This window comes from Thalia democratica, chromosome 5, assembly GCF_965202585.1.
Source record: "Thalia democratica chromosome 5, ktThaDemo2.hap1.1, whole genome shotgun sequence".
NCBI lineage: Eukaryota > Metazoa > Chordata > Thaliacea > Salpida > Salpidae > Thalia > Thalia democratica.
This window is the reverse complement of record NC_139169.1, coordinates 79,135,335-79,204,841: the sequence shown is the minus strand read 5'-3', so window position 1 is coordinate 79,204,841 and position 69,507 is coordinate 79,135,335. Positions and strand designations below refer to the sequence as shown.

The 69,507-nt window shown below is 27.1% G+C and overlaps 3 protein-coding genes across 4 annotated transcripts in view; 2 read left to right on the top strand and 1 right to left on the bottom strand.

The window, feature by feature from the left end:
- The window catches only part of LOC145835862 (CXXC-type zinc finger protein 1-like), a 14,437-nt gene extending 7,264 nt beyond the window's left edge, over positions 1-7,173 (top strand). For both annotated transcript variants that reach the window (XM_082943603.1, XM_082943604.1), the window contains 7 exons: positions 658-884; positions 1,904-2,205; positions 2,552-2,727; positions 3,074-3,248; positions 4,156-4,285; positions 4,880-5,034; positions 6,677-7,173. In XM_082943603.1, coding sequence (XP_082799729.1) covers positions 658-884; positions 1,904-2,205; positions 2,552-2,727; positions 3,074-3,248; positions 4,156-4,285; positions 4,880-5,034; positions 6,677-6,902 — 1,391 coding nt within the window. In that variant the 3' untranslated portion in view covers positions 6,903-7,173. The remainder of the gene's footprint in view (positions 1-657; positions 885-1,903; positions 2,206-2,551; positions 2,728-3,073; positions 3,249-4,155; positions 4,286-4,879; positions 5,035-6,676) is intronic.
- A 9,600-nt stretch (positions 7,174-16,773) lies between these two features.
- LOC145835366 (uncharacterized) lies at positions 16,774-40,277 on the bottom strand. The gene is made up of 23 exons (XM_082942927.1): positions 40,138-40,277; positions 38,883-39,109; positions 36,169-36,289; positions 35,836-35,904; positions 34,887-35,022; positions 33,064-33,250; positions 31,828-31,963; positions 31,295-31,574; positions 28,721-28,925; positions 28,236-28,410; positions 27,010-27,084; positions 26,389-26,568; positions 26,000-26,122; positions 24,718-24,824; positions 24,416-24,530; positions 23,344-23,580; positions 22,920-23,047; positions 22,144-22,364; positions 21,129-21,708; positions 19,954-20,797; positions 19,294-19,434; positions 18,844-19,028; positions 16,774-18,079 (listed from the first exon to the last, which is right to left on the bottom strand). Exons 1-23 carry the CDS (start codon positions 40,210-40,212, stop codon positions 17,086-17,088), a joined length of 5,541 nt encoding a protein of 1,846 aa, XP_082799053.1. The 5' UTR covers positions 40,213-40,277; the 3' UTR covers positions 16,774-17,085.
- Positions 40,278-56,008: 15,731 nt separating this feature from the next.
- On the top strand, positions 56,009-67,158 carry LOC145835513 (uncharacterized). The gene is made up of 2 exons (XM_082943155.1): positions 56,009-57,168; positions 65,864-67,158. Exons 1-2 carry the CDS (start codon positions 56,083-56,085, stop codon positions 66,242-66,244), a joined length of 1,467 nt encoding a protein of 488 aa, XP_082799281.1. The 5' UTR covers positions 56,009-56,082; the 3' UTR covers positions 66,245-67,158.
- Positions 67,159-69,507: the final 2,349 nt, after the last annotated feature.

The following is a 69,507-nucleotide window of genomic DNA, read 5'->3' as shown; positions in this document are numbered from 1 at the left end:
TTTGTTTGCCACCTAAACCTGATGGTAAATAAAATATCTAACTTGAAAATTATTATTTAAATAAGTTCTTTACATTTCAGTAAATTGAGCAATCTTTTTTTGTTAAGACAAATAACTGTATTGTATATATTTCTGTTAATAAGAATAAATATTTTTGAAATAGTTTTAAAATTACCATAAGAACTTTAAAATATATTGCTGAAGTTTAGCTTATTGTTAACTTTTAATTTTGGAACTTAGCAATATATACAACGATTTAAAAATTTATTTTGAAATTTTTGTTCTACGTGTGTGCTAAGGTTGATTTAATATTTAAATGTGATGGTTGTTATTTAATATTGTTTGCTCTGAGTGGTAAGATATTAGACCAGTTTTGTTTAATGTTGTGAATATTATATCTTGTATATTAACACAATAAGTAATTGTTTTTAACTTTTATGTCTTAAAAACGCTTTTCTAAAAAATTAAGTACTTATATAGATTATCAGTTTAATATACGAAAGTTCTTCAATAAATCTTGTTTTTTTTACCAAAATATATTTTTTATTAAATTTACAAATATTATAAAACTTAAAAGTTTTAACTTTAGCATATAATGAATTTTTTTTTCAATATATTTTATTTAACTTTGAGGTTATATTTTTATAAATTTTCCAGGCAAGTCCAAGGAGATGAAGAAACGCTTTCTAGATGATGACGATGATGAATACAGTGAAGAAGAATTTAAAGTCAAGCAGAAAGAACACAAGCACAAAAATTTGAAAGCTCAGCATAAAGAATACAAAATTCCACAAAAACCAAAAATTGAGCAGAAGCCGAAAGTCGAGCAGAAGGTAAAAGTTGAACCCAAAGTAAAAGTTGAATCGAAACAAGTTGCAAGTGAAGTGAGTAAAACTTTTATGGATTTTCTTGTGTGGAATGTATAATATATTCAGATTCACACATACATACTTGGTTAAGCATTGATAAGACTAATTACTGTAAATTTGATTAAAAAAAATTATTCACAACATTAATGTTCAGAAAATAAAAATTTTTAATGTTGATGTTATTAACTCTCATTAATATATATATTTTTAAATTTAAGTTTTGTTTTGTGTAAATAAGGTATATATTCTACTGGTAAACTCATAAAAAATATATTTTATTCAAATTGCCACATATATTTGAGTAATTGTTGAGAACAATTTTTGTCAAATATTATTTACCAAAGGGCTTTACTTATAAAACAAAAAAATAATTTTTATACAACGCCAAATTTTTATTTTAAAATCAGGGTTTTTCTTACCTTTAAACATCTGCTAATGCATTAATAACACTTTCTGATCAATCAGTCTAAAGTTATCCAGGTTATTTCATCTGATTTGATGGAACGCAAACGTTTTTTATTCAGGAGAAGTGATCTTTCAGTGTCGCAAGCTCGTTTTTGCAAGTTAGATCTTCTGTAGATTTCGGTCAAGAAAGAATATATGTTATTTATATAAGTATCATAAGGAAAATCTCAGGTTTTCATGATTATCATTGTACATTGATGGTTCAGTAACAAACGACTCAATGGTATTAGCAGTGTTGCCACTAAGTCAGAAAAGTCAGGAAAAAAGAAAGAAAAAAGTCAAGAAAAATAGTGGTTTTTGAAAATTTGAATCAGTTTTAATAAAGAATTTAATTTATAAAAGTCAGTAATTTTTTTCAGCTCAATTTGTGGCAACCCTGTATTAGCCATAGTTAAAGATTACAGGGTTTAAATTATAGGATTCTTTGATCAGGCAAGTGAAAAGCTAGAAACTCTTGTTGAGGATTTTTTATAAAGGATGGGATGGTTTATATTTACACAATGCAAGAGAGCATCCTTGTAAAACGACTCGAAGCTTGTACTCTTAATTATGACGTCACACACACGCAGGCGGACAACCAGGTGAGCGACCGGCTGATGAAGAAGATCCGCGAAGCCGAGAGGAGGGAGAAGAGGCTGAAGCGGGAAGAGGGGCGGAGGGAAGAGGAGGCGGAAGAAGCGGACGTGGTCAAGGCGAAGGCGAGGCAGCAGCAGAAGAAGAAGGCGGCGAAGAAGGTGAAGAAGAAGAGGAAGCACCGCGAGGAGAAGGAGGTGGACGTGTCGGTGGGGGGATCCCCTAAGAAGAAGGTGAAGTACTCGAGGGTGCAGTGCCGGGGGCCGCGGTGCGTGTATCCGGCGAGAGTTAATTCCAAGTTTGTTGGTTTATTTATTTTAATTAGTTAGTTTTATAGTAAGATGTTTGGCATTTTAGAAAAAATTTCTAAGGAAAAATGAATAAAAAGTGTTTAGTTTTGTGATAAAAATTGTAGATATTGTAGCAAGAAGCCCAGTTAAAAAATATAAAACACATTTTTTTATAACATATATATTTATATAAAGATTTTATACTTTGTAATAAGGATGGTATTATGAGTTTAACTTTTTTAAAGATAGTGGTTATAGTATTAAATTTTTTTATTATATTTTGTTAGGAAAAATTTCAGACATTGTAGCTTAATATTAATAAACATAAAATGTACGAAACTATTAATTTCACAGATATTGTAGCAAGGAGTGCGGGTTGAAGCTGGCCCGGTTGCGATTGGACGCTTACATGCCGCAGCAGGTTTCTGATTGGATGGAGAACAAGCCGGTGGCGGAGCAGATTCACACGGACAAGCTGAAGCAGGTTCAGGGAAAAATTGAGATGTCCAAGCAGGAACTGCTGAAACTCGGTTAATATTTTTTGTTGTTTTTTATGTAATTTGTTCCTTAGGTTGTTGTAATTAACTTTAAAATTACTGGTTGCTAAGGTTAGGCAACAGCATTTGAGCTTAATTAAAACTTGTGGAAATCAAATAATATTGATCTTGGATATAACGGTTATTTTCTTTACATGCAAATTACTGAAAGTTGATTGTGTTTTTTATTTTTGAATTAAAGTAGGGTTCCTAAAATTTTTCTTTATATCTTGTTAGTTATACAGTCTCGCTAGGTTAAAGTCTATATAAAAATTACAGTTTAAATAGTTCTTTTGCTCAACTAGTCTACAAAGCTAGTTACTTATTTTATTAAAAACAGAACAAAAGTTCAGGCAGTTGGAGGAAATAATCGCAAAATGCAAGAAAGTTCCGATTGAGGTTGTCAACAAAAAAGACAAGAAAAAGTACAACAAATCAGAATCTGATCAGAACATTATTTGCCCGGTGTGCGCTCAATCTATCAGTATTAAGATGGCTGCTAAACATTTTGACAGGTAATTAATTTAAGTATTAATTATTTAAAACCTACTAGTTTAAAGCTGAAAACATTTTGATAAGTTAGTAGTAAATAGTACAAATTTATTTATTATCAAAATACACTTAAAGTAAATTTCATTTATTGATATCTATTGTATTGAAATGCATACTTCATATGCTACTCTACTGTTTGGTTTAACTTTGTATGTTAAGTTTTACAAATGACCCAAATCAATGTAAACACTGAAGTGAAACAGAGACTAGTAATATTATGATATAGTGTTTGCATTGAGATATTGCTTTAAGTTATTATTAGACCTACTTTAGGAATTGCATATTTATTACTTAAGTATTAAGATTTTTATTTACCAATACTTAATTGTTTTAGAGTACTTTAAATATTTTATAGTTCACATTTTTTGAAGTTTTAAAGTATTTTTCATTATAACTTTAATTATTATAAAGTTTTATTTATTTCATGTTATTAATAAAAACTTATGTTTTTGAAATAGTGTTGTTATAATAGTGTTCTGTGGTTCTTTTTATAATAGATACATTACCCAAACTAATCTGTCTGATTTATATAAAGTAGTCTAAACAGCACCTAGTATTTACAAGATAGTAATGAATAATTAAGTGTTTATGTATGAGTAAACCAAATCCGTAGCTTACTTTATTTTAAAACTCTATTTATTTTACATGTAACTTAATAATATATGTTTTTATTAAGTTTTCTGAAACTAACTTTTTTATAAATTCAATAAGTACGTAACGATTTACGCTAATTACTTATTACTCAAATCTAAACTGAATTAATTCTAAGCAAATAAAACTAAAAGTATGTTTATTCAATTGTTGTCTTTGGTAAATATACATTAACTTACGCCAAATGTTTTTGATTTAAATTAATAATTTTTTGTTCAGATGTTATACGAAGACAGAAGCACTGGTGTCTTACGGATCTGTGTATCCTGCGTTGAGGGCAGAAAAGTCTGACAGGCTTTACTGCAATTACAGAAACGAACAACAAAATACTTACTGCAGAAGACTGCAGGTTTTATTATTTTTTATTTATTTTGTTAATTATTATTTACTGCAACTACGAAAACAAAAATCGTTGTTTCTTTCTTTTTTAATGTGATTCTTAATGTCGTTAAAAAAAACAGCAGTATACTTGTTGAAGAAAACTGCAGTTTTAAAATTAAATTATCAAATGTTGTATTGTTACGAAGATATCATGGTGTTGCTTATTCAGGCTTGCCTTAATTTGAGTTTTTGTAAATCTAACTAGCTGTTGTAACTATTATTGCTTCTTATACTTAAAATCTTTATAGTTATATTTTGGTTTATATTAAAAAAATATTTCATCCGATAAGTGATGTGTTTTACTGTTTTAATCTTTACTGTTTTAAGTAAGAAATTAATTTTCTAATGATCTTTAATGATTCTTAACTCATTAATATTACCAGCATTAAAACATTAGATAAAAACATAACTGTTAGAATATATTTTTATCTTTATAGTTGTATTTTATTGTTTATCAGTAAACATCAGTTTTAGAATAAGCTAAGTTTTTTTTTCTCTACAAATTCACATGGCTAAATGCGTTTCGTACAAATGTCGATTTTTAAAATATTTTATCCGCTAGGTGATGTGCGCGGAACACACGAAGGAGCGTAGGGCTTCGGACAAGGAGGTTTGCGGGTTTCCCCTGAACAGAAACAATTTGTACGATGAAAACTTCGTGTTCACCGGCAAGAATTGCTGCACCTCTCCCAAGAACGCCTGCAACAAGCATTACAAGTTGGTTGAAATATAATAAATTAAAATAACTACAAGTTGGTTGAAATATAATAAATTAAAATAACTACAAGTTGGTTGAAATATAATAAATTAAAATAACTACAAGTTTGTTGAAATATAATAAATTAATTTATTGATTAGTAAATGAATTAAAATAACTACAAGTTTGTTGAATTAAAATGAATTAAAATATTGACTAGTTTGTTGAAATATAATAAATTAATTTATTGACTAGTTTGTTGAAATTTATATAAATTAATTTATTGACTAGTTTGTTGAAATTAAAATAAATTAATTTATTGACTAGTTTGTTGAACTAAAATAAATTAAAATAACTACAAGTTTGTTGAAAATATGATAAATTAAAACTTTAATAAATGACTACAAGTTTCCTGAGTTAAAATAAATAAAAATTTTGTTAAAATAGCTATAAGTTTCTTGAATTGTAAATTAGAAATGTGATAAAATAATTATAAGTTTTTTGAAATTAGTAGTACTAAAGTTGTAGATCATCTTCAATAGAAATTTGGATTAATGAAAATTATTTATTTAAGTTACATGACCTTAACAACTATTATTCTATATTTAAAATGTTTTCCTTCACAGATGAGATCAAAACTATATTCAAAATATTTCAATTGATTTAACAACAAAAAAAAAACACATATTAATACTCTACATCAGAATAATTTTTTTTACTCCTTATTTTACTAATATTTTACACTACCAAGTTTCCTTTTCAAATCATCTTTAGACAGAAAACAGATAAAAATATTAAAACATTAAAAAATAAGTATCCCTTTACAAATGTGAAACCTTTTTTTACCACTCCACAAATGGTATCAAAAACTTTTATTGTAGTTTTAAAAAATAGTAATAGTATTAAAATTAATTTTATAGTTTTGTAAGTAATAAATTCAGAATATAAAAAAGTTTCTAATATTAGTTTTTTTCATAGAAAGGAGATACTGATACCCCATAAAAAATTGAAATATTTGATTGATATTTTAAATGTATATTTTAAAGTTTTAATTATAAATTCCTCTTTCTGATGAGAAACTTTGATGCGTCATTGCATTATAATTTAATAAAACAACATTGATAATAATTAAATATTCCTCTCCTCAATTATAATTTAGTATTAATTCCACAATTCAATTAAATAGAAAATAAACATGTTCGATTTATTCAGGTGGGAATATTGATGAGGGTCTCAATAAACATCCAAATATAATATAATAAATAATATAATTTAATATTAGTTCTAAGGTAAAGATGTTTTTCGCATTACAAACATTATAATAATATTAGATATAATAAATGTTTTACATGGGAAACACTGATAAGAGCATCCATAGACATCCTCCGTGTTATAACAATATAATAATAATTAAGTATAAAAATATTTTTATTTAAAATAATTAGGAATTTCAATATAAATCCAAATAAAGTATGATACAATTCAATATTAGTTCCAAAATATAAGTATATTTTCCGCATTGAAAACAATATAATAATATTAAAAAAATTTATGTAAAATTAATAAATTTATACAAATGAACATAAAACAAATTAGATGGGAAACAAAATAAAAAATATTTAATTTTTAGATAAAAAAAAGTCATGATATTAATAATCACAGATGGGAAACACTGATGAGGGCCTCCATAGACATCCTCCGCATCCGCCAGTCGGTCAAGTTGGAGGAAATTATGGAGGAGGAGCGGAGCCTGAAGCAGCAGCTTTCCTCTATGACGTCACTGATCGCGTTGCTGTGTCACAAGACGATACGTCATAGTAGTGACGTCGATCTGAGGAGCGGCAGGGTTGAGGTCGAGCAGAAACCGACCTACAGATTCATTATTTGAACATTTCTCCTAAACTTTAAAATTACTTCAAAAAAAATATTTTGTGTTGTTTAAGACCTACGTTTAAAAGACTTCAGATTTGTTGTTTAAAATATATTGTTTTTTCAAGAATAAATATTTTAAATTTCATTAGTTTTTGTTTAAGGAGGCCCTGTAAAAATTAATATAAAATACTATGTTTTTTGGAAACTTATTTAAGTTTTTGGAAAGTTCTTGTTCCTAAAAATAGACATTTAAATTTATTTCTTGAAAACACAATTTTATCTTTCGAGAAAATTGTTTCTATTTATTCCCATACTGGAAATTTTGTTCATTGTCTCTTTTTGTATATTTTCGTGTAAAAATTCCTGTTTTTGTTTTTCTTAAAAAATTTTTGTTTTCTGTGTAAAGTAAGTTTATATGAAACTTTTTTCTAAATAAGTTTTTGAAGTTTTGTAAATATGCATATAATAAAAAGAAAAAGTTATTTTAGTAACATAGATAAATAAAACTAATTTATTTTTGACACAAAGACTTTTTAACCAGTGCTACATTCTTGTAAAAAAAAAATTAGCATTTAAGTTTATATTTTACAAAAAAATGTAAACAAAAAAAAAAGGTTTAATATTTAAATACTTTTATATTTTACAGCTATTTAGGAATATTTGACTTTAAGCAAACTTTTTAGTTTGAAGTCAAAATTACATAAGCTTATAAAGAAAAAATTGCTAAGCATGAATAAATTTGTGAAAAGTTAACTTGGTTATAGAAATAATTCCTTTAACATCAATAATTTAAGCTATTTTAATTCAAATTTTCAGTTTTTATACAAAATAAAGTAAGCGTTAAATGTAGTGAAACACTTACTGTTGTATTGAAAAATCATTTTTATTTTAACTAGTTCAATAACCAATACTAAGTTGAAGTTATGTATTTAATTTTCAAAAATATAAATTCTATCTAACTCTAATTAAAAGTTCATCTAAAACTAAGATCCTAACAAAACAAGTTCACTAAAATTTATAATAAAAAAAACATTTTTTACAGAGCTCCGTTGTAGGGGTAGCTGTCAAAATTGCACGAAAATACTTGTGCACGAGTAGACATTTTTGCACAAATAGAATTTTTTTTTTACTATCACTGTTACCCTCGGTCGGTAACTTATTTATTTTATATATATTTTTTATTAGTTTTTGTTAATTTTTTTATTATGACCTCGGTAGCTTTTTTTAATTTAATTCGTTATATATATAGTTTTCAATTAATTTTTTTTTTTAAGTTTTTATTAGTTATTTTTTTATTTATACTATTGCTGTTACCCCTTACCCTCGGTTAGTAACTTATTTTTTGTTTTTTTCTTAACTTATCTTTTTTTATGTTTTTTTTAATATTTTTTTTGTTTCTTTTTTACTTTCGTGCAAAAATGACTATCCGTTCAAAATTATCTTCGTACAAAAGTGTCTTTGTGCCCTCGTTCAATTAAGTTCCCTCGTGCAATTTAGACCCGTTGAGGTGTCTTAAGCCATTAACACACAGAAACATGTGTTAGTGTAATAAAGAAAGAATACTGTTTAATTTGTTATCATTATATATTGGATTTATAAACAAAAAAAAACTTTTAACGATACCGTTATATTTGATATAAGTTTATTTAGCAAAATCTATTTAAAAAGCATGTCTTAAAACAAAACTGGTTAGTTATTAACAACTTTTTGTTTGTTTTAATTTTTAAAGCTCATTGACAAGGTATGTTATCTTCTAAATTTATAAATATGAATGATACACCCATAAATATTTTATTTCTAAACAAAACTTAAGTTTCAAGTTAGAATTGAGAAAACAAAGGTTTCTGTTAATACATTAAAGTTTTTTCATTTAACAATTCATATTTATCTAACGAATAGAATTTTTAATGTTAAAAATTAGAAACTATAAACTTCAAAGAAAGTTAAAATTAACATTGAGTGAAAAAAAACACATTTTTCTACACCCTAACCACATATTAAACTGATATAAACAACTTTCTATAAACACAAAAAAAAGTAGTAACAGCCGACGAACTAATTCACAAAAATCCAAAATATCACAGTCTTGCTAAGTAGTGCAAAAATTTAAGTTAATACAATAAGTTTTTGTTTTTATCTTGATTCGTTGCCAAAAACTCAGCTTAAATAAAACAGTTTAATATGTTCTTAAACAATTTTGTTATGACTAATATATACTAACACTAACTGTTTATCGAAACGTTTATTTACTGATTACATTTTTTACATACAAAGCTACTTTGCTGTAAACATGAAAACGTACTCGATAACAAATGTACAAGGTCATTGGCAAAAATAATTAAAAAACAGTTCTTAGTTCTTACTTATGTTTTGATCCTGACAAACTTTGTTGAATATCTTATTGGAATCTAAATACTGCAAAACAATAAGTTTAAAGTTAAATTAATATTTCAATGTAAATTCGATCTATGAAAAAGCTTGTTAACTTATGTAGTAAACTTTTGCAAATAATCTAAAATTTAACTTTTGTTTTTGCAAAGCAAACTAATTAAATAAAGTAGAGTATTTTATGCACTGTAAGCATTTTTTATTTTGTTTGACGAACATAATTTCCTTAAAATTTGATTCAATAATTTCTTGTACAGAACAGTCTTGTACAAATAAGTTAACTTAAAGATTTGAATAAATCAAGTAGTTTAGAGTAATCAACATAAATCAAGTTAAAAAATCTACTGACCCAAGTACATGAGAAAACATATAGCTTAGTTTTAAATGAAAAAAACATGCTAAGTAATTATAAAAAGGAAGCTTTACAGTTAAGGCATCTTCATCCTTAAAGTACGAAATATTTCAAAGGGGTATATACGAAGGGGATATTTTCAATGGTCTTTAGTAGTTTAAAAGCTTTTAACTACGTGGAAATACGCCTTAAGGTATTTACAGAAAAGTAAAAGATATAAAATCAAGCTACATAACTACATTTTGTGATTTTTATAAACAAAGAATTGTATAATTTACCCCTTTATTTAAGTTTTAAGTTCAAAGAAATCTATTTACAAGTTAAACATGACAAATTTTACATTTTTATGTTTGGAGAGCACATCTTTTACATAGAATTTAACAGCAGATAACTTTGCCACTAAACATGCATAAAAAGCTACTTAAAAAGGTCATTGACAGAAAACATGAAATAAATACTTAGTGAGATAGTCTTCAGTATAAATAGAAAGTAATGTTTTTACAGATTTTATTCAACTGACGATCTCGTTTGATTTGGTTAGAGCTAGTGAAACATTGTTTTGTTAATAAAATTTAAAATTTTGAATTAAATAGAAAGTTTAATAAACTTGGCAGCTATTTTTTATTAAACTTTAACTTAATTTTTTTTTAAGGAAAGGACTAGATTAGCCTAGTATTTATTATTATTTTTAAATTTTCTGTTTTAAGAAGTAGTCCTTGGTAAATCTGAGTTTCATTACAGCAGTTTTTGACAGAATTTTTGTTGTAATTTTCTAAAATAAAAAAACTGTAAAGCACATAACTTTTTTAAAGTTACTAAAAGAAGTTTTTAAAAAAGTTTGCTTCTTTCCTGACGCTTTCTTTGAAAATTTAAAACAAAATGTTTTAATACTTGGACAAGTAACTGCAAATAAGTTGTAAGCAATCTCGAAAACAGCTGTTTTTTTTTAATGCATGTATATCTGTACACAGTGGTATAATTCTAAACTGAGCTTTTTAACTTTTTATACTTGAAAACTAAAAGCATCAGACTTTTTGTAAACTGAGGAATGTTCAAACTACTGATAACTTCGCTGCACATTTTCCTTGTAACCTCTCAGGAGTGCAAACTGACCTGTGAGGAACCGAAACTCCCGACAACTTCACTGGTCATGGGCAAGGCTGGTCCAAGGGGTGAGGTTGGACCACCTGTTATAAAAGGTGAAAATGGTGATTGTGTGTGTGATTTGAGTGGAGTTGAAGATAAAATCGCAGCATTACAGTCCATGGTTGGAAAAATTGAAATAAAAAGTTTGTTATATAGTTTTATTTGAAACATTAGATTTTAATTTCTTTGATTATTTTAATATTTTAAAATAACATAATTTTAGAGAAGTTCTACTGATTTTTATTAGTTATTATTTATAGAAACAAAAGTAATATATACTTAAACTCTTAAAATGTTATTTCTAAATAGTTTTCAAGTTTAACTCCACTTGGATTGTTTTGAGTACAAAACTTTTGTTGCGTTGTTTCAATACTTCTTCTTTGGTTATTCTTTAATTTCTGTGTAAGAAGTAGCTTTAATATTTTTTTGATTCATTTAATACATTTTGATTTTAAATGTAGTTAAAAAATGCAACTCTACTGTCTTTAATATGATTTTTTTATGAACAATTATATAAAATCAAGGTTAAAAAGAAGTAGTAAATTATATTTGAGATTAAAAAAGTTATATCTAAAAATTTAGGTTTGTATAGTTTTTGCTTTCAAGACTTTAATTAGTAAATAATACTAATTAAAATCTTGAAATAATAAATTATACAAACCTAAATTTTGAAATATAAATTTTGAAATAATAAACTATATAATTCTCTTATTAAATTAAAGATCATTATATTTTGTTTTAATAAATCAAAACATATAATATTTAGGTCTGTATGTTGAGTCTGCGGGATTAGAAGACGGTAATAGATGCGTGATAAAACTAAACGGAGGAGAAAATTTGTGCAAGGGACACAGGGGCCACAATGTAGTTGTTATTAATCCCCTAACTGGAAATTTAACTTCAAAAGCTTTTGACACTTTTGGATCTAATGATCAGGTCTTTTTGTTTAGTGATCACAAGTTAACAGTTTTTTAGTATAAAAAGTTTCAAATTTCACATAACTAAAAACTTTTACATTAAAATTTCTTAAGAGTAATTTCTAATAATAGATTCACCTCAAACCAAAACACTAATGTATTTTATTAGTACAAAAGTCTTTTTTATTGTACTTTTAGTTAAACCTTTTATTGGTTTTATATTTGATGTTTACATTTCAATTGTAGTATAAATAAAAGTTTCAAGAAGTTGTCACAAACTGGTTATATTGATATCTTTTGACTTAAGTAGTTGATTAAGATTTTGTTGTATGAAACATAAGTAAACAGTATTTACAAAAATTATTTAAGTTTTAAACAAAAACGAAAACAATAGTTTTATTTTCTGATTTAAGATGAGTATATTCACAGCTAAAGTTATTCAAATAAAACTATAAACTAAAACAAAACAACTCCGCGTTGTAGTCAACAGTAAATAATCAATAAAAAAATGTATAAGCAAAAGTTATAAACACATTTTCAATGAAAATATGTTATCAAATACTAACTTTCAAAAAACGGCTAAACATATTAACTTTTTAACAGGTATTAGATATGATAAACTTCTTAAAAGATGATGTTGCTTTTGGTTCAATTATAATAATTGCTGTTAGAGATTCTACGAATGAACACAGGTTTTGTGCAAATAGTGTTTCTTACCTCGAAAACTTGGCGCTGGTATTGAAGGCTGTCCAGTGAAAATCGGTCAGTTATTTTGGATTTTTTCTTAATATATTCTAACATAATTTTACAAAAAGTATTAAACGTTGGAATTTATTAGAAATAAGTTTAACTTTTTTAACAAAACAAGAATTTTAATGCTTTTACTTGTAACTGTTAGTGCGAATAAAAGTTTTGTTAAAAGTTGTAGAAAAGTTTTTTGAAATAGTCTAATTTGTAACATGTTAGTAAGTATTTTTTTTGTCTAAATTTCTCAGGCTTAATTAATACCTGTAATAAAAACTACATACTTATTAAAAAACTTTAGAAAATTATTTTTTATTTTAGTTTCTTTGTTTTGTAAAACTTTTAGCAAATTTTCTAAATAAACGAAAACTAACTTAAATGCAGCTATATGTCAAAAAAGCTTGAGTTTGTTTACTACAAAAAATATTTGTACATATTTAAACGTTTAACACAATAACAAGTTTGTATACAGGAAATATTGTTTATGAGTTTTAGTTTTATTTCGAAAAAAAGCACAAGTAATTGTTTTACGTTATTGAAACAAGATAAAATCAGAGAAACTAAACTAAATCTATAGTTAAAAGTACATTCATTAAAAATAAATTTTTAAAGTTCTGTTTTGCTAAATTGCACTTGAGAAATTAGACCCTTCTTATTTAATTAATTGTTAAAGCTTAAAGACTACAATGTTTTTACTTAAGTGTGTGACAACAAATAAAATTTTAGGCTACAGAGACTCTTGGGCCATGTTAACATTGAAAAGAAGAGATGGTAAAATTCCTGATTGGTTTGATTGTAAGCACGTAGTTAAGTTGAGTGGAAAAGCTATAATTAAACATATCAGATCGAACTAATAGATCATAGCTCTATGAGTAGTATTAGCTCTATGATTGTAGCTCTATGAGTAGTAACACTACGTTTTTATAATACAAATATTTCACTGTTCTGTTAGACAGTTATTTTATATATGTTATTTACTTGTAATACTATTGTGTAAAACAAATTCTAAAAACAGTTCCTCATAATTTTTTCAAACAAAATAAGTTTTTTTGTAGTTTTTATTGCTGTTCAAACATTTATTTTAATTTGATCGTTTAAATTAAGTGTTGGTAGCTTTTTACAGCTTTGAAACAAAACTATATTTATCTTGATTTATTTGTAGCTACTTCTATTAAACTTTAGTATAAGATAATTCATTGCTATGTATACTTATAGGATAAAGATGTAAAAGTATATAACTGTGTTTTGATATAATTAGAAAAATTGCAATGAGAAGAAATAAAAATTTTTGTAGCTAAGAATTAATACTATTATCATTGTTGTTAAAAAGAAAAGTAATTTTTAAAATTTGAATTTAGATTAGGACCTTTGGAAACCCAATCATACCAAAATTGAAAAAGTGATAATCAATTAAATATTTTATTAATAAGAACTCTTTAAGTAAAATGCAGTCTTAATTGTTAAAATGAAATATTTGTTTTGATCCGGTGTTGTTTATTAACGTTTATCAATCAAATAAAAAATATAAGAAAACTGTTTCTATACTAACCTGTTTAAAGACAGACTTCTTCTGCTTGAGCTGCACTACACATAACTATAAAAAATGTGTTATGTGTATTTTACACTAACCACTTTTATGTACTTCTTTCAGAAAGTTAAGAACCAATACTTTAGGTATTAAATATTAGTGGTAAAACGTTAAAATAAATGTTTAAAAGTAGTATATATATATATGTTTTAACAAGATTTAAGCTCTCTTTAAACCTATTTTTAATTTTTTATAAGTTATCATATTGTTCAAACATTTTAGCCTTACTAGTTCGTATTTAATTTTATTCTTCACTTTTTAAAAACAACAAAAAAGTGTTTTATTTTAATATTGCAGAACTAAAAATATACCTATTCCACTAGTAATATAATAAAGGCTGTGGAGTAAGAAGAGTATTAGTTAAACTTACAGAAATACGTAAAATATTTAAAAAGTATTTATTGCCCAAAAGAAACTTTTGGATAAGGTTTAAACCATCTGCAATGTAATAACTTTTTATACCAGGTAGTATTTAAATAAAATTGCAACAAAAAACATTAAATTTTTATTTTAATGTCAAACATAATAAGTTTTTTGCTTCTAGTACAAGCCATTATTGTTACTTTTGAACAAATAATTTTTACAGTGTAATTGAGTAATAAACTAAAAAATATTTTGAAATTTATGATTATAATTTGAACAAACATAACTTTTTAACAAACTTACATGTAAAACCGATGCTTATTTGTAAGAATAATCTGTTAAATTTTAGTTATTTTATATAACTTAGTTTTTTTACATATAACAATAATAAAAACTAAGTTTATTGCCTTTTTTGCAAAATTTAATGTTGGCAAAACTAACATAAACTTCATCAAAAACTAGTTTCCTAATTAAGTTAACTGTGTAAATACTAAAAAAAATTAAACCATTTTAGTAGCGTACGAAGTTGACAAATAATTCAACAGAAAATGTGAACATCTATAGCTTTTAATTACAAAACTTAATCAAAGTTTTTCTGATCACAGATAAGCTAGCATGTAATTACTACATTTCAAAATTAGCTGTTTATTTAACAACAAAAAGTTCGCAAGTTTTATAATAAGTACATACATTATTATTTTATAATACAGTTAAGATTCAGTTTTTTGTTCATGCAATTTATATTCAGTATTCTACTTCAGTGGTGTGCAACATTTTTCAAGTAACAAATTAGATTTATTAAAAAAAATTGTTACCTGACAACCATAGTTTTTTATATTTATTGAACGACAAAACAAAATCGCTAAAAAAATTGGTCCTGGGACCTTGGTGTACGAATAAGCCTTTTAGACATTGAGTCGCACACCACTCGGGTACCTTTTAAGGTCTTGTCCAGGACAGAATGTTATTCATACTAAATAAACTTTAAAAGTCATTTATAACGCAAATTTGTAAAGAAGTAATCATTAAGTAGGTATTTCCCCAAGTTGCTTTTAAGCTAAAACGACATCGTGGTCAAAAATTTCAGCTTTGCGGGTTCTGCCGACCCTTTGTCTAGTGAAGCGATTCTTAACCCGGGGTAAATTCCCTTGTTTTAGAGGGGAAGGGAGTAATTTCTTTATTACAAGATATATGAATTGATGTTTATTAATTGTCTTTTTTATTTATAAGTTAATTTTTAACTGTAAGTTTATGCAAGTTAAATAGAATCTTTAAATTTAACATTTTATAATTAATAAGCTTGAAGTTCGAAAAATCGTTTTTTTCTACTCAAAATTAAACACTATTTTGTATACTTAAGGTAAATTTGGTAATAACGTTCCGAAAAGGGGTAAACATGAAAAAAAGGTTAAGAACTGCTTCTATTTTCATTTTGCAAACTATAAGTTTTCAATAAGGATAGGTGTTTTATTTCGAAAACTATCAATGAAATATGAATTCAGAAGTAGGCGTTCTTGACGTTTGTTTGTAAAGGTACAACGTTTTGTAAAAAACTTCAAGTTCAACTTTAGTTTCTTGTACTTCTCACTATGAACAAGTTCATTCAAAGACATTACACCATCTGGGCTTGGAAATTAGGAAACAATTGAAGAATAGTACGCGAATTTTTACCATTGGTAAAACGTAGATTTATGTTAGGGCCTCGAAAATACCTTTAACCATAAAATTTAAAATAATAATTGTGGAGTTACTTTTTTTATCAAAAGATTATTTTGATCCTGTCACTTAGTGCTTAAGAATTAAACCTAAAACAGTTTTGTTCTCAAAAGTATATTATTATAAAGTTCATACATCAGGTATTATTTCACTAAACTCTACTAAATTGCTGGTTTTTCTAAACTTTACTAAAGCATCAGCTTCGACTAAAAACTTATCAAGGTAGAAAAACTCACTTATATTTTTTGTTTTACTTTCAGCTTTTTACTGTCAACAAATTTATGAATGGCAAAAGAAACTTACTAGTAAAAAATTCAATCTTTAGGTTAACTTTAGGGTCAGCAAACTGCGGCCTGCAAAAGGTCAAACTAGATATTCTAGGGTTTGTAATGAAAAGTAAAACAAGGAATGTTGAAAGAATATTTTATTCTCTAAATGCGGTCCGCCGCCGCCAAATGAATTTAAAAGAAAGAACATAGTTTAAATAAATCAGCAACTTTTATATAATTAAAAAAAAACTTTCTCAAATGCGAAAAAAAATAGTATTATTTTTTTACAACAAGATCTCACAATATGGAAACACAATTCAAAAAAACATTTAAAAGAAAAATTCAAACATTAAGCGGCAGTTAATTTTACAAAGCACCGTTTTTTAAGTTATTATTTTTTTAATGTTTAAATTATTGACACCAAACAGATCTTGTGAGCAACAAATATTTGAATGTGTAAAAAAAGCAAAAAAAAAAAAAAAAAAAAGCACCTTTGAAAACTTTAAAATGAATCACGCTAAAAATTTAATGAACAAAAAACATAATTAAAGGTAAAAAATATAATAATTAAAATCAAAATGTCTTCAATTTTGCAAACATAATCACAAGTAAATTACTTTTAATTAAAATAACATTCGAAAATATCTCACTATCTTCCTCCAAATACTTTCCCACGATTCAAAGTTCATTGTGACGTCACTAAGTTCATCATGACGTCACTCGCCTCCGGTGGAAATGTTGTTGGAGTTTCTCCCGAATCCCCGTCGCTGATTGGAGGAGCAGCTGCTGTGTCTCGAGGAATTACCTCGGTTCAGGGACTTTCCCGCCATGCAGCACCTCGGAGTCAGCTGCTTCCCTTCGACTATGACGTCACTGTTCACCTTCTGTGACGTCATGTACTGGTGGGTGGAGCTTTGGTGGCTGATGACGTCATCATCGTCGTCTCTTTCGTCGCAGCTGGAGCTTGAAAGCGACAGGCTGACGTCATCGTCGTCTTCCTGCACTTTAGGGGATTTTTTCGCCTCCTTTTTGAATATTTTCTTCCAGCTCTTCTTCAGGAAGCCCTTTTCCTTGTTATGGGGTTTTCCCTTCTCCAAAACTTTCTTCTTCTGTTTCGGCTGCTGCGGTTTGTAGACGGGCGTTTTGTGCTGCAACGTGATTGGCTGCTTCGGATTGTCGTAGTGGAGGGGATTCTTGTGGTCGTCCCTTAGCGGCGGGTACACTTGCAAAATTCCCCCTCCGTAGTCATTTCTCCTTGACGACGGCCCTCCGTACGTGTTGCTATGGTGATTGAAGTGGGAGGAGCTGGCCGCCCTCCGCCGCCGGTGCGCCGAGTGGTGAGGTCTCCCCGGATGGCGCCCTCCGGTGGTGGCTCCCGGCACGTGGTCGGTCACGTGGCCGGCCGAGTGCGAGTTTCCGTGGCGGTAGTTGTCGTGGTAACGGTGGTCGCTGTGATGGTTCCTGGCGTTTGCTGATTGGCCAAAATTCCTGCAGCTCGAACACTGAGCGTCGCTGTTGTCTTGGTGGTGGTAGTTGCCGTGGCGACGGTGGGGGCGGCGCTGCGACCCTCCGCAGTTTCCAGACGACGAGGCTGAGGTTGTGGAGGAACTCCTGTGGCGGCGGCTGTTGCGTTGCCGGGGATTTTTTTTCAAGTTTTGCTGGAGGGTTTGCGCGTCGCCGCCCAAAACCAGATCGTCGGATTTGAAGGAACTGTAAAATATTAAAAAATTTTGTTTAAATAAATTTTTATAGTAAATTAATTAATAGTCATGCTGAAGTTGAAGTTTTTCTTTTTGAAGTTTCTTGGTGAAGCGTATGAAATTGTTGTTAAAAACATAAACCTTAATTTTATTTGTTATAAGTATTGTGAACTATATAATTTATCATTTTACAGCTAAATATAGATTGTTGTTGCTACAAAATATTTCAGTATAATTTCAATGATTGCTCCTTTCAACGCAAAAAACAGAGCCTGAGTTTATTGTCAAGTAGAAGAAGTGGTAAGAGCAAGAAACTGAAAAAAAAAAATCAAGCTTGAATATTTCAAGTACATAACAATAAAAATGGATTTAAAGTACAAAAAATTAGTTAAAAGACCAAAAACTTTTTCTAAAGATATAAAACTAGCGTAAGATTAAAGAGAAATCTAAACAAGCTTGAGTTATTTACATAAACTTCAAATTAGTCTGAAATAATATATTGAACATGAGGTAATGTAAAAATGTGTCAGGACTCAAAAAATTCAGTTTCAGTTGTAAAGGACTCAAACTCTGGCATTCAAACTTAATTTTTTAAAAACAAAGTTTCTTTTCAATCAAACTAAAAAAAATTCCTGAGTTTTTTTAACTATTTAAAATGTTTGTTTTCCCTGAGATAAAGAAGCTGTAGGTCTCGGGCCAAGTTAGCTTGATATTTTGAGAAACTAATACATAGATTTAGTACATTTTGAATAATAATATTGTTTATTATGATACCTGAGTTCGTCATTGTCGTTATTTCGCGCCATATTTCGAGAGTTGAGCTTCATGGATTGCATTTTGGTGAAATACTGATTCTGCGCTGCATTCATTTGCTGATTTGTTGCATTCGTTTGCATGTTTGCAGCAGAAGTTTGCTGCATTTGTTCCTTCTGCTGCATTTGCTGCACTTGAATCATGCTCTGTTAAATACAAGTCCGATTTAAAAAAATGCAATTCACACAATGTAGTTTTTGGTACAAAAAAGGGCATGTGGAGCTTATTTATGTACTTACATAGTAAACTAATCTAACTTAACTGAGAGGTAACTTTAATAAATAAATGTAAAAAATTTAAACATCACTTAATACTTTACATAGTTTAATAAAAAAAAATTTATCATTAGACTTAGTATTTAATTTATATCAAAATAGAAATTATTATATCTTAAATGACAAACAAACGAACGTTAGGGGGCATGAAAGAGTTGTTGTCTTGTACCTTGGCGACGGGCATAGCTTGAGATATGCAGTCGTTGAGGAGAGCTGTGTCGTCAAATAACGAGCTGAGTGAACTGTTTGACGACAAATTTGCCGGTGTGTCCTCGACCTACAATATAATTTGTGATGGTTGATATTTTGTTGATGCTAAATATAGGTACGTATGTTCATCTAATTTGGATGAGTTAGAAATATCTAAATTATATTAGAATATTTTAATAGGATTTTTTTTAAGCAAAATATAACTCTAAAAATATCTGTCTTGTTCTACTTTTGTTTTTATTGATTTTTTTGATTTTGATTTTAAGTAGTTTTAAGCTAGGTTTACAAGCTGCAAAATACAGGTTAAAAAACAGAAAACTGGACAAGTGTAAGATCTTAGAGATCAAATGTAAGGTGATAAAAATAAAAGTAAAATACTATTAATTTCTTATTGATTTAAGATTTTCGGTAATTGATTTAAGAGAGTATAGTTTAAATTAAGAGTTTGTACTTCATATAAACTACTATTAAGATGTTAGATGCTAGCAGTAAGAATTGAATACTTGGTACGGTTTGCTAATTGGATTGCATCTTAGAAGTTAGCAACTTTAAGTGAAGTTTAAAAAACTGAAACAAAAAAGTTGACTTGAAAATTGAAGACTTTGTCGTTCAGGGGAGTTCTGGAGCTAGGGAATTCCATGGGGTTGAAACTCGACTCCCTGCTCTTGTCCTGCTCGCGACTCTTCTCCATATGACATTTCTCCGCGTGACATTTTTCTTCGTTCTCCTGGTGTTCCCCGTCTTCTTCCTCCTGGCACGTCGACAGTCGGTTGGTGAATCCCCGAACTTGAGAAAAACCCTGCTGGGGTTGCTGGGGAGGGAACTCCCCTTCTTTCAGGAGTTCGTGCGGCGCGGAGTTCTTCATGAGGATCTCCTGCATAACCTTGTGGTCGTTCTTGTGGCTGTTGCTTAGCGACGAGAACGCGCTGAACGACGTCCTCGCCCCTATGGACCCCTCGTTGTCGTAGCGACGGATCTCGTCGCTGGCCGGCAGCGACTGCAGGTACCCGGGGTACTTCCCCTGGTTAGAGAGCTTCGCCTTCAGCTGCACCTGCTCCGTTTTCAAGCCCCGCTGCGGCTGCGAGTTTTGCTGGTGGGATTTCCCCTGCAGTATCTTCTTCATGTCGAACTTCTCCGACTCGATGGTGATGTTGCTTAGCGACGTGCACCGCGACATCTCCATGGGCGTGTCCTCGACTGCGTACACCTTCGGCTGGGCGCCGGGCTCGTCCTGGGGCTTTTTGTTTCCGGTTACCTTGGTAACCAGGTAGGTCTTGGCCTGCTCCTGGGCGCTCCTCTGCACCGAACTTCTAGAAGCTGATTGGTTGTTCGCCTTCATGCTGCTCTGTGATTGGCTGGTGGTCTTGCTGGAGGTGCTTCCCCTTTTCTTGGCGGTCTTTTGCGGCTGCTTTGCGGTTTTGTTGCTGGAACTGAAAATTAAATTTTCTGCTCATTGTAAGTTTAAGTATTGAAAGTCTAGAAGAAATTTAAAGTTAATTATTAGAATTATAATAAATCAACGACCCAACTTACAAAAAAAAAGTTTGGATGGAACAAATGGTACTGATGATTTGAACTTTTAAGACAACAACAAAATAAAATAGAATAAAGTACAAAATATTTTTAGCTACTAACTAAAATTTATCCAAAACATATATTTCAAACCTACTTATAATTACTGACAATTAATTCCCGTTATTATTTCTAATCGTAATATCAACGAACTAACTTCGAAAAAAAAAGAGTGAAAAAAAAGCTAACGATTTAATTCCCATTTTAATAGCTTGCTGGAGAATATCGTCCGAACAATCGTTGAAATCTGAAAGCTGATCCGAAGAACTCGATCCAGATTCGTCGTTACTCTCAACCTCCTCCACCGTCGCCAGTTTCTCTCCGCTAGGTGGAACCATCTTCTCCTCTTTCTCCTTACTTTCCTCCTCAGGAGCAGCCTCCTCCTTCAGCTCCTCCTGGAAAGTCTTCACGGGGCCGTGCTTCCCCAAAACCCGGACTTTCCCGTGGCCGGGAATGGTTAAACCACTAAACGAGGTGGCGCCGGAGAGCATGTCGGGGGAGGTTTCCGTGGCAACCTGGGGGTTGCTGGTCGCCGTGGTTACGACCCTTTTCTTCTTGAACTCCTCCTGAACGCACAGCTCGGAGGGGGAGTCCGGCAGGTCGTCGTCCCTGCCGGAGGACAAGTGGGACCCGTCGCTGACCACCTCCGACTCGAAGTTGCCCTGGAGGCACGCCTCCGATAAGCTCGAAACGGGGGAAGTCCGGGAAGCGACCATGGGCGTTTCCATGAAGAAGGGGGTGTGGGGGGTGCGGGTACCGCTTCTGCGGCCTGTTTGCGGATTAACATAAAACAAAAAGTTAGTTTTAGTTTTGCTTGGTTTTATAAACACATAACTTTGTTTTGAATGCTTCATTTTAAAAAGAAAATCTCAATAAATACACTATGAAATTAGATGCTCTTTTTTGAAATAAATAATGTGTTTAAAGCATTCTAGGGATGATCTTACGCAAATTAGCTGTTTATTTTATATATCTGACAAAAACTTCTATCGAGATGATGTTAAAGTTTAATTTTTTGTTTAAGATAGATAAAATAATTCAACTTTTAAAATTATTTCACTAGCAACTTTTTTTCTAGAATTTATCAGTTAGAATAAACAAAAAGTGATTTTTCGAGTTTAATTTAATATTAACAGATTAATATTTAATACTGATTTTATGTTTAAACGAAAAAACAAAGTAGTAAAAATTTATACAAACAAACCAGCACGATAATAATGAGATGCAGGGGTAGCAACCCCCGAGTTGTCGTGGTTGTTATGATAGCTGTTGCTAGCTTGGTTACCATGGTAGTTGTTGGCTGGTCCTGTAGCTTGGTTGCTATGGTAGTTATTTGCGGACCCCGTAACTTGGTTGCTATGGTAGTTATTTGCAGGAGGGGGACCAGTAACTTCTGTACTTCTTGTTTGATGGACTTCGTTGAACCTTTGAAAAAAAAAACAATTTTCTAAACTTTATTGCTAAACGAAATAATTTTAAGCTAAACTTCAAGAAAATTGAAACTATGTAAAAAAGATTTCGATTAAGGGTAAGTGTAGCAAATTGCACAGATAACCACTCAATAGTTTTACCTCTTACACTCTAAACTTTTTTAAAAGCTGAAATATAAATCTATACCTTAATCATTAAAACTTTAACCCCTGGTTTTAAACTTAAATTCACAGTTTTAACCCTTAACCGTCTTTAAACTGATTATCTCAATCTATCACCTTTATAATTCTTTTTGTACATGCTATCCTGTTTTTTCCAAACTCTTTAAATCTCTTTACTTGTGTGACCCTACTCACCCAATTCCCTCTTTTCAACAACATATCAACCAAGTAACCCTTAAAACCTTAGTTCTATAAACCTGTTTCAGAAAACACATACTGCAAATGACTACCAAAAACTACCTTATATTTGACTACGTTTTCAATATAACAATAAATCGAAACGTTGAAGCAAATAAAAAGTTGTAGAATTTCTGTAAAATATAAATACCTGGCACCGAAATTAGTGGGCACATCGTTCCTTTGGTAGTTATTTTCAATATCGTGCAACTTTTGCAATACAGGTTCTTCTTCGTTTTTATTTTCTTTTACTCCTTGCTGAGTGTACCGCTGCCATTCCTGATATAATAATAAATCTGTATTACTATCATGATTAAAAAAAATAAGTGAAGATTACTCTGATAAAATTAAAATATATAATTTATTAAACAAGAGCTTTTATTTTTAAAATTAAACTAATCCACATATTTTCACCACTTAATTTTCTGCAAAGAACTAAGAAGTATTGTATCGAATACAACTATTTACAACTAATTTATATTTTTAACTATTTTTCTTTTAACCTGCCGCTTATTATTGTTTTCAGCACTATTATTATTCTGAAAAATATTTAATTTCATTTTTTTTTCATTCACCTGCTGCTTAATATTGTTCTTCTTCTTCTGCTTGTGTATTTTCTTCTTGGTGAAGTCGACGATCTCGTCTTGGTCTTCAATAATCTCCGACTCGATGTACTTCCGCATGATGTCCTCGTTTCCAACTTGAGGGAATTTCCCTTCGTTCCTCATTTGAGGGAACTTACCATCGTTATTCGTTCTCACTTGCGGGAATTTACCGGGTTGATGGTGGCTTCTCTTGTTGGGCGACAGTTTCTGTGATGGATGGTTTTATCAAAGAGCAGTTGAGATGACATAAGTTGCCAAAAGTTTTTGAGAAATTTCTTCCAGGTTTTTGAAAGTACAAGTTTTTGGGTCTATTTGTAGTACAAAATTAAGGTTAAAATAGTGTTAAATAGTATAACAATATTGAAAAGATACTGTAAAGCTACTTTAAAGTAAATTTTAATAAAAACATTTAAAAAAGTTACGGTAGATTTTTTGTTTCAAATCAAAATTTTATTACTTTACATGAATAAGTTCTTTAAAATTTCATGTTTTTTTAGATTTTTAGAGATTTTTGTTCAAAATTCTAGACTTTTCCTGTTTTTATTTAACTTTCACAAATTTCAGATTTTTCAAAATTATTTTCAAATTCCAGGTTTTCCAAGAAGCCACTTTTGAAGCAAAAAAATCTGCCTGAATTGGCTTGAGTTTGTGATAATTTGAAAAACAAAATCATTGTGAGTCAAAAACTTTAAACCTACTTATAATCAAGCTTAAATACCTAAAAATATCAAAAAAACAAAAACAAAGGACTTCAAGTAAAATAAAGCCTGTAAAACTACTAAATTTGCCTGACTTTTTCAAAAAAAAAAACTTTAAGCAGACCTAAGTTTTCCTGAAATTTTCAAAAAAATCAAACTATCTTGAGTTATCTAAAGTTTTCCTAAAACTTTCAAAAATTGCAAATCATCTTGACTGGCAAAAATAAAAGTAACAGTTTTATCGAAAATGTTAGCTTTAAATTACTTTTGCCCTAAAAACTCAGTAACTTCATCTAAAAATATTTTTTTAATTAAAACAATACATAACATAACTTCATACTTACTTCGTACAAAGCTCTGTAACATCTTGTAATCTTTTCGTTTTTGCACGTATTAATTATTTTCATGACTGTATCTAACACCCTTTCTTGATGTAGGTTTTCCTTAAAGTCTTCGAACCTGTTTAAAGAGTTGTTTTTACAAAGTTTTAGTGCATTATTTTTGTATACCAAACGCAAGCTTTTACTCTATAAGTAAAACTGCTTTGAAAAAAACGTAACAGTTGTTTTTTCAAATATATTTAGTGCATTAATCTATTAGCTCACTTTTTAGAGCTTTTATTTTTTATAAATGCAATAAAACCAACTTGTTGCAAAATGTAGTGACCAATTTGCAAACGTTTTCCGCATGCGTTTCGCTTTTTGGTGGCAAATTTTTCAAAATGAATTTGCACAATTTCTGGTCACAAACAATCTGAAAAGAGGGATTTATGAAAAAAACATAAGTGTCTAATAATTAATAAGTATTTAGAAAAATGAGACAACAATGTATAAAAGATAGATAATTTTAAATTAAAAAAGTCTTATTTGTAAAAAATGATTTACATACTTATCGTTTGAAAACCATAAGTTTTAACAACTGGGATTAAAAAACACAAATTGTTTATATTTTTTTAGGAATAAGTTTTAAAATATTGTAATTCAAGCAGTAAAGTTAAGGTCGTTAAAGGTTTGAATGGAAAATATTTGCATTTATCTACTTTCAGATAAAAAGGAGTTTAGAACTTCGTGTGTGGCATTGGAATGTACTTATAAAACTATGTTTGTAATTGTATTTTAACTGCTGCTTTTTAATTTATTAGCATTTGTAGCTACTAATGACAATTCTCGATGATTAGTGAGTCACAATGTAACTTAATACTAATGTGCTTCGAAATGTTTAGGTTAAATTTATTTATGAAGTAAATTAAGCTGGTTTTAAAAGTTCTTAGAAATAAAAAAATCTTTTTAATAATAAAAGGAAACAATGTTTTTGTTTTTAAAACAAAATTTTTCTGCTGGTTTTATACTTTTTTATTTTTACATTGTTTTCAAAGCATATATTATAAAAAAGATTGAATCAGCAGTAAAAAGTCGTAGTTTTCATTTTTTTTTATATCTGATTTCTGCAATGGCAAAACTGCAATCAAAACTTTGAAAAAATAAAAGCAACACTCATTCTGAAATAGCAAAGTTACTTTAATATATAATTTCTTTAAACACTTTACAATATATTATTACTGCAGTGCTAAATAATTGATTATATAAAAGTATTAAATTTGAAATATTTTTCAGAGGCTTGTTTTTTTTCAAATGTTCATATGAAGAAAACTTAACTTGCAAACTTATTGTAAACATCTTTATGTTTGTAGATTTCAAAACGATTTCGGTAATTTAAATAGAAAAACATTATTCAATTTTGACGGCTATTAAAACACATAATTTATGAATTATTAAACATTTCTATGTAAAAAAATGAAATTTAAATTTCTAGTAATAAAAGTCAATTATAGTTAAGAAAACAAAATTGAATGTTCTAACAACTCGAAAAAGGTAGACACGACAAACGAATTTTATCGAATTTCAATGAATCCGGGTTTGTCAACTTACGCTATGATGAGCGTTGTCTAAGAAGGGAGACAGATTACAGATCAGTTGAATTATCGATCCTTCGAATTCCGCCGATTTCAATTCCGATGAGTTGGTTAGTTTGGTGAGAAATGATTTGAACCCCTGTTTAACTTTTTGTTGTAAACTTTTGTAATGGTGTTTTTATTGAAAAATACTTTTATAAACTAATTATCGTACAAGTGCTTGAAAAATCTTTAAAATTTTTCAATATAGTCTTTTTAATTAGTGAGAAAAGTTACAAAATCTTTTTAGTCATTGTACGTTATTCTTAGGTACTATTTTAAGAATATCTTATAAATATTTTTAAACAAAAAATTAAAAAGGTGCAATAAAATAGTTTGGCAAAAAAACGAAAAAAAAAAACAAACCCTATTCTTAATTATGATGTCACAGTTTTTAGAAGAAGCTGTGAGGTTGCACATGATTGTGACGACATATTTCAGGTGGTTTTGTGTTGTCATGGAAACCATCTTAGCAACCAGCAATTCGTTGTCAAGGTGATTGTTGCAATTTGTTGAAATCAACTTGGTGAGAATAGCGAGTGATAGCTGCCAAAAAAAAATTCAAGTTATTAATTTACTTTTTAAATTTTCAATCATGATAATAAGTATTTTATTTTAATTTATCAAACTGAATAATTTATACTATTTTTATCATAATTATAAGACAAGTATCGTTAACCTCTAAAAATAGTTTGAGCTAGTTCATCTCTAGTTTAAAAAAATTGAATAAGATCATGTTCAAACAAAAACTGTAAATCCAAAAAATATATTTTAAAACCAATTTTTGGTAAGTTTATTTGCACAAGACCACAACAAAAAGAATATAATTTTTTTTTATAAAACAGTTTATGAAAACAATCTTATAACTTTATTCAAAATTTTAATAAAAGTGTCAATTGCTATAAAAACACTTTTGAGCGAAATTAATCAAACTTTCAGTTCAAACAACAACAAAACAAACAACAAAACAACAATAAAAATTCACACCTGCGCATTGTTGCTGTTGGCTTCTAACTGATACATCAGCGCTTTTGTAAACTGACCGTTTCGTGACAACTCGCTCTGTTTGTGACGTAATAGTGTTAGTATAAAGTGTATGCCAAAAACAAACTCTAACAGCTGTTTTTTTGTGTTTTCACACTTCGCTAGCAAGGTTTTTAAAAGGCTATTGAAAAGTTGTAGAAAAAATTAGTTTTTAAGTAAATAGTATAAATATACAAACGGACAAGGTTATTAAATAAAGCTTTTACGAAAACAAAAAAGTATAGTTTGCAGTCAACTTTTTTGTTTAATGATTCCCAACTTTTAAAATTTAAAACATCCAGCTTTATATATAAAGTACACTAATTAATTTATGTGACTCAGAAAGTATTACGCACTTTAACACCAAATTTAAAACTTAAATCATAAATATAACTGCATCGTTGTACATAAAATACATTATAAAGTGATTATTTAGTTAAATTTATAAACGTCTTCTTGTTTATTTTAATCATACTTTCTGTACTTAATTCAGAACTGTTTTTTAACGTTTTAGTGAGTTTTTTAAAGTTTTAGTGTGAAAGTAAAACGCTACTAAAACATAAAAGTACTTTAACCAAATACATCACTTTATAAATACAACATAAAAGTACGTCATTATGTTTCTAGAAAGTTTATTAATTTGGTTTTACTTTGAAAATTATAAATTAGGTACAGAATAGTTTAGTGTTTGTTTAATGCTTATAAACATTCAAAAAAGGTTTCACTTAAAATACCAGTATTTTTTCAGAAATCTCATTTTAGAAATTTATATATACCTGTGTTTACTTTTTATACGATGAAACAAATTTCATAATGTTACAAAATATTATTTTAAAATTATTAAGGCTCTAAAGTTTAAAAGAAAGTTAATAAAGTTTGTGCAAATAAAATGGAACCACGTCTAATGTAAAACATACTTTGAAATTAAATATATTTCACAGTTTTATTTTTATACATTTTCATTATTAGCTTGTTTTTAAATGTTATAAAGATTAAAAGATTAGTTTAAAAATTAAAAGTACCACTTACTGATTATATTAATCTGACAATACTAAAGCAAAATTATCAATTTAATTGTTGTGTTAACTATTATAAAGTAATAATTATTTAGTATTTAATAATCTAAACAAAATACAAACCGTAACTAACACTAAAGATTTTATTTCAAATTAAAAATCATCAAAACTAACCAGATCAGAGCAATTTAAACTTATAATCTGGTGGACAATTTGAAGAACTAGTGAGTTTATTTTAGCAAGATTTTGAACATGTTCACTGAATATTTGGAACTTTTTCACAACAATTGAAGTGTGAATTATAACAAATTGTCCCAAACAACTCAAACTTCCGTGCTTTATTATAGTTCTGTTATAAATATATGTTATGTGATGATTACAGATGTAAACTATAAAAAAATTACAAATAAAAAACTATATTTTTTGAGTTTGTACCTAACTTGAATATAGACAATAAACTGGAATAATTTTTGATGTGAGTTGGCTAATATAAAATATCAAATAATTATTATACTTTTTATAAATTAGTATCAAACATTAAAAATAACCACTGCAATTTACCTTATAAAAAATTTAGACAAACTAATTAATTTTCATTTTAAAATTATCAAATGAAATCTAGTAATTTTATTTTACATTAGTTATTTATAAAAACTAACGGTATGTAGATGTTGTTTTGGTTGCATAGCAACTGGCTCATGCCCATCAAACTTCTGTTGGTTTCCATGACAACCTGATCAATAACTACCGTGGCAACTTCGTTGGTTACCATAGAAACCAGCAAGATTTCCCCTAAGTTGCGAATTTTGTTCAAATTTTGAATTGAGTGAAGTTCCAATTGCTGGTTGTCATCTTTGCACTTAGCTGAAAAAAAAAAGTTTATAAAAAGTATTAACAAAGATATAAAACTAAAATATATGTATGCTAATTATTGAAGGTAATTAAAAAACTAATAATAAAGATTTTAAATAAACTTACAACATACAACTTAGAGTTCCCAAAAACAGGCAATAAAATAACTAAAACTCATCAATTGAGAAAAAAAAAACTTAGTTAATGTTAACAACTTATTTAAGTTTAAGAAAAAAAAGTCCAAAAACATGAATGTTGTATAGCAAGCTTTTAAAAAATGTGTTTTTAATTAAGTATGGAATAAATTTACATCAGGAAAACATAATACATTTTTTTAATAAACCCTTTAACAAAAGTTTCAAATGAAAAATAAAACATTAGTCCAAATTTGATTAATTTAAACTGTCGTTAGTATTGAGCTTTAAAAAACAAATATTTGTGTATATTTAATCAGATAAAAAAACTGATTTATAAAACTACAATACTAAGCTTGAAGACTTAACCTGGATTTAACTGGTGTTTGATAAAAACAAACAAAAACTTCAACAAAACTTTTGTTTGTTTTTTTTTTTATTTTGTTAACAACTTTTTTTGTACTTTTAAGTGTAATAACAATAATAAATTAATTAGTTATACAAGTTTTTGTTTTAATAAACATATTAATAAACTTAATTTATTTAGTATAATTATATGTGTTTGTACATTAATTAATTCTGGTAAATATAAAAGGTAAACAAACTTTTTTGTTGTTTTTCATGTTAAAAAATAATTCCAGACAATAAGTTATTTATTGTGAAGAACGAAATTTGTAGTAATTTAATATTTTCAAAACAATTCATATAAATTCCTCGAATTAGTGTTTTGTGGTTTTATTTCTTAATAAGCGGCCCATTGTAATACAAAAATTATAAGTTTGAATGACGTAATAATTTCAAGTTTGAAATACTTGCACAACTTAATATTTTAATCGAACCTGTTATTATGCCTTCATGTGCAAAATTGTTTTTATTTTATTCTTCTAAAATGTACGTTAAAAGTTTTAATAATATTAAGTTTAGTACAAATTTAAGTAAAATGAAAATAAGTACCTAAAATTAAATTTAAAACAATGGATATGTTAAATAAAATAATAGACTCTATAAAATAGGTAAAGTATATTAAATAAATAAAGGAAGTAAATATTTGATTTAGCGTAATGTTTGAATAACTTTAGTGCGCATTAAAAAACAAAAACTTGTTTTTATAAACTTTTTATGTAAATATTTGATTTTTATGAGGCTATTAAATTTTGAAAAGGCTCGAAATGAACTCTAATAAACTTGCAAAATACAATACTATATATATATATATATTATTTAAGATTATCAAAAAAATTTATTTACACTTTAAACTAATCTTTATTACAACAAATATAACAATTTTTATCAAAAAAAAAGTATGTATACAAAAAAAATCATTATTTACAAAAATATTGACGTTTTGAAAATTGCATTTAAAGGTAGATAAAATACAGTAGTTTAGTTTAAATTTTTGCCTAATACAAAAATTAACCAAGTATAAAGTGATTAAAACTAGTTTTATTATTATACAATTAAACAAACAACTAATAAAACTAATATTTGCACTTAAAGCGTTTAACATAAGATAAAACAGTAATTTTATATTTCCTAAATCGAGAATCTGATGATTTTTGAGGTAATAAATTTTGAAATCAATGCAATATTTTATGTGCTTCAATACAGATATATGAATTTATTGATTTTATTCACTTCAGACAAATTATTTTATTTTACAAAACATCATCTGTACAGTAAAGCTTTTTCATTAGTAAACTTGTACTATTTTTGATTATTTCATGATTACTTAGGGCAACGCCATAAGTATGAATTATTTAAACTACTTTGAATGTCATTGTAGTAAAATATCAAAATATGTTAAAACTGCATCAAAATGAGATTGTAGATATTAGTGAGATAACTGATTTAATTCCTAAAGAATTAGAATTCCTTTAGGGGTCATTACAGAAACTTGGGGCCATGAGCAGCAAAGGGGCTAATGGGGGGCATGAGGTACTAACTTAAAACTTACACTAGATATTCTTGGGTTGATGATGAACAGCGAAAAAAAGGTCGTTTTTAATGGTAGTTTCTTTAAAGGGGGCCTTTTGAAAAAAAATTGGAGACCCTACCTTGTAGCATACTTTTATGACTCTGTAACACCCTGTGTCATCATCACGCATTGTCACCACATAAATATACATAAAAAAAACTTATGTTACACAGCTCTTTGTTGCCTAACTACAAACCGTAAAAAAATAATAAATAACACAATGTAATTTTTAATTTATTAATATAAATATATTAAAATACATAAAAACAAACTGTTTATTTCAACCAGACATTCGAACGCCCTCCTTCTCGTAGTCCTCCAAACATCCACTTCCGCTTTCGACGGCATTGTTACGTCACAATCGTCGCCCTGCGACAAGACAAACGACGGGATGACGTCGCAGCCTCCGCACATGAGCTCGATCAAAAGCCTGACGGTGATCGGATGGTTGATGACGTCACATTGTGACGTCATGGTGAGAACGTGAACGGCGAGGCTGATGACGTTTCGCTGGTCGCCGTTCGAAAGCTCGTTGCTTAGCAACTTGGTCACCTAAAGAGATTAAAGTTTAACTTTTAGTGAAACACAACATTTTATATTTACTTATTTCGTTGTTATTAAATTTATTTCTTGTTGTAACCCAAGGTTTTGTAAGTAAAAACTTTTTTTTTAATAATGTTTTATTCAATTTGGAAATTAAAAAAACAACTTCAATAAATGTAAACCCTTATTTTAAATTTAAAATGTTGTCTAATTGAATAATTAATAAAAAAATAATTTAAAATATACGAATTAAAAAAATTACAGTAATCTCAGCCGAGTCACGTGAAACCTTGCTGTTTGTTGCGTCATAGGCCGCAGTTACGTCATAATCGCCGTTCGACGCGGGTCGGTTGTTCTGAAGTTGAGGAGAAAAACTGGAAACTGTGGTTTGAGTGACCCTGAAGTAATTTTTTTCATTAGTAATATATGACATATAATACATATATTTTCTGAGGCACAAGTTAATATGAAAAGACGGCAAAACTAAATAAAATATAATAAAATTAATTTCAAGTATATGATTTTATATCATTAATAACTGACCCAGCAGTTTTTTTTTATAAGATGTGTTCAACATAAAAATTTTAAACAATAAAATCAGGCAGATAAACAAGATAATGATAAAGATAAATAATGTATGATTAAATATGTAACAACAATAACAAGTGAAAAATAATTTTCAAATTCAGACTGATGTAGTTGGTAATATTTCAGAAATTATTCAAAATGTGGTTTAATTAAAATTTAATTTTAGGAAGTTTATAAATTAAAAAGTTTTGGTATTTGGATATTAAACAGGAGCTTGCCTTGGGTGGTCCTTTTATAAAAAAATAACAAAAAAAAATCTCTTAATAACAGATTATTTTTGATTTACATACAAATGTTCATTTGAATATTAATTTTTGTAGAAATAATTTTAGAATACACATTAAAATCTGTCATTCAGAAATTTCAAACTTGACAGGTCCTAAACAAATGATGTCATAATTTAATTTTAAACCTATATTCGTTTTTAAGGTAGATTAAAATAGTATTTGAATAATTTTTGAAACAAAATTTTTAACCTGAATTAAGGCATAGTTGAAAAATTAACTTCACTTAATTCTACCTTAAATATTTAAATCTAAAACTAAATCTGATAAAAAATAAATGTTTTACTACCTTTACTAGCCTATGCTTAATTGTTTAATGTGTTTTTTTTTCATTTTTTACAGAAAATTTTATATATGCAGATAATTTTTATAAGTTGAATAAATATTAAACATTAAAAAAAAAAAAAATTAGGTTTTGAATAAATAGTTTTAAACATTAAAGTTAATATGAAAAAGAAGGAAACTATATGAGAAACTATAACTTAACTTTTATGCTGTGCTAATTTTTTTAAAACCTAAACTAATTTTTTTTTATGCTGAAACATTAAAAAACTTAATTATACCTTTAAAAAAATAAAATTTATGTTTTAATAAAAAAATTGTACCCCACTTAAACTTGTGGTTACCTTGACAGCAGGGTGACCCCGTGTAGGGGCGAAGTTTCAACTTGTTCGGGTTGTTCCTGGTGTTCCTGGTTGCTAGGTAACCAGTTACCATGCTGCTGATTGGTTGCCATGGCAGCTGTCGTCTGGGTGCTCGCCTCTAAATGGGATTTCCCCGAAATAACGTGGGGTCCACCGTGGATACCGACCGCTGTAAATGTATTAAACTTTTTTTGTAAAAAAAAATTGAGTGCATTAAAACTTAATATATATTATTAAAATAGTTTTAGTTTTTACTGTTAATTACTTTATGTCTTCTTTTGATTATATAAATTAATATTTTAATTGAATTATATTTAAAATGAGTTTATGCAACTTTTATACTATTATAAAAAATATAAATTATTAATCTTTTACATTTATTAGTGAACAGTTTATGAAAAAAAACACAAATATAACTTATATATGTATTTTACTAAAACAGACACTCATTTAAATAATTTCAAACTTGAACAAAGTTTTAAAATGTTTTGTTAGATATTATAAAAGTTTTTATTTTATTAAACTTTTAATAAACAACAAAATATATATGTATAGTATCTAAAATCTTGTTTTTATTTAATTCAAAAGTTGGTTACACTTTAAAAACTTTCACTTGAAATTTGATAGAATAATACATTTATCAAACTTGTGCTTTTATATTTTTTTTAGTTTTGTAATTTTGAAAGTACACAATAAATTAATTCACCTGAAATTTGTACAGAATAACGTTTAACCTAAAAAGAAATGTTACAAAACAAAAATAATTGAAACTATAAAATCGCGCATAATTCTATAAATACGCTTTTTGTAGTTTGAAAACAAATTAAATTTTGTTTTGTTTCTCAACAATAGTTTTTATTTAAACTTTTAATGCGCAAATTTGTACCTTACACAGAAAAACAGATTTGCGGATTTGAATTTGGAAACTGCCATTAAAATGTAAGGTTTTAAAAACATTTAAACTTGCAACTTTTAGCTCAATTAAACGAGAAATACATCTAAACTGTTGTTGAAAAAAATGTATATAAAAAATTACTCAACTAAAAACAATTAGTTATTATTAACTTTTTACAACTTTATGTATTGTAGACTGCTTAGTTTTTAGATACAATTTTAATGAGTTAAGTTATGTTTTACAAAAGTAATCAAAAATTTTCAAGTTTTTATTCAAAAGTTAAGTAAAAACATTTCTTAATTAAAGCTATCTCAACATTTGAAACTATATCAACTTTAGCACTTTTTGTAAGTTTTTTTTTTATAATAATCAATCATTTTACCAAAACACAATCACGTCAACACATTTTTGTTGGCAGTTGAACAAAAAAATTAAAAAGCACACGAAGTTGTTGTTTGTTTTATATCAATCACTAAAATTTTAAACTGTGGATAAAACTTGTGCAAAATAATGTCAAGAACAGTCTTTTTTAATTTGTTATAGGTGTTAAATGACTTAATAACAATATAAATCTAAAAATCACAATAAATTTTGTAAAAATTTATCAACTTAAATCAAATTATCATATTAAGAGTTGAGTGTATTAAAATTAAACCTTTATTTTTTAAACCTTATAGTAAGTACCATTGTTATGATTATAATTAATCTTCAGATTTTCAGTTGAAGAAAATATTTAAATTTAACTATAAAATTTAAACTAATTTTTTTGGCAGACTATACTTGAAAGAAATTATTCAATCAAAAAAATATTATTATAATAATACTCAACATTTTCTGTTGCTGACGAGTAAATACAAACAGAAAAATGAAGACTACGAAGTTAATTAAAATAATTTATAAATATAATAACCAGCTTGGTTATTCAGTGTACTGTGTAGTTTTTCATCAATTTTGCTATCCAATTGGAAAGCTTCAATCAGCAGCATCAGACTGCTTTGCAAATCTGCTAATTTGTTGCTATGGTGACGCAGTTGAAGTCTTCGTTCCTGAATGTATAAAATTTTAAATTGAAGTTCTATAAAAAGTGGTAGACTTATTAAATTAAGAAAATATAAAACAATTTTCCTAGTAAGTTTCTAAGATGCTTATAATGACTTTAGAAAAAAATATTTTTTTCACTTAACTGAAAAAAAAAAATTCAGAAAAATAACTGAAAGAGATATGAAACTTTTCTCAGAAAAGTGACTGTTTAGTTTCAAACTTATCAAGTCTTAAAGAAATAAATCAAAAAATTATTTATTGTGGAGAGAACCACTTAAAAAACAAATGTTTTTTCTTAATATCTTAAGTAAGTATACTTAATTAAAGTACTTTATAAAACTTGGTAATAAATTTTTTCATTAAACTTATTTCTATTATAGTTCTAATGTTAATACATTGATTATAAAAAAATGCTACCAACAGTCTTGATGGAAACAATGAATTTAAAAACGTCAAAAGTACTTGAAACAAAATGCTTTAAAGCTTAAGCTGTTACTTAAATACTCTAAAAATAGTGTTTTCAGTTGAAAAGAATTGAAAAAACTCAAGTGCTTTATTGTTTTGTGTAGAACCTAATACTTTTTAGTCATGCTATATAAAGATAAGGTAAAATAATTACAGTAGTTGAACAAAAATAAAAAATGTGATTAAAACCTTGTTAAGTTTTAATACAACAAGAAAAAAGCAATAAAGAGTTTTTATTTTTTAAAGTTTACAGTTGTAAATTTGTTCAATCACTAAAAAATAAAAATATTAATTCATTTTTATTATAAATAGTTTTTTTTTTCTTATTTAATTAAAATTTAAAAAAAAATTACTTCATTTTTAAGCATTATATTTGTTTTTGTCCCAAGTTGTTTTTCCATTTCATTTTGAATTGATTTCATCTAAAATATAGCAAATATTAAAATATTTGAATAAATAAAATTGATTATATTCTACACAGTAATTATTATTTTGTTTGTTAAAGTTGTTATTACTTGATCTTTATATAATCTTAAAACATTGTTCTTAAAAACATCAAAAAATTAAATAAAACTTTAATAACCCAATCAAAACGAAAGGTTTTCCATTTAAATACAAAATTGTAAACAAATATTTACAACTTTAAACAAACAACACGAAATAATCCTACAGGAACTTGTTCAAACCTTATTTTGATTTGAAGTTGTGTTTTCACCACTTTCTATTTTGTTCTTTATTTTTTGCAACTCATTTAAGAAATCTTTTTGTATCTTTTCATCGTTTTCAATTTCTTTTTTTGTTTGTAACCTATATATTTTTTTTATAATTTTCAACCTATGTGTACTTAAAATGAGTTTTTTAAGCTGTAATGAAAACACTTTATTTCAAAAAAAAAAATAAAAATTACTTTTAAAGGGTATTATTTTTTATCATTATCAAAACATACAAAACTAATAAAGGAAACTTAACTAAATTTATTAAACGAAATATAACTTTTAAAGTTCAGTCGTCTACAAGTATATAAAAATATATGAACTTTTAAACTTATACAACTTTATAAACTTTTTATACTATTTCTTTAATTGATAAAGATTAATATAGATGAGTATGCCTTAACATATCAAAACTGAAAAATGACCTCAATTTGCTTATTTTTTACTTCAAAAATATGTTATAATAATTAATTAATAAAATCAGTGAGTTTTAAACCGAGCTTAGTATTTTTAAAAACCTTAAAACGGAAAACATCTAATAAAAAACATATATTTAAAAAGTATTTAATACGTTTATAAAAAATGATTGAACTTTTTATTGACAGATAATTACGTTAATAGCTTTTTTATTAATATACTTAGTTTTATTAAACCATTCTTATTTACTGTTATTGGAAACATTATAATGAAATTTCTACGTTGGTCTTTCAAAACACATATGAGATTTTTTTCAACTATCTTTTAAGTAGTTGAAGCAATATTATGAGTGAAAAGTACAAACTTTGTCGAGTTTTTTAAGTATAACATCTTTTACATATAGTATGAAAATAAAAACAAAAAAAAAACTACAAAGAATAATTGACATACCTAAAGGACAATTTGAGAAACTTAAATGTTATAGTATTGTTACAATATTTTAGTTATAGTTTGAACAGATTTAACTTTTTTTTAACTAATGAAACTGTATATGTATGTTATTTAAATTAAATCTTAAATAAATTATATAAAAAAAATCACTAACATTAAGTTAAAGATTTTTTTTTCAGTTAAAAAATTACTGAACACTTTAAGACAAAAGTTTAAAGACATATTATATGATTAATTTAATAAGTGAACTATACATCAAAACTAACATTTATTATGATTTATTTATTCTTATCTCAAAGTTTTATCTTTTTATTAAATTTTGATAAAATATTTATCTACAAGTTTTTTACCCTCAAAACTGGTAAGAAAAATTTATTTTTTTTAGTTTTTTTATAACACAAAACGGGTGAGTAAACTTAAATGCAAAATTTCCACCGCAAAATATTAATGCAACAAGTGTATTTGAATTTAACGCGGCGGAACGTCAAAAAATTCGCATTGTGATGTCATAAAAGATCACATTATGACGTCACGACATCATTTGGCGGCAAATGGAAAAATGGTTGTTGTACAACAGACACGAAAAAAAATTCTAGTGTTTTTTGTTTTTATTGATGGGCCACCGAGGTTTTGTTTTTATAACTTTTGTTAAAAGAATTTTTTTCTAAAATATTTTACAACAATTACACATTCCAGATATGTGTTTGTTTAACCTCTATAAATTTTTTAGTTTTTTTTTTGGTTCAAGTGTTTTTATCAAACAATTAGACCACCCAAAAATTGTGTTTAATTCAAAAAATGCACATGTGAATAGAAAATTTTTACAGAATTAATTAAAAAACATGTTGTCATCTAATAATTATTGAATCTTGTCCAACTTAGTTCAATATCCAATGAATTTGATAGAAATGAAAACAATCAAAATTATTAAGAAACTGAAGTTACCTTTAAATGCTTTAAATTATCTAGTTTGAAAAAAAAATCTATGTTCAAGTAGTAATTTTTGCAATAAAATACAACAGAATGTTAAAGATCTCATTATTGTTCACATAATAAAATTTTGACCTTCTTATGGAACAATCTTTTAGTACTAAAAGAATTCAGTTTACAAATGTTTTTCAGTGTGTACATTTCTGTATGTTAACTACTTAATCAAAGTCTTTAATAAGTGTGCATAAAAATAGTTCTACAGACAACATATTTTTTTTTTAATCAACAAGGTTGAACATATATACTTTATACTTTTATGTGTTATCAATTATTTAGTTAAATTTTAACTTACTTCATTATTAACAGCATAAATATAACAAACTTAAAATAGTTGTATTTTTATGATTTAATAATAACCTAGTTAATAACTGAATATGTACAACTTTATTTCTTTAATTAGTGTGATTATCAATTTATTTAATTAAATGTTTGAAAATCATAAATTTTTATTTAACTTGAATTAATGAACAGTTTGAAATTTGTAGAACTTGTTAGGAAAAACAAAATACTTTTTATGAATATTTACACAGTTATTATGTTACTTATCAACCAGTTTAAGTTTTTTTTTACTAAGATCAATTTACATATAGGTTGAAAAGTTTGAATATTAGCTAATGTAGACAAATTTTAAAATTTCAAATTACATACTTTATTATGTTTAAAACTTGCTTGTCTTTGTAATAAAAGACTTAAAAAATCAGTAATCAAATTTTTAAAAGTTTTTAGTCTAAACTAAAGGTAAAAACCTAGGCAGTAAAATATCAAAATAATTGTATAAATTACAAAGAAGTATATTTAAAGTTATAAATTGATTATCAACAAAAACTTACTCTTTTTTCTGAAAAGCTTCTACCTCTTTTTCAAGTTGAGCCCTTATCGTTTTGATGTAATCAGAAAAACTGTTACCAATATTTAATACTTTTTCATTAGTATTAGAACTAATTGAAATGTTGCTTATTCCACTTAAAACTCTGTTCATTTGTTGTTTATAAACATTGGTTGTTGAAGGTAACAGTGGACCATCTCCTAGCTTTAGAAGTATCCCTTGGACTAAATTCTGAAAAAAAAAATTGTTCAAAGTTTGTTTGTAAGACTTGTTTTTTTCAAAGAATAAAATTGGTGATTTAACTTGGTGTACAATAAGATATACAATAAACACAAACTCAATAAAACTTAATTTATTTCAAGCAGTTTTTCATTAGTAGAGTACAAAACTAACAAGAGAAAGGATTTTACAAAATTAAATAGTAACCAAGTAACCATAAAGTAATCAAATTACTTAATTATTATATAAGTTTGTAAAACCTTTTCTCTTGTTAGGTTAGTACTCTACTGGTTAGAACTGATTGAAATGTATTTAGTTTTACTGAAATTGTGTGTCTTGTATACCTTATTGTATAATTACTGATCAATTATGTTTTCAATTAAAACCAGAAAGCAAATAGAAATTATATGATAACTGTGCTTAATATCATACTAATTTGTAAGAAAATTTTGATGCTACTGATATTTTAAATTTTAAAAATTTCTTTAAAGTTCAATTTTAAACAAAACCTAAAATATTTTAAACATGTTGGAATTTAGTAAAAATCCTTTTTAATCTAAAAATAGTTTTTTTACCTGCACACTGATTTAGTATACTTTAACTTTTGCATTACCATTTTTATCTTAAGTTTTAATTTACACTAACAAGTTTAAAATATAATGAAAATTTTTACTGAACTAAAAAAAATGTTTTAGTTGTTTTATTTTATTTTTAATTTCATAAGATCTAACTAAACATCATAATAGTGTGAATAACAAAGTATTTTTAAATGAATAAACATTAAGTACTTGTTTACACATTTTTTTACCATTTCTAATTTTATTTAATTTGAATGTTACTTCAGTACTTATTGTTAAGCAAATAACTTTATTACTAGAAAACAAGATAAGAAGTATTTGAATACTTCTTTAACTCTACCAATAGAAAAGTAACTAAAGTAAACTGCAATATGCTTTCAAGGTTTAAAACTCTGTATAAAAAAAAAGCAAAATGGAACTCTGTAAATTGTATTATACATTACAAAACAATAAATTAATAACTTTCAGTTCTTTAATTTCAGATTCATTTTGACTAATTCGATTCAGTACTTCTTTAGAAGTGACACTGTTTTCCATAGTAGAAGATTTTTTGTATCCATCAACTACTTAAAATATTTCACAATAAAATAAACTATTTCCTGTTAGTAAATTTATGGTCTCTAATAGTTAAATATTTTACTAAAAATTTTCATAAAATAATTTTTATGACCTCTACCTAACTACAGTTTTCTCTCTTATTAAAACAAAATATAAAAAACATTTGAAGTTGTTTTAATTGATACTATGACTGCGTTACTTTTGTAATAGTTTGATTTGGAAAAATATTAAAGAATTTTGTGTTTCAATTAAAATGGTGGAAAAATTTTAGATTGTAGTAGCAACTGATTTTAGGTTCATTTTGGCGACAACAGTTACACAACTTTTAATTGCAGCTCCAGCAAACTCAGGAACTGAGTTTCAGAATTTGACAGTTTTAATCTCAAGAGACATCAAAAAAATATTTTTAGTGATTTCAAAATAATCTGCTACTAAGGTTTTTCAATAATAAAATAACATTTTATTTTTTATTTGTATAATATTAAATACTAAAATTTAAGGGGTAGTTAGAGTATAGTTTCACATTAATTTGCTTGAACATTGTACAATGTATATCATTTCTGAGAAAAGAGAGAAACTTTTTTTACTACTTTATATACATGCATATTTTTTCTATATTTTGCCTTTAGATAAGTAAAATTTAAACAACAAGATAAAACAGCAACCAAACTATTTTCAAAACTATTGCAAGCATGTAAAAACTTGTTAAAAGATCTTTTTGTTCATTTAAATATCTTAAGAGCACAGGAGGTAAAACACTTTTAAACAAAACTTACTTTTGCTACTAATGAAAGCATGAACTGTAGGTAAGATAAATATATTATTGGTAAATAATTATTATTTGAGTTATAGTCGTCGTTTTAAAAAGTAAGTTTTCAATACTAACCAAAGAAGTTCAACTTTCAATTTACAAAAAAAATTAAAATTTATTAAAACTCAATCCTTTTAATTATTTTTTAGCAAGAGAACTAAAATTTTTTGGAATTGCTTTTTGCAAAATTAAGAAAACTTTGCTACTACAAAGTTAAAAAAAAACTTAGTGAAAGAAATAAAATTGTTTGCTAATTTTTCAATGAAGAAGTTTACTTTAAAATTTTAAATGAACTTCTTTTAGATTTTTTGATAAAAAAACTAGCCTGGAAAGTTTTATAATACTTACTAAAATTTTATAGATTGCTTTTTAGTTGAATAGTCTTCTTTTGTCTTTTTAGCTTGCCTTACATACAGAACCCATAAAACACTCGAATTTCGATTGCTTGTAAGATTTAAAAAACTATTTATTATTTCAACAAATGTTAAAAATAATTGGTACTTTAGTTATATATGCAAAAGGTACTACTAAAAAACAGGTGTCTACCCCCATGCCCTAAATTTCAGCCAAAAAACGGTCTGTCAGATAAAGGTTAGGCTTATCAAATTACTTTAAAAAAATAATCCAAAAATTATTAAAAAAATTGTAAACACTTTACGCAGAGGGCTGGAAAGGGTGGCTAGCAGTAGTTGAATACTTTGGGACTGTACAATCAAACTAAGTATTATTTGAACAGACTAAGTATTGTTGGATACAGTCAGATTTTTTTTTTTCAAAACTAACTTTGTTTCTGCTTAAATATTTTAGAAGTTGTGTGTGTTTAATAGCAACCAGTTTTTGCCTTCTTTTAGTTCAAATTTACTCAAAGACTTCATAATTTTTTCCACAAAAATACTAGAAATACCTATTCAAAACTATACCTTTTACTGTAATTGCTTTAGCCTTAAATTCAGCTAAAATCAGATTATCCCTAGTACTTTTTGAGTTATATGACCCTATCATATATATATACCCTTAAAATGCCTGAAAAGCATTAAACAATTTTTTTAAGTACAGAACTTTTGATTTTTTAAACAGCTCATCTTATTTCTAATGTTTAATTCTAAACCATATGCAAAAAAAAAAGTGGTAAAAAAACAAAATGTGAATGCTCACCACTATAGACAATAGATTGGTCAAGAAAAATCCTTTTAGTCTTCAAGGAATGCACCACTTTCTTGTAAAATTTTGTTTTGAGCTATTTAAAATTTGTGGTATAACAAAAACTCTCTTTTTTTTATCAGGTTTACTAACCATGTAATAAATTTAGGTTGAAACAACTATAAGCACTCTTTTTACTTTATCAATTTCTATCATAAAAACCATAGTCCACCATGGGCACAACTCCACCATTAAATTTCGGTTTTTACATTTATTTAAGTACAAAATATTCTTATTGCCTAACTACAAGAGTAACAAAATAAAATACAACAAACAACTTAATGTTAAGCAAAGGAAAAGGGTAAAAGTCACTAAAAACAAGTTATTTAAAATAAATATAAAATTGTAAAAGCATTGTCTATTTTAAAACAGTATCTATAAATATTTAGAAAGTTGCTACTCTTTGAGTCAAAAAAAAACTGTCTTGAGTTTTTTCAAAACATTAAAAAAATATTTTTTTTTACTATTAAGAATCAAGTTTTTAAACAAAATAAGTAACAAAGTTTAAAAAATCTTAAACTAAATCAATTGAAATAAATTTAAAATCTAGAAAAAAAACTAGTTTGAAATTTTCAAAAATCTTAAAACTATCCTGAGTAAAGTTTTTTATAAAAAAAACTAAACTTGCCTGAGTCATCCCAAGGTAAAAAAAAACTTCAAACTAGTGTGAGTTATCATGACTTATCTGAATATGAGTAGTCATGCTTATGTTTTCAAAAACTTCAAACTGTCAAGAATTATTCTGAGTATACTAAATATCCTGAATGTGTGGCAACTCTGTATTTGGTGTAGTGCTATTGCTTGTAATTACTTAAAATTTATAAGTAGTTAAATATTCAATTAGCAATTTTACAGATGTGTTAAAGACTCTGTTTTAATCTTTAGTTATTGGTAGTTAGAAGCATGTTTAAAAACATATAAAATAAAATCATACCTATTCTTGTACAACTAAAAAATATATCTGACAAATACTTTGAAAGTATTAAAATGTGTGAGTTTTAAGTATTTTGTTAGTTTTTTTGAGTATTTGTTGTGTTTTATACAATGTATAAAGTTTTTGGAACATATATTGTTAGGTAGTTTCTAAATAGAGTTTAGAGAACAACTCCTTTAACATTTGGGGCAGCAAATAAAAAAAAATTAAAACCGAATTTTCAGTTATATCTAAGTTTGTTTGTTTGTTTTTAAGCCACTTATGTATAGTCAATGTAAGCTTGCCAGCCTAATTTCAAGTTTGTTGTAATATTATTTCTGATTTCTTTATTATATATTATTTACAAGTTGCTGCAATTGCTGTTAAATATTTGTTAAATGTTATAGAAAAAACATTTTAGTTTTTGGGTATTACCCATCTAACATGTGCTGTTGTTTCAATAAAAAATTCTAATTAAAAAAAAGAACAGAAAAATGTTTTCCCAAATAAACAAGTGTTTAAAAAAAGTAAAACTGTTTTGTTTGAATTAAATTTTTTCTAATGATTTTAAGTTAAAAAAGTGAGACTTTAAGTTTGTAAAAATTTTTACTGTATTGAGCCCTTTAAGTGTTTCAAAAATACAACAGTTTTGCAATAACAAACTATTTTTTTTATTTAACTTAACGAAACTATGCTTCTAGTTGTGGTAAACTTGATATGTTGAAACTTTTTTTTGAAATATTTAAACTCATCAGCAAGCATGCTATTTGTCAATTCGACAAAACTACAAAGACTAATCGGGCCAAGTTAAAACAAAATAAGGCTTATAAAGCACTCATGGTCAGTTGGTATAGCAAGTAGCAACTCTGCTGATCATTGTTTTATTTGAGCCAAAAACTGATTTTGAACCTTAATTTAGCGAAGGTTTTGTAGCATAAGCAAGACTCAAAATAAAATTAATAAAATGATAGGGAGTTATATCAAATATTTAAAAAGTGAAATTACTAACTTAAAACAAACAAAAGTTTATAAGCTTCATTGCTAAATCACCATAGTAACTCTTAGCATTAAAACAAGTCTGGTGAGTGCTTCAACTTTGAGAATCCATAAAACGGAAGAATCCATTAAGAAAGACATAACTTGATTATAGAATTTGCAAAAACATTTCGTTTAAATTAGTTTACATTAATTTGATAACCAAAAGGTTCTTCGTATACCAGGTTATAGAACAAAATGTTTAGAGCGCCTATTTTTGTCGTTCAATAAACTATAATAGAATTTTATTTTTTAGCTATAAAATTAAAAAGTAGTATTTAGCTAACAGCGTTATAAAATAAGTTTTAACTAGTTTTCAGACGATTCAGATTTCAGACGATAAAAAACAACAAATCTACGTTTTAAACTTTAAATAAGTTTATAAAGTAAAAGTAAGTTGCACATTAAACTAACCTTTTATAAAAAATATCGAAAAAAATCATGCAACTTGTTTTTTGATTGTTTTGGTTTACAGGTTTTTACATAAGAAATAGTTTCTTCACTAATATAGTTGATGTTAAAGTTAATTGAAAAAATAAAGTTTTTATAATTACCATAAAATTGAAATAACTTAAAACTAAAGTTTAAAAGAAAGTGGTGGTTTTTTCAAACCTTCAATTTTATAAAAAAAAACCAATTAAGCTTTAGTTTTTTTTTCAAATCTTTTCAACTATTTATGTTTAAAATAAGTTTTAAAAGTTTTGCAAGTAATAAAAATATTTACAACCTAATTTTATATTACAAATTGAAAAAAAATCTAACCGTATATAGAAGTTCAACAAGTAGTTATAAAAACAGTTATAAAACTATAATTTTAAAATTTTGATAGTGTTTCAAGTATGTCTTCAAGTAGGCATAAAATAATTTTTTCTATTAAATCAGATTTTGTTTTTCAACGCGTACACGAAGTTAGCTTCTTTTATGCACACTGCACTGCATATCGGTTCATAAAATTGAATAAAATTCACGTGAGTTTGAACGTAACAAGCAACTTTGCTGTTTAATAATTTAATGTGAGTTTTTTTTTTCTGATGTCTTCTTAAACCAGTACCACAAAAGAACTTTAACTTCAATAGTTTTTAAAAACATATTCTACTTTTTAACATGCGGTAGTGAATAGCTTGCTTAATCTTTAAATCTGATCGAATTTCGAAAAAAATCGATTGAATTTGCATTAAAACTAATATTGACAATTTTAATAATTCAACTGATAACGAGAAAATTCACAACTATACTAGTCGAAATTGAATTTCAAAATCGTTCAGTAAAATATTTTCAACAGTGTCAATATTTGTTATACCAAAAAAATACTTAAAGCCTATGTACTGTTCAAAAAATATTATTTTACTGCACTTCTTTGCTACATTAAATTCTTTTTAATTCTTTTACACTAAAGTTTATTGAAAGATAAAATAAATGCTCAAAATATTTGTTTCTAGGACCTGGTGTACGAAGAACCTTTCAGTTATCGAGTCGCACACCACGGATACATTTTATTGTCTTGTGTAGGACATTTTAAACTACATAAAATAAGACTTAGCCATATTTTTTTATTTAAATTATAGTAATTTCACAGATAGATATTGATAAATTTACCTAACGCCCGCTTAAGTAAGATAAGTTGTAATAACTTTTATTACCACAATAAAAAGTAGTTTATAAACATTATCTTTGATAAAAAATTTCTTAAACTCCTATTTCTAATTTTTTTTTCTAAATAGCTTTTTTACCTAATGTTTTTCACATAATACAGTATACTACCGCTTAAGTACGCACTTTTTTTGGTACGCATCACGCCTTAAGTACGCACTTATCTAGAAAGACAAAGTAAAGGATGTTATACTAGAACTTCTAAAAAATTCCTGTTATTTTTTGCCTAAATTTTCAATCATCAAGTTTTTCCAGATTATTTTATGTTTTCAGGTAGAATGGCCAACCTGCTTAGTTAGCCTGCGATTTTCATAACTTTTAAACTAGGGTGAGTAATCCTGAGCAGTCTAAGTGGCCTGAGATTGTGACAGTCCTGTTATTAAATGTTAAAAAACTAAATACTTATGTAGTGGTTGCAGAAAAGTAAAAAAAAATAATTATATTTGAGCTGTAATGCTATAAAATAAATAAATCTAGATGACAAAGTTAAAAAAACCTACAAATACAAAATAGTTAAGTCATTATTTAATTTAAATGTACATACATTGATGTTTTGAAAATGTTTTGTAAACACAATGTAGTTTGGTACTTTCCTTCTAACAAAACAAAATGTAGCTTAATATTTTTTTTTAATCATTGACTGACATTGACTTATATTAAATATAATAGACTATAATAGACTATATTAAATGTATGTATTATTTATGTAGAAGCTTTTTATAGTTAAAATAAATCATTTTGCAAATTAAAATTATCTATTAAATGTTATTTAAAATAAAAAGACTTGTTTATTTGGCTTAATTATTTGGTGGCTAGTTGTAAAAAAGAAAACAAACAACTAAATTTCATATTATACTATGTCATCAAAAAGTACGCACTATCGTGCTAAGTACGCAATTTTTGGTCGGGTTCAATTTGCGTACTTAAGCGGTAGTGTACTGTATTATATCTTGTATGCTTTTGTTAATTCGGAGTTTTGTTTATCTATTAAAAGATAACTTAACTGCTTTAGATAGAATGGTAACGTTTTATGTTCTTTTTGATAATTAAATTTATATTATTCTAGTATGTTATTTGACTAATAAATACGCGAGTATTAAAAAAAATTCAATTTTTTTTTGTCAAGTAAATAATAGCATTTTACAACTACAAATATATTTACGACATATCTTTCACTATAAATTTAGTAAAACTGCAATAAAGTTATTATTTAATGAGGACTACTGTGTAATAAAAATAAAACTAGTAACCCATTTTAAATTACTTGTTATATGTAAGCTAAACTTAATTTGGTTTGTGCGTTAAAATACGTCACGAATTTGTGTTAGCGGGCCGTACGTTGCCGTCCCTTAATTTAAACAAATTTTAAATTTATAAAATATATAGTTTTAGAACAATTTTTTAAATATTAGTTGGTAACTAATAGTAATTTAACTTTTTACTTACTTAGTACCTTTGCAAACTTTACTAACCACGGGCTAGTTACTTTATTTTTAATTATTTGTTCAATATATTTTATTTACATCCAAAACGCACAAGCTTACTAAATTAGCACAAAAAAACTAATGTTAGAATAAATATTCTCAAAAATAAAATACTTATTTATTATACAGTTTTATACAGCTCAATAAGTCTAAAAAATTTATCATCAAATAAAGCACAACAATAACAAATACTCTTCTTAATTTGACAAAAACTAGCTTAATTGATTATTCTTTTCTTAAGTAGTTTTTTTATAAATTTTTTGCCTAATAGTAAATATGTTTTTAATATTTTAAACTGGTGTGCCTTTTAAACGTATAAACAAGTAAGTTATTTTTTCGGATGTTTTAAAATTTTAATATTCCATACAAAATTAAAAATATTAAATTTTAAGTGTATAAAACGTTAAACTAGCTCGATTTGCAAAAACTCGATTCATGGCAACTACTCTCTTTTAGTTTACTGTCAAGTAAAATAAAAACAAAATAATTTGAAATCATAGTACACTTTATTTTTCTATCGTTTTTGTTATTAAAATTGTTTCCTGAAGATATTTTACTAGTGAAAATTTACTTTCAAAGTTTTGTTTTCTTATCTTCAGCCCAATTCAGTTTTCTAAACTCTGTAACTTCACATTCATAGCTTGTTTTTAAAACAAAGATATTATAAAATATGCTTTAATTAAATATAACTTTATTTATTTACTTTTTGCTATTAATTCGTCAAAACTTAATACATGCGTACTTTTTGCTTTAAAGGTTGCAATCAAAGTTCTCGACTTAAAAAGGAGAATGATTCAATGATAAATTTTTAAAATTTTATTACAATACAATGTTTCACTCGTTTAAAAAAACGAGATCTTCAGTTGTTTAAAATCTGTAAAAATTTATGTGATAACAAGTAGGAAGACATTAGGCTAAACTTGAAATAAAAGAAGTTAAAAAGAAAAAAGTATTACATAAAAAAGAGTAAAATCTAATTAAAACCTATAGTTTAAAGTTACTAGCATATGATGATTTTAATGTTGTTAGGCTTAATTTAGGAAAATGCACGTTACTTAATAATTATACAATCTTAAAACTTCGCGGTTTCCTTATGTGTCCGATGTGGTGTAAAATTTCCCATTTGATGTTGTAGTTAGTGTTGTTGCGTATATAGCTCCCAAATATATATATTCCCAAATTTTAAAAATTTATCATTGAAACTTTAATACATGACTAACTTGTAAATAAGGTTTTGAACTTTAGAATAAACCAAGAACTATGTATTTCTATTTGGCATACAAATTATCTTTTTTTCTCATTTACTAAAACTAGACTTTTTCTTACAGCAGCTACGGCAATCAAGTAGAAGTCTTTAGCTATCCAGTTATTTAAAAGCTAAAAAACTTAATAACAAAAACTGCACAATTTTTTTTTGAGTGTAAGCATTTACTATTAAGCTTCCAGTTAAATTGCAAATGAAAAAAAAACTTACTTCTATGTATACCATTTTGTTGATATTTTTGGTTTGTATAAATTTAAATTCATATAAAGACAAAGACACACTTTTTTTTTGTAAACGTTGCTTGTAAAAGTAGAGCGTAATGACAATAAAAGATACGTAAATTTTACAACTTTGAACATTTTTTTTTTCTAATTTTGACCACTCCACCAGGCTACCCGGCTACCGTTAGTACTTGATTCAAAATATAAAATATATAAAAATTGTAGATCGAGTACTAAAAGTTTTTTGGCTGCAACTGACAAACAGCATTTAAGTAGAGAAAAAACTTAGTCAATTAGTTAGTGTGGTATTAATACAAAAGTAGAAATGTTTCTTTAGTTGAGGACTAACAAAAGTATGTGAAGTTGAGAATTTAAAAATTTCATTTGTGTTTGTCAGTTTGGAAAATAAATATTTAGCTGTGAAAATTAAATTTTATAACAATGAAAAAGTCTCATTAGTGGTATATTCTGCTGTTTCTTAATGACCAATCATTTTTAGTTAAACAGTTTTATTTTGTTTGAATTAAATTTTTTACTGAACGAAATAAAAAACGCTCAAAATATTTAGAACTAGGGCTTGGTGCAAGCAAAAACCTATTAATTAGTAAATTTGTTTTTGCTAAGTTATAATAAAATAAGTTTTGTTGTTTTTGTTTGGTAATTAGTTTAATTTCCACGAACTTTATCTTAGTAACAAGTTGTGCTAAGTTGTTAATGTTTAGTAAATCAAATATGTATACAAAAACACCTGAATTTTATAAAAACATGAAAGATTTCAAATAAAAAAGGACACAAAAGGTCGTTTCGGGTTAAAATAAAACTTTTCAAACATAACTAATTTTAGCTTGTTTTCCTAGACTATAAACAATTAGCTTTGTTATTACTTCAACTCAAAAAGTTTACACAAAACAAAAACAACTGCAAAAAACTGGGTGTCATGGTGTCGCACGTACATAACTGTTAACGTATTTCCAGATCATACTATTTATAGAAAAAAGAAAAACTACCACAAATATTTAACTTTTTAAAGAACGGAGTTTAAGGCAGATTACATTATTTGGTTGACAGTTTCTGAGTTATTTACCCTTGTTTTTTTTGAAAGCGAATAAAAAAGTTTTTTGTTGAAAAACATGTGAACATTATATAAATCTTGTTTACTAATGGTTAAAAAAAAAGTAAATTAAGACTTTTAGTTTTATTTGTGAACTATCAAGAATATAAGTTTTAAAAACGTGTTTAAAAAAAAAAGTTTTTGTTTTTGTTTACTTCTGTTTTATTTTAACAGTGAGAGTGTTACTGTAAGATATAAATATTTTAAATTATTTTTATTACTCTTCTGAAGTTCGGTTTTAAAGAAAATATATCATGTGTTTAACATAACCTTGAATTAGAATATTTTACATGAAAAAAAAGTGAAATTTTGACGTATTTTAAGCAGTTTCTACGTGTTTTGATGAAAGAATTACATCTTTTTTCATAACAAGTTAAAACCTGCAAATAAAATAAATGTTAACAGAGTTTATAAAGTTTATTTTTTCGAGTAGAAGGAAAATTTGGTTTGTAATTAAAATATGATCGTAGTACAAAAATTCTTCATGTTTGGATACTTTTTTTGTAACCTATATACAAAAGTTACTCAACTTTCACACTTATTCATTGTTGTCTTGATTTAGTTAGTCCTTATTTACTGTTTTTTTGAATTTCGTAAAGTTTTTACTGTTTTGCTTACAAAATAAAAAAATTGTTTTCATTAATTCAATACTTTTTCAAATTTAAAAAAAATTAGAAATTTTTTTATTAAAATCATCATAACTATTTTAAGGTATTACATATTTTGTTAGGCACTTGCAAGGACCTTAAAAGTTTTTGGCTCAAAAACTTTAAAACTAGAAGTATAGAGGTAGAACACCAAGCTTGAAAATATTTTTTTTGTTAATAAATTTTTTTTTATTATTTAAAACTAACAAAAACTAATTTTCTATAAAATAAAAAAGTGTTTATCAATGACTTTTAGTAGAGTTAAGTTAACTGATTTGCAAAACAGAATTTAGGTTTTAATATAATTTGAAAGCTAAAACTCTTAAAAAAGTGGCAAAATTTAAACATTTTTATGTATACTTGAAATTTAAATTAGTTTACTGATAAATTATGCTATATTTAGATATTAGAATTAAGTATAACATTTCTTATGTAAGAAAAAACCGCGTTTAATATAACGATTTATCTTTGTATTAATTTTTTTTTAATTTGATACGTTAATCGTTTTGACCATACAAAGACGTTCAATTATCTTTTTTGAATAATTAAATAAAATAAAAAAAATTTTAAAAGTATACAGTACAAAATTACTGTGAGACTTCTCTAAGCCCATAGTAAAATTAATATAAAATAAATTTACTTCAACATTGCTGTATCAAATTGCGGCTGGTATTTTCTTATTTTAGTAAGACCGCTTGAAAATTTCATAGTAAAATTAATCCGTTATTTCAACATAGCTTTTTATGTACTTTTTTGTGGCCGGTTTTAACTTATCAAACAAAACCATCTATCTTGTCAGAGTATATAAATCACGATTAGAAAGTGACCATTCAATGGGCGAAGCTAACAACCTCAACTTAAAAAAATTAAAAATAGCAATATTATTGATGTAAACAGATTTTGTGTTCAAAACAAAAGCTTGTATTATTTTTTCACGACTTAAAAAGTAGATTAATCTTTATGATTTGTAATTAGAAAACCGTCTCTAATCAATTGGAGGTTTTAATCAATTAAGCAGTACACAATGGTGAAGTTTTTGTTAGTTCTGGGAATATCTTAATAAAACTAAAATAACCTTTAACAATATTTGGACACCTAACAAATAATGAAAAATTCTTTAAACTTGTTTTATGGTTTAAGTGGTTTTACTAATAAAAGTACACAGACAAAAATACTTATTAAAAATTGATAACTACTTAGAAATTCATTATATATATCTTCTAATAATACCTAAGTTACCGTTAATAAAAAGTTTAAGGTGTATGAAACTTTTAAAGGTAAAATTTGAGCAATTGACTAAAATGAACAGTTACACTATATATATTATTAAAAAATTTAAATGTTTTAGAACAAATTAAAATCTTATTAAAGTTTAGCTTTTAAGATGGTACGAATTTTGTAATTGTTTAAAGTTAAATTAGTTTTAAAGAAAACAATACATTAAAAGATTATAAAAACTTTAAAGTGGCTAAACTTTATAATTTTAGATGGCTTTTATAGTTGTTTAAGTGTTGAAAATTTTTATGTGTTTATTGCTGTAATATTAATTAGACAATTTCAGATTGAGAGTTTTATTCAACACGGTGTTTCATGCAAAGCAATGATCACGATTAAAAACTCTATAAAGTAAGATAGACAAAGCCATATATACTTAAAGTATATAAAGTATACATAGCTTTGTCTATCTTACTTTATAGAGTTTTTAATCGTGATCATTGCTTTGCATGAAACATCGTGTTGAATAAAACTCTCAATCTAAAATTATCTAATTAGTGTTTATTTGCTCCTTTCTAGTTAAGCTCTTTAATGGGATTATAACTCAATATAAAGTTAATACAATTATTGCTGTAAAAAGTATATTTTCAATGGTCGTCTGTAATAGAAAATTCTCTTTCAGTGTTCTAATTATTTTTTGAATATTCTTAAAATAATTTGCCTTGTTCAAAAAGATCGTTTATAGTAACTATTCTTCTGAGCAATTCAACTTTTAATAATTATTTAGCAAATGACTTTTAAGAAAAAGTAATTTAGCACGAAAACTTTATAAATGGATGTAGATCATCAAAATTTCAACTTATAGCTTCTCAAACATTCAGCCAATATTTGTATACCTTACTGTAGAAAGAAGGTTTTTAGAATTTCATAAGATTTGTAAAATCTTTTAGTAGGATATTACATTAAACAAATTGATAGTAGCTTGTTAGTTAGTTTTTAACTATAAATCTTAAAATTCTAACTAGAATATTGCTTTCTGTAGAATTATTTGTAAACTCTAATAAAACTAAATAGTTTTAGTAAATATTTTAATTCATTTATAAAGTATTACATTAACCTCAACGTTTTTGGTAGCTTATAAAATCTTATTTGCATTAAATATTTAAAACCTTCATCCAAACCTGGGTTTTTAAGACTACATAAACCACATACAGAAGTTGCGTTTGCTAGTTATATAAACCAGAATGTTTGAAATACAAAGTTATAAGAAGGAAATTTAAGGTTTATAAGCTCCTTTACAATTCTTAAACTTACCACAGAATACTTCTTTTGTGCTCGTAAAGTTGTATATAAGTGTTTAAGTTATTATCTAACTTTTAAAATGTTTTGAAAATTACTTATTTACTGCTTTAAAAAATTAAACTTTAAAGTATAAAAAAAAACTTTTTCCTTGATTTCTAGGTTTTTGATGTAGGTTTTAAGATTAGTTTTAAATAATTCTAATACTAAAAAGTACCTTAGAATATTAAAAACTTTCGTATTACAAGATAAACTTGGTTTTTGAATAAAAAAATAACTTAAGACTGGTCATTGTTACACGTTTAGTTTATGTCAAACACTTTTTATAAAATTAACTTTATTAATTTTTTACATATGATTGTCTTGCAATTTAATTTATAAACAAACAATTTAAAAATATACTAGCTATCAAGTATAAACTAATTTGCAAAAGTAATTTAGAGCAAATTATTTAAGTAAGTAAGAAATTATATTTTTAATGACAAACTAATTACTAGCTTAAAAAAGTACTAAAATATCGTGTATATGTTTAAAAAGATATAAATCTTAACAAAACACGACTAAGTAATAGTTAAACGGACAAGAAAATCTACTTTTTAATTCAATCAACACTGTAGTATATTGTATCTGTAAATTAAATTTTCAATTTACCAGAACCAGTTTGCAATTTGATCACGATAACTTTTTTATTTTGAAGTTAAAAAACTTGTTGAAGTAATTAAGGGAGTGTAGTAATGCCAGGAATGTGTTTTCAAAATGTTCAAATAATTTTTTCTACATTCTTTGATGAGTGCTAGTTAAACATGTATTTGTGGGTAGCTTGGAAGCAGACAGTTTAGAGTATCATAAATATTGTCACCAAATGAAGTTAGATTTAGGTAAGTAGGTTAAGTTAGAATAAGTTAAAAAACATTTTTTATTAAGATTGTAAACTTTTTATTCAGTCCAAAACATTTATAACACAGTTAAAGTTAAAAAATACGTGATCAAGTATTATAAATTTAATTATAAAAAAGTCATATTTATAAACAAATCAATCACTAAAAACAGGTTAAACAAAAACAGTGTTGTGTAGTAAAAAGTAAAGAAAAAAAGACTTTTTTTCTATATTAACTTCTGTGTTAGTTTAGTTCAACTCAAAGTTAGTCTACATTTAAATGCAACTTAAATCAAAAAACTTAAAGTTGCAGTTGATCAATTTTTTATAAAATGTATATCCGTAACTTCAACAGATTTGAAATTTAATACTTCTTTAAAGAAAAGTATTTTTATGATTTCCAGAAGTTTTAGTTTATTTAAAAGTTAAGAAACTAATTGTAATAATGTCAATTGTAATAACTCACTTAGCTTAACAGTTATAGCACAGTTTTATACGTTAAATATAAAGTAAGAAAATTAATTACTTCTAGGAATTGTTCAGAAAATGATATTTGTTCTGCGAAAAAAAGCTCTTAAAATAGGGCTTTTCATTTTCCAGTGTTTAATAATTGGAAGCTACGTAAGATAAAAGAGTAAGTATTTTCATGCGACAAAAATAAAGCTGTACAGTGTACACATTAAAATGAAAGTCATTGAAAAAATATCTTTTTTTAAGCAATTGATTTCGAATACAAGCAGTAGTACTTCCACTGGCAAAAACATTTTGTTTGTGCCTAAATGTCAAAAACAAACTTGATATTTAGGTACTGGTATATACTTTTGAACAGCATATTTATTCTGTAATTGATGTTGATAGATATTTAAAATAACAAAACAAGTGCACTCATTGACAAAATTAGAGCTCAAAATCGGATTATTGACTTTTTAACCAAATGACGTCACAAAATCATTTCTCGCTCGCGTTTCTCCGTCACAAACCAAAATAGCTTCTTTTTCTCCCGGCACCTTCCACCTCGAAAAGCGCGGGTGTTTACGTTAGCACTTACAAAAACAAACAACGACACGACGAGTTGGAAAGTCGCAAGGTAACAAGCAGAAGCGGCAACAACTAATCCCACTCGGCGGCCGTTGCTCGGCAACGAGACCTTCTCACTCTCTCCTCTTCGCAGCGACCGCGCCCCGGGGGCATCTTCCGCCTTGGCGATTGCGCGCGCGTCGCTACTTCACAGAGCTCGCGTCGCCGTGACAGGCTCACAATAAATTCGCTCAGGTAGCTGCTGGCAGGCCGGCGGCTCGGAAGAAACTTCTTGAACCAGAAGAGATGCCTCGCATTCTTTCTTGCGCCTCTTCGCCAGCACACCGCTTGTGCAGCGTTTGGGATGGGTCGATTTTCACTCGGTGATTTCTTCAGTCGAAGTTCACACGCCTCTTGTAAAACGTGGAAATTTTCACTTTTTTTTCTGAGCAGCGATAGTTATCAAAACTTTTAATCTGAAGGCGGTTTTCTTTTTTAAAAAATTTAGTGTTTGGTTTTGCTTATAAGGTTTTTCTTAACAGGTTTCGTTTTATGGTAACGCTTATTCATAGATTAGCCGTAAGTGCATTTGTTTTGTTGAGAGTTTGATAGATCTTTGTTTGCAGTTTTTGTTTGAAACACTTTTCCAATAGGTGTTAGTTAGAAAATACTCTTAGCAGTAGGTTTATAGAGATTTAAAGTTGTTTTTGATTTTATGTATACAACTTTAAAAAATTTATCAAGTGTTTTATCATTTTTGTGTTGACTGTTTTTTAACAATTAAAACAACTAAACTTAGCCTTCAATTTAATAAAACCCCCTCATCTTAATTAAGTGGTTAAAGTATTTAAACTTACTTTTTTACATTTATCTCAAAATAGTAATTACTTATTTTTAAGATTTAACTTTGTAAATTTAGTTGTAATTGTCGGGATTTATTTATCATTAATGTTCTAAAAATAAATTAAGTTGATTTTTTGTTTCATTTGTTATTAATAAAAATCACATTATGTATACAACTTTTCAGGCATGTAAATAACTTTTTTTGTGTAAAAGCTGTCTTTCCTTCTTCCACTCTAACAAACAGAATTTCCGGCAACTTTTAATGAACAGCGAAACCAAAACGAACACTTTGATTGAAAGTACCACAAAAGAAGAGAAGACTTTCGGCACAAAAGAGTTTGCGCAACAAAATGACCAGAAAGGCCGCAGCCGGCCGTCGGAGCTTAAGAGCTGTTCCGAGCAAGTAACAAAGTTCTTCAACCGCACCAACAACTTCAACCAGCAGCCGAGCTACTTCCAGCCAGCGGAAATACCCTTCCCGCCTCCCAACTGCTACCAAGACGCGATGCTGCACCCTTTCGAGATGCCTGCCACCGCCTACTACTACCCGGACCACCATTTTCCTCAGCCGGTCGCCTCGCAGCTGGCCACTTCCGCCGGCGGCCTCGTGTCCGTAACAAGCCTGGACGGCACCACCTACTTCCACCAAATACACCCCGGACAGGTCGGGCCTGTCCTGACTTCCCCGACGGCCACACAACAGGCATTCGTCAACGGACTGCGCCGACCTCCCTTCGGCAGCCTCTGCTCCTCTCAGAAGTCCGAAGTGAGCAGCTCCACGCCGGTCACCTCGCTCTCGGTGGCTTCATCTTCCTGCTGCTCGTCACCTCTCCCCTGCAAACCAAACGGGGTCTACTCCGAAAACGACCTGAAACCGATCGTGTTGGCGGCAGAGTCGGTCTTCACTTCGGAGTTCCTCAACAAGAACATGTTCCTCAAGCGCAAGATCGCTTCCAATCGCCATGGTTACGTCAGCATCAAACTGTTAGCTCAAATGAACGTCATAAAGAGAGTGGTGAAGGACCTCGACAAGTTCTTGGCCGCCTTGCGCACCTCTCACCTACTGCAAGTGAGCCCTGATTCGAGCAAGGTGCGCATGCAAAGCCTGGACATGTCCTCGCTGAAGTCTTCCAAGAGGTGCAACCACCAGAGGTCTGTGATGCTGACCACGGAGCAGTGCTCATCGCTGCTCCTCATCGGAGTGGACGACAACTTCGCCAAGATAGACGTGCTCCTGACCAAGTTTTCCGGCTTCGGAGACATTCTTCAGATCAGGATCGTGCCTCCGAACCAGCCGCTTCCGAGACACCTGAGGAACTACCAAGCTGTCATCCCCGAACTGGGAAAGGTTAGTACTTTTTATTTGTTATTTTACAAAAATTCTTCATATTAAGAAAACGTTTCCTCTTTTTTACAAAAAAAATTGTAAAATTGGTGCTGATTGTAATATTTATAGTAAATTTGTAAACAATGTTAGGCTGCAAGTTAAAGTAATAATGGTAAAAAGCTGCATATGACCTAGCTATATAAAGTAAAACTATGTATTTTATCACTAATTTCTATTTTTTAATTTCTTTACTAAAAATTTAAATGAAGGTAACAACCAAAAGTTTTTAGACGACTAAACAACATATTATTAATAAAATGCAACAAAAAGTTTACCGAAAGCTAACAACACCGCCTGCAAATATTGTAATTTCTGTTCTTATGAGAGTAAAAATAATCTTTAGCTATGTTCTTCAACAAAATTTATAAAAGTTGCATACATAACATAAGCATACTACCAGACAGAGTTGCAGTATGCTTATGTTTTCACGCCAAAAGTTTGTTTGATCAAATCAGGCATGCTATTACAACTATGCTACCAAGTTGTTACATTATTTTAAAACTTAAAACTGTCAAACACAAACTTTTAAAGTTGAAAAATAGTTTATACAAAAGCTGTTTGAGCTGAATTGATTGTAAAGCAATTGAACAGATGTTTATTGTTAAACTGCTAAAAATTTGTAATAAATAACAAACTTCTAAATGATTAAAACGTTATTGCTAGTTTTTTAGTGTTATAGTACCTCTTATTTTTTAATTATCCTAAATCTGATTGCTTACCTACAAATTAATAGATTTTTTAATTTTAAGTATATCAAAACTCAATTTTGTGGAAAATGCAGAGTCATCTAGTCGTAATCATTACTTAGGCTTAATCATTTTGATATTTTTTTTTAGTTTAAATAGTATTTAGATTTACTTTTCTAAGTTTTTAACAGGTTAAATTTTAAAATCAAATACACTTGATCTAATAAGTACTTACCATTCAAATTTTTTAAGTAATATTAAATTGTAGCGATTCGAGTTAGTTTTTTAACATTCTATGTTAATTCCGTAAAACTGCATAAATACTTTTCAAAATATGTTAGTACATTTGTATACTTTTGTGTTATCAACTTCTATCAATCTTTCAATTCCGGATATAAGCATTCTTTTTGTATTGTGTACAGTATAAACATGACAAGTCAAAGGTTATCGTAGCTAATTTATAAGTTTCAGAGATTTGGTTGTTTGGTGTAGTATCATGAACTCAAATAATAATAAAAAGTTGTTGTTAATAATATAAAATTTATACTCCTGTTTTCTATCGTCTTATTCTATTTTAAAGACTTTAAATTCATCAATGTTAGTATTTATATTCAATTACTAAATTGTCATCACATTTATATAAGCAAGAAGTATCTTTGCATTACTTACAACGACTTTGTGAAACTTAATCTTATCAAGTAACTTGCTTCTATTACTTTAAGCTTTAAATTGCATAAACATCATGATAAAAATTACATCAGATAGAAACTTCCCTTAAAATACTAAATACATTTTGAGAGCTTAAAAATACAAATATTTTCGATTTGTAAATATTTTGCAATAACACATAGTTTCGGTAAAATAGGAGATTTTAGATTTTTGTTTACAACTTTCCAAGCTGATTAAGTAACGGAACAGTACTTTCCAATTAATTTGTCTCTATCAATACAAAAAATAATCAAGTTGTTTTTTAGGTGAAATGATCACAAATTTATCAGGATTTAAAGTTCCAGACCGAAAATTCGTGATGAAGACCAAATACTTTATCAAATTCATTAAAAATAAAAACCAAAGAAAATTTTTTTTAAGATAAACAAACAGGATTACTAAATTGAGTTTTTATTTAGTCTCTTTTAAGTCATGGTCAAATTATACCACAAGTTTTGAAATTAAGAGTAATTAATGTTTAAAAACAGTACTAATATTTTTACCTCTCTATATTTTAGTATATTTCTATAATAAGATTGAATATTTTATAAGTGTTACATAGATATAGTATGGTACATTCTTCATTCAAAAAAATTAAAAACCACACTAATATTATTCTGATTTAGATGTTACATAACATCCATCTTATTCTTTTAAATTATATTGAAAAAATCCATTTTGTGCAATCAAATTAAAATTCTTATATTAAACTGTTAACAACAATAAAAACAAGAACATCTTTATAAATGATTTTTCTGAATCTGCTTTACATACACAATTTTTGTTTTTATGATACTTTATACAAAACAAACTTGTGCAAGTTATTAAAGCTAGATATCTGTACACATATATTAAAGTTTTAATTGCTTATTTTTTGATGCCTATTTTCAATCAAAGTGTAACTAGATAGCCAAACAAGGCAGATAGTAATTGTTTACAAAAGTCCATTCAAAACAGTCACTTAAAGGTCGAAAGTTTTTTATTAGTTGCGTAACATCATGTCATGTAAAAAATGTAAATTCTTTCAGCATTAGCCATACCTTTGGCAGTAATAACCGCTAATACAACATGTGAGAGTACACATCTAATATACATTACATTAGAAAACACAAATAAAACCACATCTGTAGAGCTTCATTGCTTCAAGTATTGTGCTGTTCTACTAAAATACATTAAATCATTAAATATGAATAAAGATTTTAAACAATTGAGACTTTTTGTTATAAATATACCAATAAAGTTTAATTTAGCAACCCATTATTGTTTAAAAATAAATTAAATTAGTTTTGAAATTGTAATGAACTTTATTACGTAATTTAAAGTTGTAGTTTACTCAGTTAAATTGAAACATAAATTTAGGGTTTTTTTATTATTTAGTTTTGCAAAATAATTAACTATATCTTATAATAAATTTCTGGAAGTACTGTTTGTTTTAGGAAATTATGAAGCTACATGATTAATTGTTTAAGATCTGTCTAAATGTAAATTTGTTTTAATTTTTTCTGAAAGCTGTTATATTTGTGTAAGTTTCTTTTTTTCTTTATCTTACCAAGTACATATTTAGCTTAATACACAGTTATTGTTGTTGTTTATTAAACATGACCCTTTGTTTAAAAAAAGTCTTTTATAAATTGTTTTCTTTTAAAATTTTCTACAAACAAGTTTAGGGTTGATTAAATTGTTACAAAAGTACCACACACACACACTTACTTAACAATTTTTTTTTTTTTTTATGATATAGTTAATTTTTTATGATAACGTAGTGCTAAACGTTATAATAGTTCTATTCAGTTTTGAATCTTGTTTGTTTTTTACAAGGATTAAATTTGTAATTTCTTCAATCATCTTAATTTAATGTTTTTTAGTTGTTATTTTTTTTGATGTTTTTTATCGCACATCAGTTAATATACAAACATGTTATTAGAAATTGAATTACATAAATGCTGTTGGCTATATTCAAATACAAGTAATAAGCTGATGAAAGTATAATTTAAACGCAAAAGTGTTTTTTACGCCTAAAGTTAGAAGCAAGGCTTAACAATTAGCCCGAAGGGTTTTCGTATCACAAATATACATTTACTAATTTGTTGCACGGCTGCGCTTCTTTTAATCTTACATGTGAAAAAACTGTTGGGCTGACAACAAAATATTCAGTAACATTACGGCGCAGCATAGGTACCGGCTCGAGCTTGTTCTGTCTTTTAAAACATCGTTTAATTCTCGAACTGTCTTTTTGCACATGTTTTTTAATTTAAGTAAGTTTTAAAAATCGTCTGGGCGCTGTAAACTGCAGTAAATATATTTGATTTTGTACGTAAAAATAAATAATTTGTTGCGCGTTGTTTAACTATGTACAATTGCACAGAAAACTTATTTAATCATTGCTTTTAGAGCAAATCTTCATATTTAATCAATAGCAATTACTTAGTAATTTTGATTAACTTGCAGTTTATATATCTGTTTTAAGTTATCCGTATACTTGACAAACTCATATTTAATTTTTTAAAACCTATTAAATGTTACTTTCTTATGTTTTTTAAAACTATTGTTGCAGCAAATAGTTTGTTGATAGAAACAACTGAAAACAAAGCTTTTAAGTTTAGAATAACTTTCTTATTTTATTTTAAAATATTGTGCTACATTTCAATTATAATAACTTAATCATGTGTTTTTTTAATATTGAGTAATATTATTTTCAATACTTTAAATATTTCGGTTTTACCAAGAAATTTAAACCTCATTAGGTTTTATTCTTTGTAAATTTTTCAGTGTTTTCAATACCCCACCCTAACATTTAGTCTATAAATAGACTTTCATATATCATGTTTTGTTTTTGTGTCTCACTTAAAACTTTTATCTTGGTACATATGTGAGAAACATAAATTAACACCTAGAGATAATCATTTTGGGTGTAGTAATTGTTGTTGTCACTTTAAATAATGATGAAATCTACAAATCTGTTGTACATACTAGCTTGACCTTATGAGATACCTTTAATTCTGTTTCCACCAACTTGTTGTTTTATAGAAATGCTGTACTTTAAAAAAAATGTCTTCAGTCATCTTAAAGTTTAATATTTGTTTATGATTGTTATGTAAGTGTACTTCTGTTTAGAAAAAATATTTTATAAATTCCGGTTTCTATTGAGCATATTTGTATTTTTTAGTTATTAGTTTATAAAAGAAAGCTTTTACCAAAATTTTGCTTTTTTAAATTTCTAAATTCATAAACTATGTACAACACAATAATTTACAACCATTAAAAACTTATAAACTTTTACTACTGATAATAACTTTTATGTATAATCAAAAATATATTAAGTTTTTGTTTATTACAAAGCTTTTTTTATTGCATTATTAGAAACATATACCGGTTGTTTAATTTACTCACCATAAACTTAAATAATTTATTTAAATTTAGTGTTTTGTCATGGACTGTGTATGATTCTATAACCAAAAGGTTTTTTCGTAAACCACATCCTTAGATCAAAATTTTTGAGCGCTTTTTTGTAATTCAATAAACGGTTTATTGAACATGATGAAAAATTGACACTCAATATATAGTTAAAAGAGTTTCAAAAGACATTAGAAGTTGTAACATATAATTCTTTTAAACTATAACTAGAAGTATAGTAAAAATTATACATTTTAAATAAAATTAATTACGTGATAAACTTAAAATGATTGTTAAATACGTGTTTAACTTTAAAAACATTACACATTTCTTACCACTAGCAAAAACATAATTACGATCAGAAGTTTTCATTAGCGATATGTATTTAAGACTTTGGTTGTTTTTGTATTTGATATATAAATAACAAGAATTGAGTGGAACATGTTGTACTTTAAAGGAGATTGAATTTACTTATTTTCAAGTCGAAATTAACGTTGGGTGGAGCAAATTTAAATATCAACTATTTTTAACAAAAGAACGTGAATTTATACACATGTATACAACAATATCAGTAAAAACCAATAAGCTTTTTAATCTCATAATTGAAAGATAGCTCATAACAACCATAGATGTTTTTAACCCACAGTCATGTATGATATAAATTCAACAAATGAGTGAATATCTCAGAACGAACCACACATCAATTACAACAGTATTCGTGCTGGTAATGCTGTTTTGATTTAATATTAATCACATTTTGATTTAGGGGAAACTAAACTCGAGATCAAATTGTCTGAACTTAGCTTTGAAACAAAACAAATCCATGGTTATCGAAACTTAACAAACCACTAAACTATTTAATGAAACAATTTTTACATGGATTAAAATTGTTTTAAACGTTAACGTAAAAATGTTTTTAACATTCTTTTTGGTTATTTACATGTAAATTTCCTTACAAGTCAATAACTTATAAAGTTGTAAACCATTTTAATTATTAGTTTTTTTCTACAACGAATACTTTTGGTTTAAGATATATTTTTTTATGCTCTACTTTTAATTTTTAAAAACTTGTAAAAAGTACAAAACATTGAAGCGAACATCAGCTACAGATTTGTTCAACGGCTGCATAACTGGATATAAGAAAAAGTTTTCCTGCTTAGACTTTCTGATTAATTTTTTAAAGTTAAAAGAGTTGTTTCTCAAGGCCGAAATACTTTTTAACCACATTTTATTTCATTTTACCAAAACTTGATAACTTTGTTTGATAATAAATCGTTTTTATGTAAGTTATTGTAAAAAAAAAATACTTGAAAATTTTAGTTAGCTGAAACAAAATTATTGACTGTTTATTTTTTAATGTCAAATAATTTTTTATTAATATTTATTTATGTTTTATATAAATATTCAAAACAGTATGTTGAAAAATTTTTTAATTTTTATTATTGTTATTTTTTAACATTATCTAAAAATATTTTAACTTGTCTTCATAACTAGTGAATATGGTAAAGTTGCGATAAATTTTAGAAATGTTTTCATCTACAATTTTTTTTATATTGTAGTTTAAAAATATTTTGAGCCTTAAGGCTTCTTTTTAAAACTAAGAAGGCTATAAGTCTTTTCACCCAGATTTTGAATAAAACATGCGATCAACACTCGGTATTACAATTTAGTTTAGTAATTGCTATTTTATTAAAATTAAAGTCGTATATAAACTTGTTATGTACAAGAAAATTTTTTGAACTTTTACCTTGCTACAAATGCTGTACTTTAATGAAGTAAAAAAAATTATTATCTTTAACCATTAAATAAAATAGATAACAAAACCATTTAACTTTAAAAACAACTTTGTTAGAAGATACGGATAACTATACAAAATTTCTTACTGTAGTAGAAACAGTTCTAAATATTTTCAAAACCAAACAATAGCTTTTTATAAAACTAGAAAAAAGAGTTTTTGTGCTTATCAGTTATTAAATCAATGAAAAGCTTAAATTTTCCCGTACATTTACCAGCAAATTGACACTTGAACAGTTTAAATTACCACCGGACTGTCCCTTGTGTAAGTTGACACCAAATACCTGACAAAAGACGATTAATTTGAGGCGTTTAAGTTTCCACACTTTAGTGTCACACAATCATGTCACTTGTTGGGAAAATTACAATTTGGAATGGCGAATAATTAACAATTATGACATCCGCTGTCTGTGACGAATGATGTCACTTCTTTGTAGTGGCATTGACACACCGTACTGTTAAGTCGTTAGTAACCGAAGTTGTGTAACCTTTGAAAATCTAAAAACTTTCAAACGGCTTTGATTTGGTCGAAGTCTTTTGCTACAAAAATTTAGATAAAAATTAATCTTGATTGATAAACAGCAAAACTTCTGAAACAGCTTTATGAAGATTTTTATTAAGATATCTGTATACAATTTTAGTATTGATAGAAATCTATAGAAGGTTTTTGTCTGTTTTATCTTTTTAAAACTTTTGATTCTAAATGCAAGTACTTAAAACTTGATAATAATGGTAAAAACTGTTTTTAAACCAGATTTAAAGCAAGACTAAAACTAAAATCTAAATTAAATGGAAATGTATATAAAAAAACTTATAAAAGTTTCTCTTCTTTTGTTTATCTTTCAGTTTTCCATTGTTTTTTTGATCTCTTAAACATTCTTGCTTCCTTACTTTAGAAAAATATTTCAGTTATGGTAATTGTTGGTTGTAGTCAATAAAATAAAGCTTGAAACTTAACTAGTTGTAACAATTTAAATAACAATGCTATCAAATTTCCATAAAATTGTGTTACAGAATTACTCATTAAATGACACGTTTTTATTTAACTTTGTCTAATATTTGCTAGTTTTTAATTTGCTGAGGCTATAAATATTAACATATAATATATATACATATATATAAACAGTTACACCATTAAACACATTTGTTTAAATCTGCGATTACTCTTTTTAATGTTTTAGTACAATTTTTCGAATAAACAATCGAAAAAGAAACCGGAAGAGTTTAAATATGGTTGGAAATCTTGTTAGTTAATATTTAACAGGAAGTAAAAAAAAAGAAAGATTTTTGAAATGTTTATGGTTTCAAGAGATGCTTATTTAAAGAGAAAAGTGACAGTTTAAAATTTCTTAATAAGATTTTAGTTCACACCGGTCCAACAAACTCTAACCACAACAAGGATTACAAAGATTTAGTGTCATTTCGCGTTTATAACATTAAAACTAAAACTGTCTTCAAAAAGAAATCATCAGTCTCTTATTGAGTTCGCTTCACTTAGTTAGATAAGCATCTTTTTTTTTAATCGTAGAACCGAGCGCAACATATATTTACAAATTGTAAGCAAAACTAAAAGTCTACTCTTTGTTATTATTTAAATAAAACTGAAGTACTCAATGAACGCAATTTTACGAGCATTTTTTGCGGTGCTTTTCAACTGCACATTCTTATGTAAAAATTTTCACCGGTCCTGTTCGCAGTTGTGTGGTAAACAACTAATCATGCTGCAATTTTCTGCTGTCTTACATAATTTTTTATTTAGATTTTGTTCTGTCTGAATTGCGAAACCTGTTTTTTTTTGATTGGAGCCCCAAACAAAAGTTATTAGTTTTTCTCAAACTTTAATTAATGAAACGACTAAAAATTAACTATATTATATAATGAACAGTAAAAATACTAATTTAAATGTCTAATTAAATAGATTATATTGTTTTATTAAAATTAACTATGTAGCAGTAAAATAAAATCCATAGAAATTAGAATGGCTTTAAAACAGTTATTACTAGTACATTTATTTTTATTCAACGTAGCATTTCTTTCCAACCTCAAAAACTAAATTTTTTTATTTAATTTCACAGGAGAAATGCGCTATAGTGGAGTTCCAACTGCTGACATCGGCACAGCGAGCTTGTGATTGGGCGAAAAGCAACGACCACATCGGAGTGCTTCTCGGACCCCGCCTCAAAAAGTGCGCGAAGAAGCGGCCCCAGCAGCAGCGCCAGCATGCGGCAGAAGAAGCCGCCAACGAGACCGACGAGACCGGGTCGCAGCAGTCTTCCGTCGACAGGGGCTGCTACAGGCTCGATTCGGGGAACTCCCTGGACTCGGGGCTGGAGTGCTGCAGCTCGTCCATCGGATCGTTGGAGTCCGACGCCAAGCCGTCCAGGGACGAGGTGACCAGCATCGAGGCGGCCATCGCCAAGCTCAAGACGACGCAGAGCGAGTCGGCCGTCGGCTGAATGTGACGTCACAGTATACGAGGAAGGCGGCGCGCTGTTGAAAGGTCACGTGTCCACTTGCAGTGAATGAATATTTTGTTGTGAGGCAAACTCGGTTCGTTTGAACTTAAAAAAGCATCGGTGTTGAATTGTGCGTTTAAAAGATTTTTAATGTGTAAAAATTGCAAATTTAAATAAACACTTTTAAATGATGTCTTCATCAATAGCATTGAACATATACGTTTTGTTAAAGTTATCTTTAAAGTACGTGTAGAAACACATATAATTTTTCATCTACTAGCAAAAGTATACACATTGCCTTTCAATAAATAACACGAAAATAAGTTTTTACTTTTTATTTAACTTGTTATAAATACTTTTTTACCAAACGTACCAAAGTGCCTACTGCTAATTAATTTCATACGCTAGTTTTATTCTAGAAATATTGCACTACCTTGTTGAGCATTGACTTAATTCTTCTTTTTCTCTTTTTCTTGTTTTCTTATTTTAATTGTAATGTTAAAACTTAAACGCTTTGGTTTGTTTTTGTACTTAAAAGTTTACTTTCTCTATAAAATACTATATTATAAAAAAAATAGTATGTGTTCTTTTGTGAATTGGATTGGTTATTGTTTATATACAAACAAAGTGTAATTAAAACCAGACTTTAAATTGTTTTTAAAAATACAAAAAAAAATCGACACTTACAATATATTTAATATATAAATAAAAACTGTTTTTAAGGTTTCAAGTTTAACATTTAAGATCCAAACCGTCATTAGAAGCAACAAAAAGCTTGGTACCAGTAAGATTTTTTATAAAACTTAAAAGTTTTGAGACGTAGTAACTAAACAGTCTAAATTAAATTTGGTTGAGTAGGCTGGCTTATATTCTTAATAATGTTGTATAAATTCTTGCTTATTCTTTTCGTTGTTTCTCAAGACGGTTTGAAATCTAAGTCTGAAACATAAAAAGCTTTTAGTTTTATAAAATATTTTATAAGTATTATCTGTTTATTTTTCATTGAAATGAAAGTAAAATGTTGTTATTTGGCTTTGTTTGAAAAAAATTTTTTTACTTTACTTCTAAAGTACCAAGAGCCACAAAACCAACTTTAAAAATTCATCATAAAATCTAAACAGTTTTGACATCTTCATTACACGAACTGTTTTTTCAAAGAGGTAAAAATAAAAACAAAAGTTGTGCGCAACCGACACGTTTTAAAGCGAGCCAAAATCACGAAAAATAAATTTATCAAGTCAAAAACAAAAAAAAAACTGCACAAAAACATAAATAACATTTGGAGCGGTTACAACGGGAAAACATACCTGTATGGCAGGTTCGACACTAAATTAACAATTTCACGTTTTCGCCCAATCTCGACGCTTCTTGTTCGTGCCCTCGGTTAAGGCTGGGCTCTGTTAGCTGCGGTTGCCAGCCCTTGTGTGTTTTTAAATGCTGCTTACAAAAACTAACACTTACTAACACTTTTTTGTGCTAAATGTTTCAAAGTTGTGTTTCGCTCAGATATTGTTTCAAATAACATTCAAAAGTGGAAATGTTTTTGTGGCTTTAATCAGTTAAATGTTGTCCATAGTAGTATTTATAATGGTAAGCTATAAGTACATTTCAGTCTACTAAATTAAACACATGAATAAAACAAAATTTTAAATGCATTTTTTTGTTTAAAGTCTTTAATTCCTTTGTTTGTGTAAAACTATGCATACAATTGAGTTTATAAAATATATTTCTAAACTTTTTTTGTTATTTTATTTATTCCAAACAACTTAATGTTTTTGATATTCATAAATTAGTTTGAAGTATTATAGCTATTGTTTTTAGTCAAAGCTATATTTATCAACATAAAATGAATTTAAAACTACAACTTGAAAGCATTTATATTAAACCAAATTTTGTATTATTAAACTAATTTTGTATATATTTTTTTTGAAGTTACTCTAAAAACAGAAAAAAATTGTTATTTAGATAATAAGTTTCATAGTTTAAATTAAATAACAAGTTAAAATTTTTAAATTCAAAAATATGTGTCTACCTTTTGATTAAAGAAAAAGTTTTTTTTTCTGAAAATTTAAACTATTTTAGGCGTAACTATTACTAACTGAATAAAACTATCTCAGTCTCATGCTCAGCATTTTCTTTCTATTTATTAAATAATAAATTGTCATTCGTTAAACTTTTAGTTTTTTATTTTGTAATTTTTAATTGTAAAACCATTAAGTTTTAAATATTTTATTTTATAGATTTATGTTGTTAATTTTTTTGCTTAAATTAGTACGTGTAACACAGTGTAAACTATTTAAATTGTACTTATACTTAACTTTCATACTCTAACAACAAAAGAAATGTTTACACATTGTTAAAATTAGTTTACTTTAGTTATGCAATAAGATATAAAAGTTATAATCTACCAGGTTTTAAAATCATTTTGTTTTAGTAGTGCATAAGTTTCAAGTTGTACACAACATGCCTGTTTTAAGAATTAGTTAATATTATAATAAGTCTTTATTCAGCTTGTTTTTAAATGTTTTTCTAAGTTTAATTTTTATTTCTGCTGTCAGATTTTTTTATAGTTGCTTTCTAGTACTGTATAAATTAAAAAAGATAAAATTAAGTTAATTTTTTTAATCAGAAATAAAGTATTTTAGCCACAAGTTAATCTTCGCACACATAAATATGAAAATAACTTGTTTAACATTCTATTTACTTTTACTAGAATTGTCAAAACTTACTCCAATTTTTTCAAGTTTAAATTTTAACATTCTGTCGTCATTTAAAATGGCTAATTGTTACGTAAAGTGTCAAATTTAGACAATAAGATAAACAAAAACAGTACCAAGAAATGTTTTTAAGTCAAAAACGTTTTTATTTTCGGGAAATCAATAAAACTGTACAAAACTTCGTATCAGCCACTACTGCTACTTTCAACAAGTTTTGTTATTTGTGTTGATGTCACACTACCGTACCACCTCACAAAAGCCGATCGATCATCTGACAACAAGATCTCTCGGTCGAGAGGAAAACATTAAATCACTCACTAATCGACCGTGTCAGTGTTTCTACACTACTTTTTAACTACTTTAAAATGTAGTTACTAAATAAATTAGTTAAAAATAGCACAATTAAAGAGTATAGTTACTTCATCTATTAGCTTTTCCCAGATAATAGACTTTTCTTACATGAGTGGTTTTTTACCTTATAGTAAATTTATGCTTTATATAATTTTTTTTTGTATAACTTTTTGAGTTTTTAAATAAGCACATTTT

Bases quoted from the DNA above. Each gene is read 5' to 3' on its own strand.
- LOC145835366 (XM_082942927.1), bottom strand. From the start codon at position 40,212: ATGGAAAACAGTGTCACTTCTAAAGAAGTACTGAATCGAATTAGTCAA. The intron at 31,964-33,063 runs GTAACCACAAGT...AAATTACTTCAG, and splicing joins GGGGTCACCCTGCTGTCAAG to GGTCACTCAAACCACAGTTT. The intron at 23,048-23,343 runs GTGAATGAAAAA...TTATTATATCAG, and splicing joins AGAACAATATTAAGCAGCAG to GAATGGCAGCGGTACACTCA.
- LOC145835513 (XM_082943155.1), top strand. From the start codon at position 56,083: ATGAACAGCGAAACCAAAACGAACACTTTGATTGAAAGTACCACAAAA. The intron at 57,169-65,863 runs GTTAGTACTTTT...TTAATTTCACAG, and splicing joins TCATCCCCGAACTGGGAAAG to GAGAAATGCGCTATAGTGGA.